General features: G+C 43.8%; 1 long non-coding RNA gene and 1 pseudogene across 2 annotated transcripts; both read left to right on the plus strand.

The window, feature by feature from the left end:
* The first annotated feature begins 572 nt into the window (after positions 1 to 572).
* On the plus strand, positions 573 to 837 carry LOC138844475 (large ribosomal subunit protein eL37 pseudogene; annotated as a pseudogene).
* Positions 838 to 44,555: 43,718 nt separating this feature from the next.
* Positions 44,556 to 51,939, plus strand: LOC127491114 (uncharacterized). Of its 2 annotated transcripts, none has more exons than XR_011379737.1 (3): positions 44,556 to 45,200; positions 45,652 to 47,669; positions 49,292 to 51,939. It is a non-coding gene; the product is annotated as an uncharacterized lncRNA (long non-coding RNA). The 2 variants fall into 2 exon arrangements; XR_007919620.2 differs by having other exon boundaries at positions 45,652 to 45,840.
* The last annotated feature ends 20,150 nt before the right edge of the window (positions 51,940 to 72,089 follow it).

Below are 72,089 nucleotides of genomic sequence, written 5' to 3' on the forward strand. Positions count from 1 at the left end.
TTCACTAGATTCACAGCCACTCTCCTGATGGAAAAGGTCAACGGCTTATTTAAATAACCGAAAAATCTTAGAACTAGAAGAAATCTCATAGTCAACATTTCTATAGAGCCTTTCAATTTATATATTAAAAAAAAAAAAGCTGTTTACAAGAACATTTTATCTTTTGATCCTAGTAACCACCACATGAGACACAAATCCTGATCTCCAGGTTTACAGGTGAGAAAATAGCTTCAGAGAGGGGAATGTTTTATTCAAGGTCATACAATAAATAAGTGACAAACTGGGATTGGACCCCGAATCTCCTAACCCAATGTCCAGAGCTCTTTTCCCTGCAATGTGGCTAAATCTAGATGTCTCCAAGGATCGGGGTGAGAACCAGTGAGTGGCCTCTCATGGTGATGGCAGCAGCTGGTGCTAGGTACATCCTGACTCAACTCAGCCAAATGTTGGAGTAAATTCATGCAAATGCCTGTGCCCCAATCCTGACAACTTGTAAGAATCTCTGATGAGTAGACCTAGAACTGGCCATTTTTAAAAGGCTTCCAACTTTTTGATCTGGCCACAGAAGTGAGATGACGAAGAGAACAGCATCATTTGGAACAGGTTGCAGTAAGATGCACACATGTCAACGTGGCTCTAAGGCCTGCTGCCTTCAGAAACTGACCTGTGGCTAAGAGAAAGTCAATTGGAGTGCCAAGTCTGAAAGATGCAAATACCACCTGGCCTGGTCAGATGAGGTACCTAAGAATTATATGCCACCAGTTCAGGCATGGATTCTGTGAAGGAACCACGCCTAAACCCAAGAGGGCAGCTGTGGTAGTATCCAGTTCCTCTTGAGAATTTCAATGAGGTGTCATTCAATAAATGTTCTGTTTTTTTTTTTTTCTTTTTTCAGGCAGATTAGAGAGAGAGAGAGAGAGAAAGGTCTCCCTTTTCCGTTGGTTCACCCCCTAAATGGCCGCTACGGCCAGTGCTGCGCTGATCCGAAGCCAGGAGCCAGGTGCCTCCTCCCGGTCTCCCATGCGGATGCAAGGCCCAAGTACTTGGGCCATCCTCCACTGCCTTCCCAGGCCACAGCAGAGAGCTGGACTGGAAGAGGAGCAACCGAGACAGAATCCAGTGCCCAACCGAGACTAGAACCCGGGGTGCTGGCGCCACAGGCAGAGGATTAGCCAAGTGAGCCGCAGCACCGGCCAAATGTTCTGGTTTTAAAACAAAGCAAGTTCTCCAAAGGATTTTGACAGTTAGCATCATTGTCCTAGATTGACTGAAATACACTGCAGGTCTATCTTCAGCTACAGTAGTCACAGCCCATTCAGCTAGACATGCCTGGTTTCAAAATCCTATCTTTTCTGAGTCTAATATCACCTTGCAGCCCAGTGGCACTGCGGATTCATGTGGAGCATAGGATGATCTTTTCTAATTACAGTAAATGCTAGCTAGTTCTTCTTTGTACTGTGCTTGAATGGGGAAGTTCACGAACCAAGGAGCACCCTGGAAAGCAGGGGCAAAAGTGGGAGTCCAAAGGAAAGGCTGCACATGGAAGACTTAGCACAAGTAAGTAACTTAGAGGGTTCTTCAAAACTATGGGTTACAATAATCTGACGACTGACAAGCCAAGAATTCTTAAGATAATAACAATACCTTTAATTGAATGAACCTTATTCTGTTTTGGTTAAACAAACATATTACCTGTGTTTGCACAGATACATTTGTATGTGGAGCACTGCAAGAAAGAACATTCACCAGGCTCTCAACACCTGGTTATCTTGGCAGGGGTTAGAGGCTTGGAGAATGTCAGAGACATAACTGCTTTTTCTTTTATATAGCCACTATGTGTTCTGTAATTTGAAAAACATAAAGAAATTAAATAAATTGATATATAAATTCACAAGCAGCCAAACATAAGAATTAAAAACTTAGTAATTTATAGTTAACATTATACAGTGACATAAATATTGGTAGGAAGTTATGGATGTGTTCTATAAACCTGGAGTAGAGTTATTTTATACATATTTGCATTTCCTGTTCCTTCTGATATAAGACTTTAAAATCTTGTCTAATGTCCACAGAGCTGTCTTGCTGAGTTCATTAAATACTCCTTTCCCCACAAGGAAAAAAAAGAGGTAATCTATAAATAATTCAAATAAATAGCTTAGTTTATAGGAAAGAAAGAAGACCTTTCAGATCTCAGAATTGAAGGGGGCACCATCTGCAAACCAGGTGGTTCAAGGGAGGACACTGATTTAGCTCCCCTGGATAACGGAGAAAAACTGGTATTTGTCTTTCTGCGCCTGGCTTATTTCACTCAAGATGAAGTCCTCCAGTTGCACCCGTTTTATGCAAATGATAGGATTTCATTCTTTTTACATATACCGATTGTGTGCATCAGTTCTCCTGCAAATATAGTGTTTTGTCAAACTTTGTTTTAAATCTCTGTCAAACATATTGTTAGGAATGATATACTACCATAGTTTTAATGAGTTGTGACAATTTTAAAATTTGCTGTACATGAGTGAAATAGACATTTTCCTTAGATTATTGTTTACAGCCCTTGCCTATATTCCTGTTGAACTATGGTCTTTTTACATTTTATTTGCTGAACTCTTTACTCGGTGGAGCATTGAGCATTTGACTATAATGTAAATTAAAACTATGTAATCTTTAAAAAGAGAGAGAAAGAGAGAGAGAGGGTACTGAGCATCCCAGGATGGGCAGTGGCTCTGGCACAGGTCCTAGATGATGGAGAATCAGACATTAATGACCATGAGCAGAATGCTTTACTGAAGAACTGGCAAAAAAGGCAATCAAGAAAAAATATGTAAAATAAGTAAAATAAGGAAATGTAAGAAGGAAGCATGAGAAAATAAATTGGCCAATGCATGGGTAAAACTAAATGAGGAAGTTATGAAATAATTACAGTAATGAGGGTGAGGATGAAAAAGCTAGACTCATATTCTAGACCGTGACTACTTAAAAAATAGGAGGCATGATCATAGTCAAGCATTCCTGAGGCTGTGGATCCTCTGGAAATAAAGAAAAACTTTGACTACTCTATGTCAAGAATAGATATTAAAATTTTAAGAGTAGCCACTAAAATGAAGCCTACCTCGTGAAAGTGAAAAAAGTAATAAAGATAACACTTTCCAGGAGAGTGAGGGAAAGGAGAAAGAAAACAAAGCCGCACAACAAAATGGATGCAATGGAAGCCACTGTACTTAGTGAAATAAGCCAGTCGCAAAAAGCCAAAGATCATGTGTGCCCTGATCTGTGATAACTAATAGAGCACCCAATAATGTAACATCTAGGAGTGAAATCGACATTTCAAGATTCAATGATTGTTTACAGCCCTTGTCTCTACTGTTCAGGAACTTACTATTTGTCAAACTCTTGATTTAGTGTAATACTAATTTTATGAGTATAAAACAAACTGCAAGTAGATCATTGTAAAAAGTAAGAGAAATGGGGCCGGTGCTACGGCGTAGTAGGTTAAGCTTCCACTTCCAGTGCCAGCATCCCATATGAGTGCCAGTTCTTGTCCTGGCTGCTCCTCCTCCAATCAAGCTCTCCACTTATGGCCTGGGAAAGCAGTGGAAGATGGCCCAAGTGCTTGGGGCCCCTGCAGCTGTGTGGGAGACCCAAAAGAAGCTCCTGGCGCCTGGCTTCAGCCTGGCTCCGCTCTGGCATTGCAACCATTTGGGGAGTGAACCAGCAGATGGAAGACCTCTCTCTGTCTCTCCCTCTCTCTCCCTCTCTCTGTTTGTAACTCTGCCTCTCAAATAAATAAATCTTTTTTTAAAAAATCAAGAGAAAGAATAAGAAAGGAAGGAGGAACGAGGGTGGGAGCCTGGGTAGGAGAGAGGGTAGGTGGGAAATATCACTGTGCTCTTAAATCTGCATAGATGAAATACTTGAAATTTGTTCACCTTAAAAATATTTTTTAAAGTAAATAATAAAAAAGAAAACAAAGCAGCAGTAAACTAAAGACCTCCCAAAATAGAAATGAATACAAACACAAGGGGGCTTCACAAAGTTTGTGGGGAAAAAAAAACTGAATTAGAAGTTCAGGGGCAGGCATTTAGCAGAGCAATGAAGACAGTTTAGGATGCCTGGTGCCAGTCCTGGCTCCCCTCCTGATTCCAGCTTCCTGTAAATTCGCACCTCTCTAGGCAGTAGCAGGTGGTGGTTCAAGGACCTGATCAGGTTCCTGTTGCCCTCAAGGGCGATCCAGATGAAGTCCCAGGCACCAGGCTTCAGCCTGTCCCTGCCCTCTCTGCTGTAGACATTTGGAAAGTAACCCAGCAGATGAAAGATTCTCATTCCCTCTCTCTCTCTTCCCCGCCCCCGCCCTTTCAAATAAATAGAAAATAAATAAATGTTTTAAAGTTTATAATGATGCTTATTTGGTAAAAAAAAATTTTTGAAATCCATGCACCATGTTTCTCATAATACACATTTTCAATGAAGTTTTTGAAGCTCCCCTCCCCATCAGTAAGGACAATAAAAGTAAGTTCAAATTCAGAGACTGTCAAACATTGCTGTTTATTCATGATATACCTAAAACACAAGTACACAAGAGTTTGAAACCAAAGGCATCCTCCGACTCCAGGATTTAGCCTGGCTCAGCCCCAGCCATTGCTGCCATCTGGGGAGTGAACCAGCAGATGGAATACCTTTCTCTCTATCTCTCCCTCTGTCTGTTGGTAACTCTACTTTTAAATAAAGTCTTTAAAGGAAAAAAAAAAAGCTTATGTGGCTCCATAAATATCAACTTAAAACATCATAAATTCGGGCTGGCACTGTGGCATAGCAAGTTAAGCTGCCATCTGCAATGCCAGCATCCCATATGGGCACCGGTTCGAGACCCAGACACTCCACTCTGATCCAGTTCTCTGGTAATGCTCCTGGGAAAGCAGCAGAAGATAGTCCAAATGCTTGTGTCCCTGCACCCACGTGGGACACCCAGAAGAAATTCTTGGATTCTGGGGCCAGACCAGTGGCTCACTTGGTTAATCCTCTGGCTGTGGCACTAGCATCCCATATGGGCGCCGGCTCTAGTCCTGGTTGTTCTTCTTCCAGTCCAGCTCTCTGCTGGGCCCCAGGAGGGCAGTGGAGGATGGCCCAAGTCCTTGGGCCCCTGAACCTGCATGGGAGACCAGGAGGAAGCACCTGGCTCCTGGCTTCGGATCTGCGCAGAGCCGGCCGTTGCAGCCATTTGGGGAGTGGACCAACGGAAGGAAGACCTTTCGCTCTGTCTCTCTCTCACTGTCTATAACTCTACCTGTCAGATGAAAGAAAGGGAGAGAGAGAGAGAAAGGAAGGAAGGAAGGGAGGGAGGGAGGGAGGGAGGGAGGGAGGGAGGGAGGGAGGGAAGAAGGAAGGAAGGAAGGAAGGAAGGAAGGAAGGAAGGAAGGAAGGAAGGAAGGAAGAAACTCCTGGATCCTGGCTTCAGATCCACCCAGCTCTGTCTGTTGCAGCCATTTGGGGAGCAAACCAATGGATGGAAGACCTCTCTCTCTCTCTGCCTCACCTTCTCTCTGTGTGTAACTCTGACTTTCAAGTAAATAAATAAATCTTTAAAAAAAATCAATAGAGGGCTGGTCCAATAGTGGGCTAAGCCTCCGCCTGTGGTGCTGGAATCCCATATGGGCACTGGTTTGTGTCCAGGCTGCTCCTCTTCCAATCCAGCTCTCTGCTATGACCTGGGAAAGAACTGAAAAATGGTCCAAGTTCTTGGACCCCTGCACCCAGTGGGAGATGTGGAAGAAGCTCCTGGCTTTGAATTGGCCCAGCTCTGGCTGTTGCAGCCATTTGGTGAGTGAACCAGCAGATGGAAGACCTCTCCCTCTGTCTGTAACTCTATTTCTCAAATAAATAAAAAATAAATCTTTAAAGAAATCATCAATAATAAGACAAATTACTACAAAAATGGTAAAAAGAAAAACTACAAAAATAGTAATTCTTAAGCAAGATGCAAAACAGAAACTTTGAACAAAGTCCAACCTGGGAAACTAGATTTACAACCTATAACAGCTGTTAAGAATCCAGAATCCCCAAGAAAAGATGAGCAGATAACGTAAAGTACCATGAACAGGAATCATCAAGTCACAGAAACAGAAACCCATATACTCAATAAATATAACAAAGAAAGTCAGCTTTCCCAGTAAACAAAGGAATGGGAATTCGAAAAGGAAAAGAGTATCATTCAGTGTTTATTAGACTTGCACATTTAAGGAGTTAGATAACCCCGAATGCTGTAAATGTGTACCAGTCGCACTGCTGATGGGAGTATCATCCAGCCCACCCCTACATAACCCTTACTACGCAGGCCACGCCCAGAGCAGCTCCACACCTACTCTCACAGCCTTGCCCAAGGAGACAGGGTGTTCATTGCTGCAATTTGTATAACAGAGAAAATTAACCTAAAAATCTCCCAGTGGAAGAACAGATAAACTGGTTTATTCATACAACCTTTAAAGTAAAAGAGACAGTTTATGTGAATCAAAATGGGTAACTCTGAAGGACATTATGGTGGGGTAGGGGAGGAAGTTGCGACTGATATGTGCAGCAGGATACCAAATGTGTACATTTTTGCAGCATGAATCCCAGCAGTTAGTACTGCGGCAGGATTCATACATATGAATAGAAGCACTAACTCCACTGACGTGGGGGAGGAAACAGGACCCAGTGACTCTGGAGCTCTGGTTGCCTCTCAGGAAGGAAGGAAGGAAGGAAGGAAGGAAGGAAGGCAAGGGAAGGGATGCACCTTCCATTCCCTGTTTTAGAAAAAGCTCAGAAGCGGGGGCCCGCGCTGTGGCGCTGCGGGTTAATGCCCTGGCCTGAATCGCCGGCATTCCCATATGGTCGCTGGTTCTAGTCCCTGCTGCTCCTCTTCCAATCCAGCTCTCTGCTATAGCCTAGGAAAGCAGTAGAGGATGGCCCAAGGCCGGCGCCACTGCTCACTAGGCTAATCCTCCGCCTTGCGGCGCCGGCACACTGGGTTCTAGTCCCGGTCGGGGCGCTGGATTCTGTCCCGGTTGCCCCTCTTCCAGGCCAGCTCTCTGCTGTGGCCAGGGAGTGCAGTAGAGGATGGCCCAAGTCCTTGGGCCCTGCACCCCATGGGAGACCAAGAAAAGCACCTGGCTCCTGCCTTCAGATCAGCACGCTGCGCTGGCCGAAGCGCGCCGGCTGCAGCGGCCAATGGAGGGTAAACCAACAGCAAAGGAAGACCTTTCTCTCTGTCTCTCTCTCTCACTGTCCGCTCTGCCTGTAAAAAAAAAAAAAAAATGAAGAAGAAGAAGATGGCCCAAGTCCTTGGGCCCCTGCACCCACTTGGGAGACCCGGAAGAAGCTCCTAGCTTCGGATCAGCACAGCTCCAGCCATTGCAGCCATCTGGGGAATGAACCAGCGGATGGAGGACCTCTCTGTCTCTACCTCTCTCTGTAACTCTTTCAAATAAATAAAAATAAATCTTTTAAAAATAATAAATAAATAAAAAGCTCAGAAGCGAAATGTGTAAGCCTCAGACCTGGCTATCTGTTCTATTGTATACATATATATATATGTTAATTTATGTATTTATGTTAGTTAGGAAGTCAGATATGAGCTTATGTATGTGTGACAAAGCACTAAGGAGACATCTAGGTCCTGCATATGCATCTCAAAGTCATCCCGATAACATTCGAGGGGCAGCCCAATATCTGCACTTGAAATATCCTGCCCAGCCACTTCTGCCCAATAACCTGCCAGGTTGGGGGGCCTCGCCCTGCTGCTTGATAACCTTCCAGGTGCAGCCCAGCATCTGTACTTCAAACATCCTACTGAACTTCCAGGGGGTCCTGCCCATCCTTCCTGTAACTGGGGCAATGCCAGCCAGGCTTCCTCCCGTCTGATAACTTCAGGGGGAAAACTCAGATAAGAATTTTTCATATTTACATCCAAAAAGTCCTTTGTTCCAGGAGGAGCAGAGGTGGGGAGGCAAGACTGATCCCCTTAAAAACCCCCGGCCTCAACCAGACTGAGCGCTCAGCCCTCTGCCTCTCTTCTGAGCTGCCCGCCTGGCCTGGCCAGGTGTATTCTCTCCACTCATCCATGTAACCTCACTCTCCCCCAATCTGAGTGACTGGGCACTCTCTCTCAGGTCCTTCTGGAGAGGTGCCCATCTGTTCTTACGGATGTCCCTGCCCTAATAAACCTTGCTATTTGCTTTCCACTTATTCTCTGTCTCACGCCTGAATTCTTTCTTGCACGAAGACAAGGACCCTTGCAGTTCTCCGGTAACATTAATGTAGATCAATTTATACAGCTATACCTCAGTATCTGAGGGTTCCAGGAGACCCTGTGGACACTAAAATTCTTGGAGGCTCCAGTCACTTATAAAACAGCATAAGATCTGCAGGGAAGCCAGGAGCCTCCTGTATACTTTAAATCACCTCTAGATTACTTATAACACCTAATTCTATGTAAATAGTTGTTACACTGTGTTGTTTGGGAAATAACAACAAAAACCGCAGACACAATTTTTTCCCCAAATGTTTTAAATTCCTGGTTGCTCAGTTCACAGATATGGAATCCATGGATGTGGAGGGCTGGGTGTATAAACACACACACACACACACACACACATACGTCCTCATATATGCGTATATATATATATGCTGCTTTCAACGGCTCTTAAAAGTTGGAAGTGCTACATTGGACGCTCAGGGAGACATGAAGAAAGGGAGAGACAGGAGAGGGTGTATGGAGGAATCCTTAAGGAGGGTCAGTAAGGGGCTCCTGGGTAACCACGGCCTAATAAAGAGGTCACAGGACAAGCGAGAAGAGGGGCTTGGTGGGTAACGATAGGACAAGTGATGGTCTCCATGAAAGGAGGAAAAGGCTCAGTGACAGGAAGGGCAGGTGTTCGGTGGCTTGAGAAGCAGTGCTGAAGGGAGGCAGCCTGTGCAGAGGGGCCTGACCCTCTGTCCACCTCTTAGGTCTATGATGTGTTATGACCTCAGGATTCCCTCCCACCAAACGTGATGGCAAAGCAGGCAAGTTGAACACTTCCCGACTGCCGGGTGCAGATGCTCCCACTCCCTGGAACACTGTTATTCTATACAACAGAACAACTCCAGGCGCAGAGTGATCAGGTGGTTGCACAGAAGGAAGCCCTACCCTTCCAGCTCTGATTCCAAAGCGGGGGCTCCTGCTCTTTCCCCTCTACTACACACTTGTGCTTGACTTGAAGTACGTCTCTTACAAGTTTCCTGTTTCCTCCAACAGACCCCAGGCAGCTTCAAGACGGCTGCAGAGAGGTTTTTGTTTCCTGCCTTTCCCTCTATGGTCAGAAGATAGCATGATTTGGAAAGAAAGCTTGAGACACGGTTGGGGCAAGCATTAGGCACAGTGGTGGGGTGCCACTTAGGATGCCCACAATTCCACATCAGAGTGCCTGGGTTCAGTTGATCTCAGGGAGCACAACACTCTGGCAGGGACAGATGTCCTCAGTCCCCAGGGTCAAGACCCCCTGCTTCCTGAACTGGCAAGAAGAAGTCTAAAGCGCTGAGCCCTCTCCATGGAGAGAGCACTTTTGGGAGCTGACCCTGGGTTTTAAGCTCTGCGTGCTGAGGAAGGCAAGCTGGAGGCTTGCCTCTGGTTTGATTCAAAAGCAGAAGCATGGACAACCAGAGGCTCCGTTCAACCAGCCCTTTGCTTGCCGCTCCTTGATTTTCAGTCTTGGCGAAAAAAAATGGGTTCCAGTTTCCACTTGAGCTGCAGTGATTCTAATTGCACCCTCAGGAAGGAAATCGGGGCTCAAATTAGAAAACTAAAAGTAAAAAATAACCAGGCAGCAGCAGCAACAACAACCAAGAAATCCTTTATCTGGTCGACGAGCTCTGAAACACATTGGAGACATAAATAATCCTCTGGCTGGTGGGGTCTTGCCTTTGCGTCTTGGTGTTTAGTGTCCAGGCACTGCTGAGAGCCACCAACGCCAGGGAAGGGCCTGGCACCCACGTCATGTCTCCGACACGGGCAGTGAGCTCCAGAGGCCTGGGCCCAGTTTTTCTCCATTTCACAGACTTGCTGAGTTCTTTCTCCCTCCTTTTCTCTTCCCTCTTTCTTTAACTTCCTGATTTCTAAGATCTTTGTCAATCCTGATTTTTACAACTGTGAGCTGACTGTGTGCCAAGGTGAAGTTGAGACCACAGAGGTGTATATGGTGAGTTAACAGCCTCTGACATCCAGTGAATCAAGGCCTACATCGTGCAATGGGGATCGAGAGTGAAAAAAGACCTCCAAATTCTGGAGGGCAGCATGAGCAGGCTATGGTGAGCAGGGACTATTGTAGATGAGGGAAATGACAGAAGCCAACAACCCCAGCAACAGACTCTGTATTCATTGTGCCCTATTGGTTACAAGTCACAAAAACCCAACTCAAACTAGCTCAAAGTAAAAAGCCTTTGATAGAAAGGCAGCAACAGGGATGCAGACTTGAGACACAGGACAGAGCCAGAAATTGTGGGGTTGGCCTCCAGGACTCTCACCTCCGCTTTCTTTGTTGTGTTGCATTCCAAAAGACTTCTTCCACACAGTGGGCAAGACAGCTATGGGAGACTGCTTCACACAGTCTGAAAACTCATGATCTAAGGGAATGAGAACTTGTCCTCCAAGTTGGAAAAATCTACAGAAAATTCTCACTCTTGGGAGTGAGGGGGTTGGGAGCTACTGTGGTTCCCATCAGAACGATACGGAGTGAGGCAGGTGTCCTTCTCACAGTGAGGAAGGGATGCCACATCAGGGAAAAGGGGGAACAGATTCTGGGAAGACAGCAGCATCTAAAATTGTACTTCACATCTGTGAACCCCATTTTACAGATGAGAAGACAAGGCGCTGGCTATGTAACCGGTACAAGACTACATGTTAAAAGGTGGCAAAGCCAGACCCTAACTCAGGTTCACCTGGTCAAGTGCACTGCCCAGAGCTGTTGCTATGTTTTCTTTTGATTTAAAAAACAATTTATGCAAATATTTTTTCAGAATGTGGGTAAAATTTTAAATAATAATAACCAAATACAAATCACCATCATTCCTTTCTGTATCTATGGCAGATACTGGACATTTACTCTTTTTTTTTAATTTATTTTATTTTTCATAGGCAGAGTGGACAGTGAGAGAGAGAGACAGAGAGAAAGGTCTTCCTTTGCCGTTGGTTCACCCTCCAATGGCCGCCACGGCCGGCGCGCTGCGGCCGGCGCACCACACTGATCCGATGGCAGGAGCCAGGTACTTATCCTGATTACTCTTTGATTCTTTGTACTTTTGACTAAGCCAAGCAGGCACAGAAGGACCAAAGCTGTAATAAATGACCCTGGGGTCCTGCCCAGACCCCCTGACAGACTGCACTGCTCATCTTCCACCCCCACTACTGTGTGTCTGCTGCTAATGGTTCACAGCTGACCCAAGAGGCCTGGAAGATTCTGTCCCTTTCAGCACCCTGCAGTCAGACTGACTACAATGGGATCATAAAAGCCCAGCTCAACTCCCTCCAGGGTCCTGTGAAAGCAAATGGGATCTGGCTTTCTATTGGAAGGTCCTCTTTGACACCATCCCCTCCCCTGACCTGCTTTCTTCACCTCCTTGGAGATTTCCTTCAACTTAGAGCTGCTTGTCTCTGGCCTTCCCTGCAGAGAATGCAATTTGGCAATGACCCAGTGCACTTTAATTGTCCCGAGGCGTGGGTTCTGACCAAATGCTTGGGGAACGTGGGGTGGGCCAAGCCCAGCCAACCACCAGCATTCGCGTCTCAGCATGGTTTCGTGGCTTTCTGTTCTTTTTCATTCTTGCAATAACTCTTATGAAGTGCTAAGAGCTGTGTTTCCTGGTTTTAAAAGCCAATTACTTTATACATTTCTTTACTCATATATTTATAGAATCATTAAGGCTCTGGAGAAAAACATGCATTATTCAGTTAAATTTTAGTGCATTTTATGAGAATAAAGTATATGCTGTAGTAGAAGTCTTAATTTAAGGATTCATGAAGGTTTTGAACTTATTGATTATCATATTCTCCCCATTCTATGACACACAATTTAATGTTTTTGCAAGGCTTAGAGTCAATGAATACATTTGGTAAATGTTTCCACTGCCATCCCACTCCCCAAAAACCTATTAAACACTTTTTACAGTCATGGACATGAATTCTAGAATCACCTCATTGGATTCCAAGACAGTCTCACCACGAATAAAATCTAGAATAAAATTAAGTCAAACTTATAAGTTAATTTGAGGGAAAATGACATCTTTACAAAATTGAGTGCCCTTAACCAACAACATGGTATGTCCCCCTATTTTTTCAAGTCTCTGTTTATTTCTCTTAATTGATCACTGTCATTTTCTCCGTGTATATCCTGTATAATTCTTAATAGTTTTTATTAAAGTTAGTGTTTTGTATTTGCATTGCTAATGGGAATGAGTGGTTTTCTATTCTATTTTTAGTGCATACAAAAGCTATTTTAAATGTTTGCTTACCTTACAGATCTAAATTATTATTTCTGTTGTCATTGTAATTGATAATTGGGGCAAACTGAACCAGTAACTACATTACTTTCAAATAAAGACAATGCCTCCTGTTTTTCATTGTTACACACTTCATTTCTGATCCATATTTTATTAGATTGGCCAGAACGTCTATGAAATTTTTAAGATGCGATAAAAGAAATTATTGGGAACCAAGAGCCTGATATTTCACCACTAAACATGAAAATGAGTACAGTATTGATTATTTTTCAACATATTACAAAAGATATGCCTACCTTACATAATTGAAAACTTCCACCAATTGAAGGGGTTGAATATTATCAAATGCAACTTAAGGAGTTTGGTAATCGGTTTGCAGGAAAATGCAGTGGAAAGTATTCTAACATTTTGGAGTAAGTTGGACCTGGCGTTGAATATGCTTACCTTGGCCTTGATTGAAACATATAACCTCAATCAACTTCTGTTCCTTTAGCTATAAAATCGTAATAACTCATAAGGTTTTGTGGTCACTAATTAATCTAGTTTGCATGATAGACGTTCAATTACCCAGTATTTCCAAAATAAACTCTATTTTGCCATGGCATATGATTCTTTTAGTATAATTTGCCATCATTTTATTTAGAATTGTTGCATCTGTCCTCATCACTGTGTACCAAATACAAAATCATTGTATTTTTCTTTGTGTTTCAAACAATTGGAAGATAACTATGCCTTGAAAATAAGAAGGGGTGGGGCTGCTGCTGTGGCACAGCAGGTTAACGCCCTGGCCTGAAGTGCCAGAATCCCATATGGACGCCGGTTCAAGACCCAGCTCCTCCACTTCTGATCCAGCTCTCTGCTATGGCCTGGGAAAGCAGTAGAAGATGGTCCAAGTCCTTGGGCCCCTGCACCCATGTGGGAGATCCAGAAGAAGCTCCTGGTTCCTGGCTTCAGATCGGCACAGCTCAGGCCTATGTGGTCAGTTGGGGAGTGAACCATTGGATGCAAGACCTCTCTCTCTCTGCCTCTCCTCTCTCTGTGTAACTCTGACTTTCAAATAAATAAATAAATATTTAAAAAAAAAAAAGAAAATAAGAAGCGGTACATTAAGGTTCCTTTTTATTGATCCACTCCACACATACAGAAAATGCTTGGGGCCGGCACTGTGGCACAGTGGGTTAAAGCCTTGGCCTGAAGCGCCAGCATCCCATATAGGCACTGGTTCTAGTCCCGGCGGCTCCTCTTCCAGTCCAGCTCTCTGCTATGGCCTGGGAAAGCAGTAGAAGATGGCCCAAGTGCTTGGGTCCCTGCATCCACATGGGAGACCCAGAAGAATCTCCTGGTTCCTGGCTACAGATCGGCATAGCTCCGGCCATTGTGGCCATCTGGGGAGTGAACCAGCAGATGGAAAACCTCTCTCTGTTTCTGCCTCTCTCTGTAACTCTGTCTTTCAAATAACTAAAATAAATTCTTTAAAAAAAAAAAAAGACAATGCTTGAAAGAATTTAATCTTATGTCGGTTCAGATGCAAAGCACTCAGTGACTTACCTGATTTCCACTATCTGCTCGGTGTCAATGACCATCATGTTTTGTATACTAGTGGCTGGCCAGCACTGTGCTAAGCATTTCATTTGCACCATTTGATATAATCCACTTCATGAATGAAGAAAATGAGGACGAGAGAGGTAAGAATATTGTCTGAGATCACATAGTAGATGGCAGAACAAGGCAAAGCTCAATCTAAAAAAACCTTTTTTTTAAAGGATTTATTAATATATTTGAAAGGCAGAGTTATAGAGAGGCAGAGGCACGGAGAGAGGTCTTCCATTTGCGGGTTCACTCCCCAAATGGCTGCAACAGCTGGAGATGCGCTTATCCAAAGCCAGGAGCCAAGAGCCTCTTCTGGGTCTCCCATGCAGGTGCAAGGGCCCAATGACTTGGGCCATCTTCTACTGCTTTCCCAGGCCATAGCAGAGAGCTGGATCAGGAGCAGAGCAGCTGGGGCTCGAGCCCATACCAGCACTACAGGTGGCAGCTTTATCTGCTATGCCACAGTGCCAGCCCCAATAAATCTTATTACATGCTAAATAGTGGTGTCTCAATAAGGAGATCTCAATTAATATAATTGTTCATTTCTGGTGATTTCTATCTGCTCTCCAAATCATGTGCTTATTACAAAATTTCAAACATATTAGAATTGTCTGTAAATAATATTTTATTAAAATATGTAATCTCCCCAATAGTTGCTTGATTCATTGTAATTCAGTTCTAATTTTATGCATTTATGCTAGCTATCTCTTTTTTCCTATATATAATTACTTAGATTTTTATTCTATATTTTCAAAATCTAGTTCTTGGGTTTCTTTATCAATTTTATTTTTGATTTTCTAATTAATCATTGATTTTTTAAAGATTATTTATTTGAAAGAATTACAGGGAGAGAGAGAGAGGAGAGAGACAGAGAACCATCTCCTGGCTTTTTCCCTAAATGGCCACAACAGCCAGGGATAGGCCAGACCAAAGTCAGGAGCCAGGAACTTCCTCCAGGTCTTCCACATGGAAGACTGAAAATAACTTTGGCCAATTTTTAAATATAGAGTTATTATGTTCTGATTTTCAAATAATGCATAATTATGGTTTTGTGTTTTCTTCCACTTAAAAAATATTGAACATTTTATTCAGGAGTTTGGAATTTTTCATTGGCACTTTCTACTACTTTTAATTTTATTTGATTCTTATCAGAGAATTTCATGAAATCATTTTTGATATTCTAACAATTTTGTTTATGAACTAGTACAGCTTTTTTGTAGCAAATGTTCCATCAACAATGAAGAGTCTTTCTTTCTTTCTTTCTTTCTTTTTTTTTTTTTTTTTTGACAGATAGAGTTAGACAGTGAGAGGGAGAGGAAGAGAGAGAGAGAGACAGAGAGAAAGGTCTTCCTTCCATTGGTTCACCCCCCAAATGGCTGCCACGGAGGGCACTGTGCTGATCTGAAGCCAGGAGCCAGGTGCTTCCTCCTGGTCTCCCATGCGGATGCAGGGCCCAAGTACTTGGGCCATCCTCCACTGCCTTCTTGGGCCACAGCAGAGAGCTGGACTGGAAGAAGAGCAACCGAGACAGAATCCAGCGCCCCAACCGGGACTAGAACCCGGGGTGCCAGCGCCGCAGGCGGAGGATTAGCCAAGTGAGCCGCAGCCAATGAAGAGTATTTCTTTCTCTCCATTTTCAGAACATAAAACTTAATTCAAATCTATTTAATCAAAGTCACCATTATTAATCACCATATTCTTTTCTGGTTTTTTGCTTTCTTTTGTTTCTGCCAAAGACTACATGATGGATTATTGGTTTTGTTTTTTGTTTTTTGTTTTTTTTTTCTGGCTGGCTTGTTTGTTGCCTCAACATCTGTAGAATATAATATATGCCTATCCATAGTCACGGTGATTCTGGATCACGTGTAAATGAATTATCCACTCCATTCTCAACATCATGTGTGTGTTGGAGGGGGCAGTCTTTATAAAAGCCTTCTCAGAGACTCTGTGGTCCTTTGGACATTTTTTGCCATCTTTAATGAGAGTCAGTTAGAGGAATGAGAATTACTGTCTGCATTTCTGTGAATTTTACCTTTTATAACATAAAATGTCTCACTGTATCTTAATAATGGTGTTTGTCTTGTACTATACTATTTACTGGTGTTAATAATGTTACTCCTATTCTCAGCTTGATTTTGAACATTTTTCCCTTCCTCTTTGAGGTGAATCTTTCACAAGCAGCTGTAATTGGTTTTGGTGCATTTTGAACCAAATCTGAGACAAATTGTTTTTTAATAAGGAAATTTAGCTCCATTTATTGTCATCACTACAATCGGGCCTTCATATATTTAGCTGATACCATTTGACTTCTGTCAGCCAAACTATATTTTGAGTTAAGCAGCTTTTGTTGTCAAATGTTTCCTTCAAGTTTTATGGCCAGGTCTCCACCTGCTTGTCCAACGCCTATCCCGGCCCTGATTCACTGGGGGTCACAGGCAGCTGACCACTAGGCTGCATCACCCAGGTCCTCTCACCAGTTGGCTTCAGACTAGGTCTGGCCTGTGGCAAGCATTGGCAGGAGACTGAAGTATGGGAATTAAGAAGAAGTAACCTTGGGCTCCACAGCCCAGAATCTCTGTATTTTGTTATCCACGTGTCCTCCATTTTATAGTTCTCCTCTTTCTCTGGGCTCTCTCTATGTCTTCAGGGAGACCTTCTCAACTTTATCCTCCTTAATGCCAATTCCATTTTCTGCCATGTTATTTCTTTTCTTCACTGCTTCTAATGAAAATAGGATTTTTATTGTGCTATTGCATTATATTTCTTTGCAATCTCTATTTCAGTTTCTACCTGTATCTCAGGGCAGGAGTCAAGAGATTTTATTTGAACATTCTCAAGAAGTAATGCTTTGGAGGTTAACTCAATTGTCCCAGACAGGATTAGCAAAATTGAATATTTCTAAATTACAAATCTAACTCCTGGGAGGATCCAAGATGGCTGAATAGGGAGAAGATGCTCTGGTTCTGACCATGGGAATATAGCAGAACAAAAGAGGAGGAACTGCATTCCCAGGGGGACTATCGGGGAGTAGTTTGCAGTGGAAATTCTACAGAAAGAAGAGAGATGCCATGAAACAGTAGGGTCAGCTGAACCACACAGCAGCGAGCAGGACACCACAGTGACTCCTGCAGCTAGTGGCTGGACGGGGTACCATCTTCCTGGACCAAGGCACCTGGCAACCAGCAGGAAGGAAACCTTCTTAATAAGGTGAGTAGAGGCTGTTGTGACCCATGTGAAACTGGGGCATTTTATCAGAGGGACAAATCTGTGCTCCCCACAGACTTTGAGTCTGGCCAGGAGGGCTGGGTGGGGGAGCAGGGCATCCACCCAGGTCTTTGAAGTTCTCTCTTTCCCGACACTATTAAGTTGCCCAGACTCGACTTTCCAAGGCTGAGCACGGGCCAATCTCTATCCAGTAGGCATCTGGCTCTGGGAATGCGATGGCTCTTGTGTGGATGGGAAAGGCTTCTGGGGCCGAGAATGGATCCCCTGTTCCTTGTGACTGTGGGAATCCTGTTCCTTGTGACTGTGGGACTCCTGTGCCTTGTGACTGTGGGAATTCTGTGACTATGAAATAGGACACGACTGGGTCTTTGGGCAGTCACTGTATCTGGCTTCAGAGGCTCGTGTCTCTGCACTCACACTGAGGAGCATACAGATCCTTTGTACAATTCATGCCCCTGTAGGAGTGAGGTGCCTAGGCACTGTTGGAGCTCATAAGAGAGTTTGATAAAGTTGCAGGATTTAATCAACACATAAAAATCAATAGCCTTTGTATACACAAACAATGCCATGGCTGAGAAAGAACTTGTAAGATCAGTATCACTCACAATAGCTATAAAATAACTTAATACCTAGGAATAAATTTAACCAAGAATGTGAAAGATCTTCACAATGAAAATTATGAAACATTAAAGAAAGAAGTAGAAGACACTAAAAAATGGAAAAATCTTCCATGTTCATGGATTGGAAGGATTAATATCATCAAAATGTCCATACTTCCCAAAGTAATTTATAGATTCAATGTAATCCCAATCAAGATACCAAGGGCATTCTTCTCAAATCTAGGAAACAATCATGCTAAAATTCATATGGAAACACAAGAGACCCAGAATAGCTAAAGGTATCTTATACAACAAAATCCGAAGGTATCACAATACCAAATTTCAAGACATATTACAGGTCAGTTACCATCAAAATAGCCTGGTACTGGCACAAATATAGACATGTGGACCAATGGAACACAACAGGAACCCCAGAAATTAATCCACACAACTACAGCCAACTGATCTTTGACAAACAAGCTAAAACCAATCCCTGGAGAAAGGAAAGTCTCTTCAACAAATGCTAATGGCAAAATTGGATCTGTGCAAGAAACAAGACCCCTATCTTATGCCTTATATAAAAATCAACTCACAGTGGACCAAGGATCTAAATCTTGGATTTAAATACTATCTGGGACTAATCTGGGAATCTAAATACTATCAAATTACCAGAGGAAAACATTGGGGAAACTCTGAAAGACACTGACATAGGCAAAGACTTCTTGAAAAAGACTTCAGAAGCACAGGCAATAAAAACCAAAATTGACAAATGGGATTGCATCAAGCTAGGAAGTTTCTACACCACATAGGAAACACTCAACAAAGTGAAGAGATGATTGACATAATGGGACAAAATATTCACAAACTATGCAACTGTTAAAGATTAATATTCAGAAACTATAAAGAGCTCAAAAAACTCAGCAATAACACAAAAACAGCCCAGTGAAAGGATGAAATACAAATGGCCAATGGACACATGAAAAAATGCTCAGGGTTACTAGCCTTCAGGGAAGTGCAAATAAAAACCACAATGGCACTCACCACACCAGTTATAATGGTTATCACACAAAAATAAAAAATAATAAATGTTGGTGATCCTGTGGGGTAAAAGGTACCCTAATACACTGTTAGTGAGAATGTAAACTAGAACAACCATTATGGAAGACAGTATGGAGATTCCTTAGAAATCTGAAAGTAGATCTATCATATGACCCAGCCATCCCACTCTTGGGAATTTGCCCAAACAAAATGAAATCAATATATGACAGAGTTATCTGTACCCCCATATTTATTGCAGCTCAATTCACAATAGCTAAGATATGGAATCAGCCAACATGTTCATCAGCTAATGACTGGATAAATAAAATGCTGTATATATATATATATATATATATACACACACACACACACACACACACACACACTTTGGAATACTATTCAGCCATTAAAAAGAATGAAATTCTGTCTTTTACAACAACATATATGCAACTAGAAATAATTATGGTTAGTGAAATAAGGCAGTCTCCAAATTACAAATACCATATGTTTTCTCAGATATATAGTAGTTAACATAGAATAACAAAAAATGTATAGGAATGAGATGGACATCTTGTGATCTGATTGTTTTTTTTTAGCCTTTGCTTATATACCTATGGATACTTTTCACTTGTTGAATATTATGGTTAGTGATACATTAAGCCTCTGATTATAAAGTGAACTGAAATTATGTTTTTGCAAAAATTAAAGAAAAAAAAGGAAGGAAGGAGGGGGATTGAGAGGAGAGAGCATCATTATCTTTTAGAATCATACCTATGAAATACATGAAATATGTTCTCTTTATACTAACAACATTTTTTAAAAGAAACAAATTTGGCTTCTGTGGAAATCTCAGAAAAGATGCAGAAGAAAACAAGCCCCATCCGCAAAGAAGTACGACACACACACTTTGAAGAAACCCCAACATTTCAAGCAATGATAGGCAAGATATAAAACTCCAGCAACCTTTTAATTGTGCCACACCATCTATCATTTTTTGTTTCAAACTTCTTGAGAACACACAGAAGGCTCATCCTAGTAAATGCTTCTACTAGCTGCTCCATATTTTTCAAAGGTTTGTTTTGCCTCTGCAACTAATATTACCCTTGTATGTCCCAGAAAATCTTTAAAGGTCCCCAGTTTTGTTTTTCTTGTTTATGCTTGATAAAGGAGAGATGTGGTCAAGATGTTACCAGGGAATAGTCTGGATGGATCTTGGTTGGTCCTTAGTATTGACTATATGATTACTATGGTATCCATATCGAGACCTTGAGCTGAGAATTGATTGACATGCACAGATTCCAAAATCCTACTGGCATAGGCCTCTGTCTCCTGGCTATGGGACCTCAGATTTCACTGCTTGATCTCTGGACATGGGGTAGAGAATTTATTTTGGGATAATTGTACACAGCCTTCTCCTCTTTGTGAATGTTTATACTCCCTGCATATTCTGTTGCATGGATCTCTCTATTCCTCCATCCCCTTGCCTTGACAGTCTGGTATTGCTGTGGTTTAAATTTGCCCCCCAAAACTCATGCTGAAATTTAATTGCCAATATGATGGTATGTACAATTTGGGACATGCTCAAGCTGACTTGCCCTAAATGGTAGAATTAGAAACATACCAGGGGACTCCAATTTAATCCCATCAAGGTGGCATGTATCAATGCCATCTCACTAGTCCAAGTGATCAATTTCAGTTCACAATTGATCATAATGAAAGGACTAAGAGTCAAAGGGAGCACATAAACAAGTCTAGTACCTGCTAATACTAACCGATAGAATAAATAAAGGGGAGAGTGATCCAACATGGGAAGTGAGATACTCAGCAGACTCATAGAATGGCAGATGTCCTAAACAGCACTCTGGCCTCAGAATCAGCCCTAAAGGCATTCCGATCTGGCTGAAAAGCCCATGAGAGTATTTCAGGCATGGAAAGCCAAGACACTCTGGCAAAAAAAGAGAAAAAAAAACTAAATGAAAGATCTCTGCAAGTGAGATCCCAGTGGAAAGAACAGGTCTTCAAAGAAGGAGGTACCTTTCTCTGAAGGGAGGAGAGAACCTCCACTTTGACTATGACCTTGTCTAAACAAGATAAGAGTCGGAGAACTCAAGGGGCTTCCATAGCCTTGGAAACTCATGACTGGAGCATAGGGAGATTACTGATGCCATAAACAGGAATGTCAATTTGTAAAGTCAACAACAGGAGTCACTGTGCACTTACTCCTCATGTAGGATCTCTGTCCTTAATGTGCTGTACATTGAGACTTAATGTTATAACGAGTACTCAAACAGTATATTTCACTTTGTGTTTCTATGGGGGTGCAAACTGTTGAAATCTTTACTTAATGTCTATTAAACTGATCTTCTGTAAAAAAAAAAAAAAGAAGAAAAAAAAAAGAAATTATCAATTCCCAACTTGACTCTCACTGGGATTAAACATGACAATAGGTCTGATCTGATTTCATCATCATTTAAAAAATCATCTATTATTTTTCACTTTATGTTTGTGTGGGAGCAAACTGTTGAAATCTTTACTTAATGTATGCTAAACTGATCTTCTGTATATAAAGAGAATTGAAAATGAATCTTGATGTGAATGGAAGGGGAGAGGGAGTGGGAAAGGGGAGGGTTGCAGGTGGGAGGGACGTTATGGGGGGGAAGCCATTGTAATCCATAAGCCGTACTTTGGAAATTTATATTCATTAAATAAAAGTTAAAAAAAAAGATTTATTGATTTATTTGAAAGGCATAGCGAGAGAGAGAGAGAGAGAGAGAGAGAGAGAGAGAGCGCGAGAGAGAGCCTTCCATTTGTCGGTTAATTCCCCGAATGGCTGCAATGGCTGGAACTGCGCCAGTCTGAAGCCAGGAGTCAAGAGCTTTCTCAGGGTTTCCCATGTGAGTGCAGGGGCCCAGATATTTGGGTCACTATCTGCTGCTTTCTCAGGCACATTAGCAGGGAATGAGAGGTCAGAAGCAGAGCATCCAGGACACAAACCAGCACCTATATGGGATGTCGGCACCACAGGTGGCTTTATCTGCTATGTCGTAGTGCAGGCCTCCAAAATGACAGAATTAAGAGGCAGGGGTCTGGTGTTTGGGATAGGAGTTAAGATACCACTTGGGACATCTCTAGCCCCCATCAGAATGTCTGGGTTTGAGAACTGGCTCCACATCCAGTTCCAGCTTCCTGCTCATGCACATTCTGGGAAACAGATGATGGCTCAAGGAGCTGGGTTCCCAGCTCCTGGTTTCAGCCTGGCTCAGCCTGTCTGTGGCAAGCATTTGGAAAACGAATTGTTAGACCCTCTGAGTGAGGATGCTAACACATCGAGAGGCACAGCTCAAAGACTCAGAGTCCAGACCGGCTGATGCAAAAGCAAGAGGATTTATTCGGCGTCTGTGCAGATGGGCCTCCTGAACTCGGGAGTCCAGAGAGCGCCCCCAGCACAGAGCCACACAGTTTATATACCCGCATTGACCAATCCGTGAGCTGATCATGTGAAAGGCATGCGTCCTCTATCCAATCAGCTACGGGATCACATGGGAGGCATGCACCTCGTCGCCATTTTGTTGTTTACTTCTTCAGCAGTTCCTTTCCCTGTCAGCGTCATCTTGTTCACCCTGAGGGGGGACGACGTCTCGCTCCCTTCGTTCCCCTGGAGGGAGAGCAGCATCCTGCTTCCCACACCGTTATCTGAGTATTAGGAGGCATACAAAATGGATTAGGTCTTAGCACAGCCAGGCGCAAGTGTCTCAGCTAGCTAAGCATAGGGTCCCGTCCCTTATTTTTATAGCTGCACCTAATTTTAGCTCTGGGGGAAAAAGTTTAGGGCTATAATTTTTAAACTTTAATTTTATTTGGGGCAAAGGTGACTTCTTGTTTTTAACAGCGTTAGCTTAAGTCACTCCATCTTGGTTTGATTTTAAGGTTCTTCAGAATGAATAGATGGAATCTCTCTTTCTAATTGTCTTTGTCTCTCTGCCTGTCAAATAAATAAAAATAAGGTGTTAAAAAGAGTTGAGGCTTTTAAAAGGTGATGAAGTCGTGACAGCAGAGCTTATAAGGATGGGGTTAGGGCCCTGCTCAAGGGCTTGCAGGGTGGGTTCCTCCTCTCCCACTCCTGCACCACCGGGGACACAGCACTCCTCCCCTCCGGAGGAAGCAGGACCAAAGCACCACCTCGGAAGCAGGGCAAAGCCCTCACCAGACACCATGTGGCAACTTAGACGTCCCAACTTGCAGAACTGTCAGAGGAGAAATCCCCATGCTTTCTAAATTATCCAGTCTGCAGGATTTTGTGAGAGCATCAGGGACAGATAAGACAGGTATACAAAGGTGCATTCCCTATTTTCCACCACAATCCCTTCCTTTTTGATTTCTGGGAAAATGTAGAATCCCTGTGGCTAAATAGAGATAAGAATAAGGAGTGCTGGAAGGCTGATGGCTTCAGGAACAACTTCTAGGTAATACATGATGAATCCCCACTCTCATTCAATGAAAACAACTGCCTTTCAGATAGGAAGTGACTGAAGCACTAACTAAAAATCTCCTGTCACAAGTCTCCTGCTCTCCCGGTCTACAGGCCTCACACCAGGCCATTTATACTCGAGAACATTATTGTGGAGCTGCCTACCAGTTCAGGAATCTATGTTCTTCGGCCAGATTGTATAAACAACAACAACAAGTACTAAGAGTGTTCCCATTTCAACTAACACGTTTGTCAGGAACTGAGAGTTCAAGCACTAATAGAATTGGATGTCTGCCAAGATTCTAAAATGTATCATGACCAAGAGAACAGGACATTAGTTTTCTGCTACCATATCTCACATCTCACTAAACTTTCTGTGTGTGTTGTTTTAGCCCTTATTGAATTATGATCTACTTTTTATGCACTTGGGTATGTGGCATTTCCCAGTGAGTCTCCGCTCTCAATCCAGAGAAGGACAGCGCCCTACTTGTCTCTATATCCAAAGTATGGAGTGTTTGATTCTCACCTGAAGGACAAGCTAGGAGCTAAACTGATAGGGTGAGTCCTGAGGAGGTGAGACTAGGAGGTGCAGGAATACAGGGGGGAAACTCAAAATTGAATGAGGTAGAAGGAGAGGAGCTAAGTATGATTTCCAAATCAAGAATGAGGATCTTAGGGCAGATATTATGGCCTGAAATACAAACCAGGTATCTAAGAACCAAGAAGCAGATCCCAGAGGTCGGGACTATTGTCTCTGTTCAGCATGAATGGTGGCAAACCATGTTCCAAATTGAGGGCCAGGGGGCAGACATTTGGCACAGTAACTAAAACACTATTTGGGATGACCACATTCCGTATCAGAGTGAGGGTTCAAGCCCCAGCTCCACTTCTGGATCCACCTTCCTGCTAATGCTCACTGTGGGAGACCTGCACTGAGCTCCTGGCTGTCAGCTCAGGCCTGGCTCAGCCCCAGCTGTTGCATGCATTTGGAGGTTGAACCAGCAGATGGACAATCTGTCTGTCTGTCCCTGTCTCTCTCTTCCTTTCAAATAAAATGAAAATAAACAAATTTTAATTAAGAACCAAAAATCAGAGCCAGGATGGATACGAAATAGATGTTCAGTAAATGTTTATGAAATTGGCACAGCCAACATGACTGAAGGAAAGAAATACCTCTAATTTCCTTAACTTTCTGCCAGAAATCCCAAAATAAAATAATAATAAAGTTATCCTATACTCAGTAACTTATAAAAAAAACAGCCTGATGTAAGGATTTGACATTGCACAGATGTACTTGGAGATCCACCCAGAATTCTGCGATCGCGGGCCACTGCCCTCTCTGAGCTCAGCTTCCTTAGCTGTAAAATGAGGATAATGGAGCAGGTGTCCCAGTGCTTCTAAAAGGATTGAATCACACATAACGCACGCTGCACGCCAGAATCGTTCAATAAGCGTTAGTTTCCGTCTCCTTCAGGACGCCCCGCGAGCCTCACGAGGGTGAAGCAGGTGACGCTTCCTTCCCAGTTTGGAGGGAGGCTGCTCTGGCGAGCGGATGTGCATTCATGATTTCATTACTGCCCGAGGATGGAAACGAACGGTCCTGCTGATCGCGCCCCATCCCTCGCACTGCCTCTCTGCTGAGGGATTTACGTTCCGCGTGATTAGACCTGAAATGGACAGGAAGCTTTATTGTGCTAGGCTGGCAGGGCGTGGAGGAGCAAATTGATAAAGACGCCTGGGTCAGTGGCAGGCAGGGTGGTTCCTAATTTATAGAAACACTTCGAGTTCCATTACTCAGCCCTTCCTGCTGTCCCCACCCCTTCCACTAGACCCTTCTCTGCCCCTCCTTGCCAAACAGTGACTTATTTATGGGAAGAAAGGGATTTACTGATCAAGATGAGGCATCAGCCAAACCCACAGCAAGTAAATTTCCAGGGAAGTGGCATCTGGTAATTTGACTCAGTGCAGCAAACATTTGCACAGGTGCTGGGATGCCAATAATGAGAGGGACAGGGGTTAGAACGTGACTCAGTCCCATGGGCACTTAACCTGGCTCCTCTCGGGAAGGACAAATGAAAACTGGGCTAATGCTTGTTCCTGTAGCACAGAAGTAGGTGCTTAATAAAATGTAGCATTCGTTATTGTTTTCTGTCTAGCTAGATTCTCAGACTCCACATTTTGGCATCTTCCTTAAGAAATCTTTGCCCATGAACCACACTGCCCCTGAATGCAAGATATACATAACATACCCCACTTCCTCTCACGAACCGGTGTTAGTTCACCTCTTCTCTGGACTTTTGCTTCAGGGAATGGGAGAATATGGAAGGGAAGGTGCTAGCATTCCCTGAGAAACTCTTCTGGATCATGCAAGACGGTTGTCATTTATGACCATTTCAGTTAGTAAACTCCTAGAGAAACTGAGCCCCTATACCATGCCCTGAAGGCAGATCAGGCCCCAGTCTCCCAGCCTCCCTTCCATAGCTTGCATTTTTGATAGCAAATCAACCACTTGCTAATATTAACTCACTGAATTCAGGGACTGGTGCAGCTGGTTCTACAAAGCTCTGATCACTGGACCCGTGAGGTCATTTACTTCTCCAATAGTCAGTATTGTCTCCAAGGGTTTCTTCTGGGGCATTCCAAGTCCAGGGCAGAAAATAACTACCACCTGCATGTAGCTCTCAGATGACAGAAGCCCATTTTGCCACCATAAAAATTCTCTGAAAAGCACCTCATCACTGACCAATCAAAGAAAGGCCATAAGCACCAGGAACCTGGACACATGCTGAATATGCACCTCTCATCCCAACTTCAATCCATGGGAACCTTCACCCCTGTCTCCTGAGGGAGCTGGGGAATTAGGTTGTAGCTGCCTAGCTCCTTGCTGTGCACATTGCAATGAATGTCTCCTTTCTTCCACCCTGAATATGCAAGTGATTGATTTTCTGAATATAAAGTAAGCAGACAGGTTTTTTTTGGTGGGAAGGGGGTTTCTATAGCAAGCCTTCCAACCAGTTAAGGGGATGGTTCTATATCATTAGTTAGGTTTCCTGCCTTCAGTCTCACCCTTTCCTTCAGTCCTCTATGTCAGTCAAGAAATACAATTCTGATCTTACTGAGACCTGAATTCAAACCTTCAAGAACTCTTTAGGAGTTTCCCTATGAAGATCACAATCTTTGGTCTGGCAGCTGAGGCTCTCCATGGTCTGGCCCAACAAGAATGCATTCCATGCCCCACGCCAGCACCTTAGTCCACCTGGGGTGCTCACATTCCAAGGAATCAACTTTCACATTCCCCCTATATTTTTGCTCATATGGATTTTTATTGATATTGCTTTACATGTATTCATTAATTTGAGGAATACCAACATCTTTGAAATATTGATTGACTCTCCCCAGCCAGGACCACAATATGTCTCTCTACCCATTCTTGCCATTCTTCATGACTTTCAGTAAAGTTTTATATTTGTGGCCATATGAATCTAGTTTATTTCTAGTTAGTTTCCAAGAGTTTTAGTTATTTATTTTTTGCATTGTTCTTGCTAATATAAATGGGGTCCTTTTATATTTTACATTTTCCAATTACATGTTTCTGATCAATAGGAATGCTTTTGTTCATGTTCATCTTATATCCAGCTACTTTATTGAACTCTTATTAGAATCACACACTTTTAACTGAGTCTCATGAGCTTTCTATATAGACAGCCATATGATCTACAAATCATGCCTTTCTTAGTTTAAACAAGTATGGCAAAATTACCAAAAGGGTATCGAGGCAACTCCCAAAGCCCATGACTCATGAATGAGCAGAGTCAGTCTCCAATGCCCTGAGAGTTCTCTCCATCTCTCTCTCTGGGCCTAAATTCAGCATTTTCTGTTCATTTGCTTATTTATTTTATGTATTAAAATGAATAATCTTTTCCTTGTTTACTTGCTTCAGCTAGTTCGTATATTCTTCAGATTATAAACTACATTTATATGTATATATGTACTTAGGTAAGGATTCCTTTTAAAATACTTATTTTTAGTAGTGTCAGGGCCAGCACTGTGGCACAGCAGCCATAGCCTGCAGCACCAGCATCCCATGTGAGCACCATTTGAGTCCTGGATGCTCCACTTCTGATCCAGCTCCCTGCTAATGTGCCTAGGAAAGAAGTGGAGGATGGCCGAAGTCCTTGGGTCCCTGCACCCATATGGGAGACCTGGAAGAAGCTCCTAGCATCTGGCTTCAGATTGACCCAATTCCAGCCATTGCAGCCATTTGGGGAGTGAACCAGCAGATGGAAGACTCTCTCTCTCTCTCTCTCTCTCTCTCTCTCTCTCCCCCACCTCCCTCCCTCCCTCCCTCCTCTCTTTCTCTCTCTCTTTCCCCCATCCCTCCTTCCCTCCTCCTCTCTTTCTCTCTCTCTTTCCCCCCTTCCCTCCCTCCCTCCCTCCAACTCTTTCAAATAAATAGAATATAAAAAAGTGTCAACATTCAAATTTAAAACAAGTCTGTTTTTTCACTCAGCATCAAGATGCAAAGTGTTGATGCATATATGTAGTTTTAGTCTATTTTATTCTTTTTCTCTATTTAGCATAACAAGCAGAAAAACTGTTTTAGTATACAGTTCTATGAGTTTCAATACATGCAGGTTTATTTTATTTAATCACAACCATTATCAGTATACAGAATAAGCCCCCAAAAAATTCTGTGCTGCTTCCTTTTAGTCAATGCCTCTTCATATACCTAACCCCTAACCAATTCTCCATCACTATAATTTTGACTTTTCCAAGTCATTACATATATGTATTATACAAATCATGGTATTGTTTATCTTCCTTTCTAACACTGTAACTTCTTTTTTTCTTGTCATACAGCTTTGGCCAAGATGCCATTATTTTGGTTTATTTATTTGTGCCTTGCCGCCCCCAACTAGACTGCGAGATTCTCAAGCATGGAGATGATGTCTCCTTCAGACCTAGCCCAATTCTTAGCCAAATAAATGCTCACTCTGTTTCTGGAATACATAAAGGCATTAATATTGAAGGATGGACTCCCTCTGGGACATGGTGCAAGCTTCCTCTAACACCAAAACTCTTCCAAGAAAAAAGTACCTTCTAGTGCCTAGCTGGAAAGAAGGTACCTCTTTCTGGAAAGAAGCCCCCCAGGTTCATTTTCATTAATTAACTTGTCAGGAGACAAAGGTAAAATCCCACCTATTACATGCTTATCATGCCTCATGTAACTTTCAGCCTCTAATTAGAATTAATTAGCTAATGTGGGTTTCAAACTTGGAAGACAAGAAACTCTGCCTTTGTACTTATCTGATGTTAATTATCCTCGAAATATATTTCAACCCAAAGACTTACTTAAAAGCATTAAGACTCTCCTTTCTACACAGGCTCCAGGACATAACCAGTGTGCTTCCTGCTGGTTGGCAATCAACAGAACTCCCTACATCAAGATCGTGGAGAGATGAGAACTCATGGCTTCCTGGATAGCTTTATTAAGGCTTCCTTCTCAAGAGGACTTTTATGAAGAATCTCAGCAATCCCAGAGCAGAAGTTCCAAACTCCACAGGCAAATGGAAATCAAATTTGGAAGGGATGGATCTGGAAACAGATTCCCCAACTAAGTGGGCAGCAAGAAGGGCTCCCCAAAAATTTGAGGAGTCTAAATCCATAAGACATATTTCTCCTCCCAGGTTATGTGGGGAGATTGCTTCTTGTCCTTGCTAAGAGATAAACATAACAACCTTCTTGTCTTGAGAGAAATGTGTTAATTTTCACGCAGAAGGATATTATTACAAGAACATGTGTATTAGAGGTTCCTGCTCATCTGGTTGTTGGTGCTGGCCTTCCACAGTGTGTGGGGCTTTCTGCTTTGATTCACAGCCATTGATGGATCTGAATTCATCTACTTATCTAACTCTAGGTCTGGAGCAAGGACCATAGTTCACATTGGTGCGTGCAGGTAGCACGCAGATCTAAAGTCCGTAGTGGGGACAAGTCCTACTTCATCATTCCTGCAAAAAAAAAAAAAAAAAAAAAAAAACAACAAACAAAAAAAAAAAACTGCTGCCTCTTTCTCATTGTTTATTCAGAACCAGAACCAGTGACACAGTTGGTCTCCTACCAAATGTGATGGGGACAGGAGTGTGATCAGTTGATGACAATAAGTTCAGAATCAAAGATTGCTTCTACTCTAACCTCAGCACCAGAGAAAAGTAATAAGGTATTAAATAGATTAAATTTTAAAATAATGTTTAAAATATTGGATCCTTTGTTGACCAGATTTAGATAAAAGTGAGTTTGGCAGAAAAAGGGTGGGGGGGTGCCATATTTTTCCTTCTGTCTCACATGAAAACCAATTTCCCTTCTTGGAATAGATCCTTTCTAACCTGGATTGGTTCGAGTTGAAGTTAAATATATTGACAGGAAAACTAAAGCATAAAAATTCACATGCATTGAAATCACCTGGATATGGTGATAAAATGTGGGTCCTGATTCTGTAGGTCCTAGTTGGGGTTGAAGATTTCTTGTCTCTGAGGAATTCCCAGATCCTGGTAATGGCATAAACTACACTTTGAGTGGCAAGGCTTATTAGTTTTCTACTGCTGCTATAATAAGTGCTACAAATTTAGCTGCTTAAAACAATACTAGTCCATTCCCCTATAATTGTAGAGTTCAGAGGCTACAAGTGGGTCAGCTGTCAGCTGGGCTCTGTTTCTTGTGGAGGCTCCAGGGGAGAATCCTTCCCTTGCCTTTTCTAGCTCCTTGATGCCCCACATTCATTCCTTGGCATATAGTCCTCTTCTTGAAATGACAGCATTTCCACCTCTGCCTACACAGATCAAGTCACTTTTTCTAAATCTGATCTTCCTACCTCCCTCTAATAAGGGCCCTTGTGGTCATACTGGCTCCTCATGGATAATCCAGAAAAATGCTCACAAGCAAATCATTAATTTAATTGCATTTGTGAAGTCCTTTTAGCCAGGCAAGGAGACAAATTCACAGATTCTGGTGATTAGGACATGATTATTTATGAGAGAGGTGGGTCATAATTCTGTCTAGCACATAAGGGTTAATGAATTTAAGAAGAGGAAAAAGAACAAAGATAGATGGTCAGTATAGATGAAATGGGTTAATACAATGATTGTGGGCTAAAAATATTTGCAGTTCCTAGTATTTGGGCACATGAGTGGACAGAGCATGACAGCTGCCAAGGCATCAGAGAGCAGGTACAGGGTTCTGGGGTAAGATCAAGAAGGACTGTGGGGACTTTGAGGCAGGGGCCTGGTTCTACTCTAGAGATGACAGGAGGTTTAACTTGACACGCTCCTGTTCCAAATCTCAGTTGACTGAACACACAATATCTAAAATGTTCTTGTCTTCTCTCTCACTACCTAAATTCCCAGTGGGACCCACTTCTCCAGCCCTAATTATGATCAACAAGGAGAAAATGGTTGGAAAAATGTGACAGAAGCCTTGAGGGGAAGTGCCCGTATCTGCTCACATTTCGTAATGGCTGAGAAAAGATTGGACACACATCCTGAACTTAAAGAAGCTTTCAGAAAGGCTAGATAAAAGTTGACACAGGAATGTGACAGAGAAGATAAGTCCAGGCAGCTCACAGAGCCCTAATTCTAACCATTTGTGGTCCCAGGGAGATAGGTAGAGCCTATACCTTGGGGCTTGGGATTTTAAAGGTCAGGTGAAAATGAAAACTTGGCATAGCACCAAGCAGTAGTTAATACAAGAGTATCACTGACTGGAGACCAAAGCCCCAACAAACTGGAGATGAAGAGATTATTTAAAACAAGATAAGCATTTGTGGCTCAGCTGAGAGGATCAAGACCAAGCAAGAGATGAGCCAGGGCTTGAGATTTCAACTGGACTTCCTCCATTTTCCCACCCACTCCCACTCTACCATACTCTACTCCGCTATGATTCCCAGGAGCAAGACCTCTGGGGGACACTATCACCTTGCTCTGTATCTGAAGCAAGGTTTAGTCAATGAGAAACACATGTAGGAGATTGAAGGATGGAGGGAGGGGATGGTGAAGGTGTTTATTTTCCCACTTAATCTCTAAGATCAGAGTGGTCCATGGCTGTGTTCCCCCACCCAGGCCAAAGCTCTTGCCACACAACCCTCTGCAGAAGTTACAGCTCTCTGATAAAGACCAGCAGTATTTATTCACCTCTATTTGCTGCCTTTCTCTTGGCTTGTCCCTTTATAAACATTCCCTTCATTGAAATCTCCCGTTATCCTCAGAGTACCCACCAGCTATGTTCTGCAAGGACTCAGACTGATTCTGAATTTATGGGACAATGTGGATGGGTAACATAGAGGAAGAAGGATGCCAGGTTCCCAATCAAAGAGAGCATGCTTGTGGAATATAGGGGACTTTCTTCCAGTAAAAAAGGCTTCCAAGAGGGTAAAGGGAGAACCAGAGGCCCCCAGGCCTCATAGATCATGCTCCTAGGACTTAGGGTCTCAGCTCCTAAATGGTCCAACCTTCTGCCACCTTCTTCCCTTGGGTAGATTCCAGACCACCTGTGCCCTATCCCCTGGTACCCTCTCCCCTTAACCTCACCCTCCCTACCCCATGACTGCTGCCACCCTCCACCTGGGGTATACACTTCACATTGGTGGGGTGAGGCCTTGTTTGGTTTCACTCCCCATCCTAGAGGGTGTGTTGGCATTAGGGGCACACCTGTTGACATCTGAGGGTGATACAAAGCTTTGGTTGTCCATGCCCCAAATCCCATGACAGCTCCATGACAGATTGGGCAAGTAACTTGGTGGAATGCTTCTGCCTCTTGCTACCTTATCAAGATACTCATCTTAGGAAAGAAAATTACAATTCCGGCAGTGGGAATTATTGCAATTACACCAAGAATTTGGACAGTGGGTTTTGAGAAGAGGAGTTTCATTCCCCAGTATGTCTAGACAGGCTCTGCATTTCCATTTCATAAATCTTGCAGAATGTGTGTGATAAATTCTGCAGCCATCCCTGATGGTGTGCCATGGTGCTTTGTTTTTAGCATTAGCCTGTTCCAAACTAGTGTTGCTGTCTTGCAGAGAGACGTAACCAGCCTAGTAAGACAACCGTATATGACAGAGGGGAAACTAAGAACCACGGAGAGGTATTGTGGGAGAGGAATTATTTCTGCTCATTGTCAGGAGTATCTTTCTACTCATCAATTGGAGAATGAGTTTTACTAACAAAGATACAAAAGTTTTGCTAGGCAGTTAGCTCCCTTGTCACTGTAGATATTCAATTGTATATGCTAACACAAGTGGGTTGTGTAATGGACTTCACCCAAGACAGGTGATTGGAGAGCTTTAGAGGCTCGGCGTTTCCAGCTCTTTTGCCCAAGGTAAGTATTCTGAGCTCCTCCAACAAAGTCCTTTCCTTCCTGCTGGCTGGGACGGGCTCTTTTGGTCTTTGCCTTCATGCTTTGCATGGGTACCCTGGCCTGGTACTTCAAACCTTCCTTGTTCCCTACCCCTTAGTGATTCCCCCTTCTCACTACCTCTCTGCTTCCTGACCCCTACTGCCACCACCAGCAGTGTTACTTCTATGGGTGACTATCTTCATCCATTAGTATGTCTGAAACTGGTACTCATTGAAAAGAAAATGAGATGTCATCAAGGGTTGCAAAATACCCCCCAGAGTCCAAGTTCTTTTGGCAAACCAAATTGTCCTGGAGCACATTCTATCCTCATCAGCTAGGATAGGGTAGGAGGGAGCTCCAGCTTGGGTGGTAGTGGGCTCAAATATCAGCCCTGCTCCTTGATAAAGTATCTGTGGTCTTCGTTAAGTTGCTTTCCCCCTTTCAGCCTCCATTTCCTCAGTTGTAAAATACAAGGATTGAGGCTGGCACCGCGACTCACTAGGCTAATCCTCCGCCTGCAGTGCCGGCACCCCGGGTTCTAGTCCCGGTCAGTGCGCCAGTTCTGTCCTGGTTGCTCCTCTTCCAGTCCAGCTCTCTGCTGTGGCCTGGGAAGGCAGTGGAGGATGGCCCAGGTCCTTGGGCCCTGCACCCGCATGGGAGACCAGGAGGAAGCACCTGGCTCCTGGCTTCGGACCCGCACAGTGTGCCGGCCGTAACACACCGGCCATAGTGGCCACTTGGGGGGTGAACCAACGGAAAAAGGAAGACCTTTCCCTCTGTCTCTCTCCCTCTGTCTAACTCTGCCTGTCAAAAAAAAATACAAAGGTTGAAATAAGAGATGGCCATGGTCATTGTTTTATAAATGTCTTTGCCATGTTCTATTTGGGTCTCTGGAGCATAATTAACACCAGTTATCTAAAAGAGGAGTTACCCTATAATAGTCCCAGAAATCAAGAACCATGCCAGCCACTATATATACAAAACTCATCATTCCACTCCCACCCCCCAAGAAAACAGCTCTTCTTCTTTCATCCACCCAGTAGCCTAAACCAGACCCCTGGGGATCACCAGCAGTCCCTGTTCTCCATCATCCCCCATAGCTGATCAACCACCAAGTCTGGTCCATTTCCAACTGCACAAATTTCTTGTGTCTGAATTTTCTTCTCCAGCTCCACTGGCCTTGCAATGGTCTCTTAGGTTATTGGAATAGTTTCTACCTGGTTTCCTGATTCTAACTGTTACACATATCCCACCCAAACTGCCAGAGTTAACACCCTCAAAACCCAGAACTTATGCTCAACACCCTTCCCCTCCCTCAAGAACCTCCAATGGCTCCACAGTCTAGAAAATAAGACCCAAACTTGTAGCATGCTCTTAGAGAGTCCTTGTGATCCAAAACCCTGTCTGTGTATCTACCAGAGTCAACATTAATAATGATGATAACACGATGACTGACTGCTGGCTTTTGTGTGAAGGTCCACACGTGAACTTCTCTCAAGTCAGCTCACTGAGGTCACCCTGACTGCAGATGTCTCCAACCACTTCTTAATTCCCAGAAAAAAAAATTTTATATGTCCTTTCAATTCCATATACACCAAAGTCAAATAGAAATTCTACTTAATTGATAAAATTAAATCCAATCAAGAGGACCATGAAAATGCAGAATAATGTAGGGGCAGATATCCTAAAGCAATTAGCTAAGAAAAAAGACAAACAATTATGCAAATACATAAGAATTTAACTTCATGAAAATTATGGTCAAAATACCAAGAACCCAGGGAGATAATTGAATCCAAATATTTTTGCTGCCTCTTCTCTAAGTACATTCTAATTCTCTTTAAAAATTAAGCTTCCATATAGTTAATATTACGGCTCTGCAGCATGAGGAATCTGCAGCCTTAGCCCATTAATACTCATTAACAGAAAAGACTCATAATAATAACCCTTCAAATCTGTAAGGCACTTTATGACTTGAAAATGATGTCGTGTGCATTATCTCATTTAATTGCCTTTAATTCTTGCAATTTGAGGTCTAACTAAAGGTGTTCATGGTTTGAGGACAGGAATTCCCCCATTCAGGGGCCACAAGGAAAGATGAGAAGACTAAGGGAGTCCTGGGATGTAATAAAGAGATGTGTGTGTTGCGGGGGGTTAAATCAGGTAAGCGTTTCTTTTTAAAAAAGAGAATAGAAGACTAGGAACTGATTTAACCAAGAGTAGCCTAGGACAGATATGGCTTTAATGAGCAGATAAGAGTTAACATAATTAGCTCATCAGAACTATGAAGACTGGACTTCTTTTCTTTCCAACAATGTGTTTGAAACACCATGCATTCTCTGGCAGAATAAATTTGGTTCCTGCCCTTGTTTGGCCTGGATTTTCTTTGTAAGCCAAGGGTGATTCCTCTGTTCCATAGCATGGACGTGTATACCCACATACAGATGGTATGATGCAATGAGACGCTAAAAAGTACTGGCTCTGGAATCAAAGTGACTTGCACACAGATTATTTGAACCCCTTCCATTTGCAAGTTATATAAGATTTCGGAGCTTGAGTTTCTTCATCTATAAAAATGGTAGTAATACTCACATCTTCATAACTGGCCAAGAAGATCCAACAAGTAGCCATCCCCTACCAAGCATGTACTGTTATTATTACTAAAATACAGAGATTTTGTGCACCTGCTTGTCTCCTCCTCTAGACTTTGAGCTTCCTGAAGGGCAGGAAGAAATTTTTGCACCAGTCCCATAGTACAATGAAGGACATCCGATAGCTAGTTTGGCACCAAGGATTAGATAGGCCAATTCAAGCCCCGTGATTGAATGTGTATCCTACGTACAGGAACTACACGATAACTTCTTGAGAGTGATTGTTGGTTCTCAAGTCTGTCAAGTCAATATATGTGGCCTTGAAAAGTGTCTGAACTCATGCGCAATGTTCCTTGGGGTGTATTTGGGAGCCCAAGTTCCAAGGAGGTCTACAGTAGCTGTTGGAGTAGACAATGACTGGTTCCAGCGTCAAGAGATCAGGTTCCCCAGCTGGCTCTACCCCTACCCTGCTATGGAACTCAAGAAAGCTCACTTTTGCTCTCCAGGCCTCCATTTCCCATCTGCCAACCTAGATAAAGTTAGAGGCTCTTCCTGATTCAAGATAGTATACTATAGCACTGAAGCTGTCTGTGGGCTTGGATGGATTTGCCTTCTAGTCCTAGAGGTGCATTAACCCAGAAAATATACTGAATCTGTCATTCAGCTTGCCTTATATGTAAAAGGAAAGTGATATTGTCTGCATTGAAAAGTTAAAGGGATTAAATGAAATGAGATATGACAACAATGACATTCTCAGTCTTCGTAAACACATAGTGATAGGTATTCATCATTCCAACAATCTAATGATTCAAGCTCACAAATTACAGACCAGTAACATTATCATCACCTGGGAGTTTGTTAGAAATGCAAATCCTCAACCCCAGCTGAGATTACAGACCTCTGACGAGCTCCAGACCCAAATGGAATCAGAAACTCCGGGGATGGGACCCAGCTTTCTGTGTTTTCGGCAGCCCTGAAGGTGATGCTGATGCACACTCAAGTTTGAGAACCACAGAGCTATGAAGCTTTGCGATGGAGGAAGTGGGACATATCTGTTAATAGGGGCAACTAGAGCAATTGGGTCCAGAAGTCTAGACTCAGATTCTGTGTCTATGCTCACTTGCACTCACGTCTGTAAGTTTCACTTGCCTCATCTTCAAATGGACATCATGATGAACATCTTTCCTTGTGTTCTCTGGAGACTTTAATGACTCCTTGGGTGACTTGGAGGAGACAATGTGCACAAAGTAACACCTAGGCCTTATACAGAGGTCCAGGAGTTGCAGCTGTCAAATTTTTGTTTACTTGTTTACTTTCCTCTAGTCAAATAATTCTCTTCATATTTCCATGAAACTGCTTAATTCTTTTTAATTTTTGCAGTTTGCTCTTGTTGTTAACTTGATCTTAGTGCTTCTCAGACTTCCATGTGGCATAAGAACTTGGATAGCCTATTAAAATGCAGGTTCTGATTCTGAGTTCTGAGGTGGAGTCTGATGGTCCACATTTCCGACAAGCTCTCAAGGTTGCTGAAGCTGCTAACCAGTGGACCGTACTTTGAGTAAGATGAAGGTCTAGCAAACATAGCCATCTCCCAATTTCCTCCTGATAAAGACTTACACCTTCCACTGCCCAGATATACTGATACGACTTCCATCAAGACAGTGAAAAATAAATTAAAGAATGATTAGAGACCGGAGAGAGCTCTTAGTGCAGAGAACGCATCTATAGTCCCAACGTAAAGTGGTCCATGCTCCAAATAGGGAAGATGGCAGGAAGAGGCAGTCAGAGGAACACTTGATCAGAAAATTAAAGCAAGTCTCGAACTTGTTGACCAAAGATTGTACAGAACAAAGCCTGAGCATATGCTATTCATTGACTCAACAAATACTGGAAAGGGAGGAGCCACTTGTTGTGCTGCTATGAGTTAAGCCACCACCTGCAATGCCAGCATCTCATGTTGGAGTGCTGCCACCCACATGGGAGACCTGGATGAAGTTCCAGGCTCCTGGCTTCAGCCATTGTGGCCATTTGGGGAGTGAAAATCAGTGAATGAATGGAAGATATCTCTCTTTCTCCCTCTCTCTCTCTCTCTCTCTCTCTGCCCTACCCCGTGTATGTCACTTTGCCTATCAAACAAATAAAACGAATCTTAAAAAATATTGGAAGAGGAGTAGGTAAGTAGGAAAGGAAGCATAGAATCCACTTGGACATGTTGGACATCTGTGGGCACATTAGGTTTTAGGTACCTGTAGGTTGTCCAACTGAAGATGTCCAGCAGCCATTTGAATATTTGGGTCTGGAGCTCAGCAGAAAGGTCTGTGCTAAATGCTAAACTGTGGAGGGTGCCTGCATACTGAAGTCATCATAAATGCAGCTGAGATTGTCCAGAGGAAGATGGAGAAGGCACCAGAGCTATGTGGGTAGTTGGATGCATGCACACACCCACCCATGCCTGTCTTATCTCCAACTACTATAGTAACCAATTCTTTTTTTTTTTTTTTTTGACAGGCAGAGTGGACAGTGAGAGAGACAGAGAGAAAGGTCTTTCTTTGCCATTGGTTCACCCTCCAATGGCCGCCAAAGCAGGCGCGCTGCGGCTGGCACACCACGCTGATCCGAAGGCAGGAGCCAGGTGCTTCTCCTGGTCTCCCATGGGGTGCAGGGCCCAAGCACTTAACCTATTCTTTACACCTTTCTCTCCCCAGACTAACCCAACCAGGGGATTCTTTGGGGATAGACATCTGGAAAGGTGCTTAGATATCCCTTTGGTGAAAAAAAAAATGAGTGTCACTCCCCCTCTTCGTGGAGGAACGACACAGGACCCTGTGCTGTTCCTTCGTCTGCTCGGCCCTCCCCGGGTTTGCTGCTGGTTCTTCCCGGGTTGGCTACTGTCCCTTCCACCTCCGTGGAAGGGCAGTTCCCCCTGGCCACATTCCCCACTTCCGCAGGGGAGCGGCACACCGCCGGCCGGCTTTCTCGGGGGCTGCACAGGTGTTCCTTCAGATAGATGTTCCCCTTAGATGTTCCTGGTGCATGCCGTCTCTCTCCTCCTTTATAGTCCTCCTCCGCCAATCCTAACTCGGCTGCCCACACGCCGAGTACGCTGCTCTCCTCCAATCAGTAGCAAGTCCTACAGTTTATTGGTTGAACTGGAGGCAGCTGTGCGGAAGCTGTTTACTTCTCTCCCAGCGCCATATTGTGGGAGAGCAGATGCATAGAATAAGTCTTAATTCCAGTAACTCAGTCTAGTCCGGTTTGCTCCCCACAGATCCCCCTTTCTTTTTATTTTTTTGGCGTTGATACGCGCCTGTCTTCAGTGTCCCGCGGCACACACTCTGCTCTACTTGCTAGAGTTGCCACAGGTTCTTACAAGTCCTATCAATCAGGCAAACCGAATCCGGGTCCTCTCTTCGCCATGTTGTGAGGAGGTTTTTAGGCGCTGATGCGTGCCTGTGTTCGGTGCCCTGCAGCGCATGCTCTGCTCTGCCTGCAGGGGCTTACAAGCCCTAACAATCAGGCAAACCGAATCCAAGCCTTCTCATTGCCGTATTGTGGGGGAGTGTTGGTTCGTGCCTATCTTCGGTGACCTGCAGCTCATACTCTGGTCAAGCTGCTTGCTGGTGCTTACCGCCTTAATCAGGCAGACCGAATCCAAGCCTCCTAATTGCTGTATTGTGGGGAGGCCTTACTGATGTTAATTCGTGCCTGTCTTCGGTGACCTGCGGCGCATAAGCTGCTAGCCGCCGCAGGTGCTCATCGCCTCACTAATCGGGCAGACCGAATCCAAGCTTTCTCATTGCCATGTTGAGGGGAGGCCTTTCTATTTCTCTGTTTCTCTATCTCCGGGCATTCCTATTTCTCCCATTTTACTTCTATCTTCCAGCATTCCTATTTCTCTCCTTTTACTTCTAAACTTCTGTTTCTCTTATTCCCGCGGCCTCCCGGCGCCCGCCCCGAGGCAGCTTCACGGCTCCGCGCGGCTTCCCGGCGCCTCGCCCCGCCGGCGGGCTCCTGGCTCTGCGCGGCTCGGCTTCGCGCGCACACTCCGCGGTCTCCACGCCCTTCGCGTCTGCACCACGGCCTCGCGCCAGCCCCGTTCCCTATCTATTCACGCCCCGTGCTATCTCTGCACGCGGCGGCTTCCGCGAGTCACACAGCGTAGCTTGCGTCTCCACCACTAGCATTCAATCCAAGTTCCCCGGGCTAGCCTGGCGAATTCAACCCAGCTTACGTCTCCGCCCCACGGTTTGGCTTCCCGTCCTTTGCTCCCCGGGCTAATCAGACGGATCCCAACCAGGCTTACGTTTCGGCTTCTGGTTTTAACTTTTCGCCCCCTATTCCCAGGCTAACTTGAGAATCCCAAAGTGGCTTTCGTTTCCGCCTCGGCCTGCCCCCCGCGGCTTCAATTTCCCTAACATTTTTCTCTACCCGGTATGTTTCCCCCAGCTTTCCTCCAACAATACTCCTCCCTCATTTCTCCTGGCTTCTCCCCACAGTCCGCATCCGAGTCTGTTTGTTCTAGCTTTCACTTTCGCTTTCGACCTTAGAGATTTCTCCCAGCTTCCCCCCGTAGTCCGTATCCGAGTCTATGCCTAGGCTTTCAATAGCTTCTTCCGGCACCTTTTTCGTCCGGCTTTTCCCTAGGCTGTTTGCTAGTCTCTCTCTCCGATATTTTCCCTAGACTGTTTGCTAGTCTCTCTCTCTGATATTTTCCCAGTTCTTCCCGTTTCTTCCCTCCTAAGTTTCCTATCCGTCCTAGGTTTTCTATCCGAGTCACAGCACCATTATGTCGCTCCCCCTCTTCGTGGAGGAACGACACAGGACCCTGCGCTGTTCCTTCGTCTGCTCGGCCCTCCCCGGGTTTGCTGCTGGTTCTTCCCGGGTTGGCTACTGTCCCTTCCACCTCCGTGGAAGGGCAGTTCCCCCTGGCCACATTCCCCACTTCCGCAGGGGAGCGGCACACCGCCGGCCGGCTTTCTCGGGGGCTGCACAGGTGTTCCTTCAGATAGATGTTCCCCTTAGATGTTCCTGGTGCATGCCGTCTCTCTCCTCCTATATAGTCCTCCTCCGCCAATCCCAACTCGGCTGCCCACACGCCGAGTACGCTGCTCTCCTCCAATCAGTAGCAAGTCCTACAGTTTATTGGTTGAACTGGAGGCAGCTGTGCGGAAGCTGTTTACTTCTCTCCCAGCGCCATATTGTGGGAGAGCAGATGCATAGAATAAGTCTTAATTCCAGTAACTCAGTCTAGTCCGGTTTGCTCCCCACAAATGAGGATTTTGGAAACAGTTAAATCTGGATTTGAACTTCAGCTCTGTTAACTACTAACTGTGTGACCTCAAGCACAAGGAGTCACTTCTCAGAGCCTCCATTTTGTTATCTATATAATTATAGCAGTGGTAGCTATACAGCTGGACAGATGGGGACACTATATGATACTCATATACTTATGATGTGCTTCCTGGCATCTAGTAGGTGCTCAGGAAATCAGATTTCCCTTCTACCTTCTCTCCCCATTAATACTCCTAGGCCAGGAATTAAATGGTTCTTGGTGGTAACACTGTTGGGTAGTAATTATTTTCAATTCCTCTTCTTGTGATCTATATTCCATGGAGGCCAGGATACTTGACCTACCCAAAGAAGGTTTTTTCCATCATCTTTCTTTGTATCATGTGTCTCTGTTTTGCCCCATCTGCAGACTAGTACCTGCTCCTTAAAACTATGACTGTCTGACATCCCCAAATGCCATAACCCATCATAAATATTCATTAAGACACTTACATATGAGCAATTACAGGCTCATAAATGCTAAAAAATAAACTTGCCCAACATCACATTATGCCTTAAATTTGGGGACCTACAGTTAAGTGACTGTTCACTATTCAGTGACACTTGAGGTTCTCACTTGAGCAAAACTCTGTTTTATTTTATTTTTAATTCTGCTTCTGTCAAGCTAAAGTTTGTGGTTTACAAATGAATCCAAATGGCTTCTGCATTTGCTGAGCTCATTTTCTATCTGTCCAAGGACAGAGCTCTGCCCAGGAGTCTTTGCACGGATGCGACTGTGAGCAAGTTTTCCCTGGGGTCTACCAGGGTCAAGGCTGTTGTTCCTGGCTTTGTGCTCACTCTTGTGATAACAGCCTCCTAAGGACAAAGCTCTAGTCCAAGGGGTTGATACTGCATTATGCTCTTGAGAACTAGAAAGCAATTCATGGTGACAAGAAAAAAAAAAAAACATGATATTAGGAATAAGTGGTGCAGCTCCTTTCTCAACTGCATTCTCCTTCTCTCTTCCCCCACACTCTTAGTTGTCCTCATCTACTCTAGAGCTGAGCAGAGACTCCACCTGCCCATCAGACATCCTGGCACCATTATCGCCAGTCAGCATCCTTATAAGATCTGATTCCATAAACAGTTGCATGCCCCTAGTAACAGACTTCTGTATCCTAGAACTTTTCATTAAGTAGGAAGACAAAGAAACTGATTCAGAGCACATGGTTTAACTTTAATAGCATTTGACCCAAGCACCAGTTCATAAATGGGAAGCAGATACAGAATGTTTGCTTATTAATAATGCATCAGCTATAATTACTAGGCTACCACAAAGTCAGCACACACACCCAACTCCTTAGTCTCTACTACATCCTGCCTTCTACCCTTAAACAGCACAGAAGAATTTGCAAAGGCCTAGGCAGTCCTCCCCAAATGTTAAGAAGCAAGCAGTCTGCAGATCCCCACAACAATTTAATAAATTTTGTAGTTACAAATGAGTGCGGTTATTGCTGTCTTCTCCATTAAGCTGTGAATTCTTTGAAGACAAGGTTGAAGCCTTTTTAGTTCACAGTGGAACTCAATTTTTATATAGCACCAGTAAATGAATGAAACAAGCACATGGGAAAAATGGAGCTCCTTTCTACCTCGTCTATCCTATCCTGCCACTCAGCTACAAGGCATGCTGGGAGCCAGAGGGCAGAATGACTGGGAAGACCGAGGCTTTGGTAACTAAAGTAGCATAGTGGTCTGACTGGTATGAAGGTCAGCAGCCAGATTCATGTGACCTGAATGGACTTGCAAGCCATCCCTCCCTAACCATCCAAGTTGACAGTCTCCAGAGTAGATTCACAGTGACAACAGCTGGTACCAGATATTTCAACAGAGGTCCATGTCAATGCTGACGGCACACACACAACATATATACATGATCTAGTTTTACCAATGTCCATCACAGCATGCACAATCTACCTTTGCCCAAATAATTGAACTTGATCTATTTCCCAGAATCAGCAACTAGGGTTACACCAATGAGTACCACCCAATCAAAATCCCATTTATCCTGAGCAGAAGCTAATCAAAGTTTGACTCATCTTGCCATCTGTACCAAAAGCTCTCCATTCCCAAATAGCAGCCAGTGTGGAATGAAGTAGAATAAAAACCAGAAGAAAAATGAGATTTGGGGGGGTCCAAGTAGGAGGAAGCTTTAGCACACTCTGCTGGGTGTCCTACCCAGGATTTCTCATCCCAGGCCATATCAGTATTGATCCTTAGCTGCCATCACTAGCAGTGCTTTGCATGGGGGCTTTCACTTGCTACCAAAGCTCATTTTTGCCCATCTAACTGGTAGGCCAGAAGATGCTAAGAAGTTAATACTTCCTTACCCTCTAAGTAGTCCTGAATTGATGAAGTTGGTATATAAATATCCCATTTCTCTCACCTTTCAGGTAGGACAGCTCTGAGGTGGTTCCTCCCCAGTTCCCAGGCACTCCCCACTGGGTTAGGTTGCAGTCACCACAAGGTTGATAATGCACCTTTTACAAGCTGCCTTTCTTTCTCAGCTACACTTCCCTGCTCCCACTCCATGCCTCCTGGAGTCAACCCTCAAACTTGAATCTCTGCCTCAGGTTCTCCTTCTAGACAAACCTAAGCTAATAAGAGTAAAGGCCTTGAGAGGGGCAACAGAGGGTTAGCTTTGGGGATGCTAAATGGCATTTGGGGTGTCAGTAGAATAGACTACAGGAGATGAGAAGAGGAAATGAGGGAAGAGTCTGGGGACCACCCGGAGGGTCTTCCTGTACCAGGCTGAGGAGTCTAGTTTCAAACAAAGGACAGATATCCATGTGGGAATGACTCTCAGGGGAGGAAGGGACCCAGCATTGTCTACTGTGGCTCCTGTGCAATATTTAAATGCCATCCACAGCATCCTCATGGCCACTTGGAAGCTCCCAGTACATTTAGAGCTCACTGTCTTATCAAGCTACTTATATCAGCCAGCTTTAGCCAATATTAACTTCTGGAAGGTTCTAGAAATATCTCCCTCTTTCTTAGAAGGATCTAATTGTTCTCTTATTTGAAAGTTCTTTTTTTAACTTTTATTTAACAAATATAAATTTCCAAAGTACAGCTTATAGATTACAGTGGCTTTTCCCCCCAATAACTTCCCTCCCACCCACAGTATATGAACTAGGCCTCCTCCCTGACTCTTCTCTTCACCAGGCTCAATCTCTCCAGGTCCTTCCTCTACTCTATCTGTAACATTGCTTGCTCCTACCCCATCCCAGACTCTGTCTTCCTCATGGACTCATGGGTGGCAAGGGCCCAAGCACTTGAGCCCTCCTCAGCTGCTTCCCCAGGCCCATTAGCAGGGAGCTATGTTGGAAGTGAAACCACTGAGACTTGAACCGGCACCCTGATACGGGTGTAACCTGTTACACCATAGCACCAGCTCAAGAATTTATATTCTAAAGCAGGAGTCAGCAATTACTGCAAATCTGGGCTGCTACTTGTTTTTTTTTTTTTTAATAAAGTTTTATTAGAACACAGCCATGCCCTTTATTTTGTTTACACATGGGATGTCTGTTTCTACACTAGGACAACAGAGTTAAGGCAGAGACTGCCTGGCCCACAAAGTAGCAAATATTTATTCTCTACTCATTTAACAGAAAAAAAAAAAATGCTGGTCCCCATTCTGGAACACCAACAAGAATGGTAGGCACTGGAGTTTTGACAGTGATAAGACAAAGTCCCTCTTCAACTAGAGCTGTGTTCTAGAAGCCTTATTATGTACCAGGCAATGCTTGGAAAACTAAGGATTCTGCAAAGAACAAAGAATCTTCCCTCGTGGAATATTCTAGAGGGTTCATTATGTGCCATGCTTCATGGGACAGAAGTTCTGGGACAGAAGTGAACCAGACTGACAAAATGCTTACATCCATGGATTTCCCAGTCTGATCTGAAATGAGGCAATCAACAAATAAACAAAACAAACTTTGGATTATAACAGAGCTATGGAAATGCAAGCAGGAGCTGAGATGTCCTGGCATGGGCTGCCATTCAATGTCTCCACAATACTCTTCTTGCAGTTGTCTGGGATACACATGGAAGCCCTGATGCGGGTGTGATCCTGTGAAACTCCATCTAGTTGGGTTGGGCTTTTGGTCCCAGGCTACTGAAATGTGAATGAGGACAGAGGCAGTGCTACCAACCTCATTGTCCTCTCCAGCCTTGACCCCCAAGCCCTAGGGAGGCAGTGCCTACAGATGTACAACACACCTTGTGTATCCTCTTATCCTTTCAAAAAAAGTACAGCCAGATGGGCATGGATGTCTAACACTTTAAGAGAATCTTTAGCGCTTTGTTTAACTAAAGTATTTTTCCACACAAGTTCCTCTGCTCAAGCATTTCTTCTAATTACCATTTTCCTTTTACAATGCGTTGCATAGAGCTGCACAGAAGTAAGCTCATGGTGCGCAAGAACCCCCAGGGTGGCAAGGAAAATAAGGCCTGGCTATTAGAGGGCTCCATGAAGCGGTATGTGTTACATCTTCCTGGCAGGAGGGAGAAATGGCCCAGAAATTGCAGCACACTAGGCCAGACCCAGCTCAGTAGGACCTGGCTCTGAGATGGCTCTATAAGGTTGGGAAATACCATTGACTTTGTGGGGGTTGTAGGAGCTCTATCAAGAAGTCCAGAATGTACCATAAATTTTAAGTTAGTCTGTGGGTTAAAGCACAACTGACTGTTTCACTGCATTCTGGTTTCCTCATGTTTACTTTGTGTTCATTCATCAAAATACATAGGGAATGCCTACTTTGAGGATTGGATATGTCAAGCACTTACGTGTGGAGTACACATATGCAAGCACTTAGAATGATGCTTAGAAAACAGTATGCTCTCAATAAATGCTTGGTTATTATTATTATTTTGTGATATTCAGGCACTGTCTTCATGTGTTCATTCACTCATCCGTTCCATCTTCCAGCAACATTGGCTATGTGAGGGTCAATAAAATCTGAGACTACTGGAAACACAAAGAAGATGGAGATAGACACAACACATCCAGGAATGAGATGCAGGATAAGGCGGGGGAGAGGTGAAGGATCACTTGCTTGCTGTTCATTGAGAAGTCTGCATGGGAAAGTGTTGGGCTGTGAGCTGGATTGGAAGCATGGTAAGTAGAGACAATTGAGTATATATTCCTGGGACTCAGGAAGGAGCCTGGAGTATCCTGCTCAGTCCTAGGTGGTGGCACAGAGGAGGTTTGATACTCAAAGGAGACCAGGGAGGGGTTATTAGAGTCCTGAGATGTTATCACAGAGCAGCTTATATCATCATATTGCTGAAAAACAAAGACAGTGGTCACTCTTGGGCCTCTTCCTGAGAAGCAGATAGAATCCATATGATGGGCCAAATTTAGTTCATTTATGTAGATAGATAGATAGATAGATAGATAGATAGATGTGTGTGTGTGTGTGTGTGTATAGAGGCTAGACAGAGAGGAGGAAAGAAAGAAGAGACTGTCCCCAAGCTCAACTGATGAGTTTTTTACTACAATGGTGCAAATGCAATATGTATTCAGTAGAAATATTTCAAGTTTTAGATTTTGGATTTTGGTCTTTTCCCAGCCTAGCAATGCGCAGTGCCATACTTTCCTGCAACACCGTGCAGGGGCAACACAGCACAGTTCCCTGTCAGATGTGCAATCACAAGGGGAAACAACAGACTCTACAGTGTGCAGGGTCACTAAGCCGCAATATTCAGCAGGTTAGGAGTGTTCAACGCATTTGTTACTTACCATGATATTTCAATTTATGATCTATCTATCTATATACCTATCTATTATCAGGACATATCCCACAATATTTATATATATCCCAGCTGTACTGTGCATCCGTAACTCATATCATCACTGCAAGCTCTGATTAGCTAACATTATTCAATTTTACAGATAAAGACGATGAGACAGAGAGGTCAGTAACTTACTTGTGGTCTCACAGCTATTAAGTGACAAAGGTGGGATTCAAACCCAGGCAGTCTGACCCCAGGGCCCTTGCTCGTAACTGCTGTTTTTGCTGCTTCCCCATACTAGTGCAGCTCTGGCACTGGCCTGGAGAAATGTCCCTATCCCTGTGCTGAGAGCTGGTTAGCCTCCCAGGAGGGCTCAAGTCATCCCTGTCAAGGCTCCTTGCAGCCCCACTCCTAGACACCCCTCCTCTGTGTGTCCCCTCCTCACACAGAAACCTAGCCCCTGCACCCAGCCTTCACTCTCTGCCTGCCTGCTCACAAGAGGGGCCCAAGATAGTCCCAGGGCCCCCTGGCACAGCAGCAGGGATGGGAGTCTTGGCAACAGGATGTTGGCTCAGACTGTTTCAGTGTGGGCGCCTCCTCCAGCTTTATTAGTCGTCTTTTAAAATAGACTTTTCTATTTCAAACACCTCCACTTACCACTTGCTGCTCATCTCTCCGCACATCCACTGTGCTTCCCTGTCATCAGAATATGCGTGGAATATCACAGACTGCAAAATAGCAGCCTCTTGAAAGAGATTTTTCTTTTCCTCTTCTCATTATGTCACTTTCCAGCTGGCCTTCTTCATTTTGCAAGGTGAGCCTCCAATTACTGATCATTAACCATTAATTTCCACATGGGGTCACACTTATGGAATCAAGGCAGGAAGGGTCTTCAGCCGATCATGCAGGTCCACACAAAACAAGCAGATCTCTGAGAGGGAGCAGAGCTTGCCTGAGGTCACATGGCCTATTGGTGGCTGAGCTGGGATTGAAACATAAACCTGTTATCATTACCTTGTGGGGATTTAATGATAGCTGTAATAGTAATTCATATTTATCACGCCATAAAAGTTTACAAAGCATAAACTTTAGTTCTCGGGTCTCTGTGCTCTACGGGCTCACAAGTGCAGTAGTGCTTTTAAGGAGAGAGGACCTCTTTCTTCAAAGCCAGCTGTCACCCAGCCCACATCTGGAATTCCAAGCCACCTCTTGGTAAGATCCAAGTGCCCATGATGACATTTGAGGCCCACTGAAAGGCAATGAGTACAAATCTGACAGCCTCCTATCAACTCTGTAGCCACCCCTGAACTAAGTCTGCAGCCAGACTCTTCTCTTTCCCCAGACACCTTCTCTCTCCTGTTGTCATCGGCTGTGTTTTCCTTTGCGGTAGGAGGAGAGTCCTTGACTTTCCCTACAAAACAATGAAATGTCTTCCCAGTGGAGATTTAGCAATGATGAACATCAACACTGCAAGCCCACAGAAAGTGTTTCAGCCAACCCTCTGATGTTATGGGTGGGTTAGTTGAGTCCTAGGGAGGACAGTGACTTGCCCAAGATCATGCTGTTTTGAGATAAGAAATGATGCCTGAATCAGCTGTCTATTTTAACCCTAGATTCTAGACACCCAACATCATTCCCTAGCTAAGTGCTGCCTTAAATGTGGCTTGTCTTCTCATCTTGTTAAATAAAAATTATCCCATGGGGGGCTAAAAATAGGATTGTAAGACAGTAGCAACTCATGCACATCACTCCTCCATTGTCCAACTTCATGGTCCTCAATCCTGGCTGCACACCAGAGTCCTCCATGATATTTTGTAAATACTCGGGTCCCCAGACTCTATCACAGATAGAACGAGTCAACATACCAGGGCCTGGGGCTGCAAAGATGATTCTAATGAGCAGCCAAGAATGGGAAAGACTGGTCCACCTGAGGGCCAAGAATCACAAAAGTAGATTTGAGCCATTGTGATTGAAATGAAATATAACTAATTGTATTTTCCAGCTTTAAACAGTTAATTCTAATACAATTAAAACAAGAATCTAAGAGAATGCAAAAGCTTTCTCTCCAGAGAAGCTTTCTGAATCATACCCAACACTGGGAAGGCGAGCTTGAAACTTTTCCACTCATCTCTGCTTGCCAAAGAACCATGAGGTCAGGCCGGCGTCGCGGCTCACTAGGCTAATCCTTGCCTAGCGGCGCCAGCACACAGGGTTCTAGTCCCAGTCGGGGCGCCGGATTCTGTCCCGGTTGCCCCTCTTCCAGGCCAGCTCTCTGCTGTGGCCCAGGAGTGCAGTGGCCCTGCACCCCATGGGAGACCAGGATAAGTACCTGGCTCCTGCCATTGGATCAGCGGGTGCGCCGGCTGCAGCGCGCCAGCTGTGGTGGCCATTGGAGGGTGAACCGACGGCAAAGGAAGACCTTTCTCTCTGTCTGTCTCTCTCACTGTCCACTCTGCCTGTCAAAAAAAAAAAAAAACCTGAGATCAGGCACCCATGAAGCATTGATGAGTCCCACTAGTGAAGATGGTGGATGCCCAGGTTTGTAAAAGATCATCTTCTTTTCATATTGAAAATGATGGAAAATAGGGGGTCAATAATAAGAGATACAAGTCACAATCTGAGTCTTCCCAGGAGGTCTTTTAATATTTCTAGTTTCCCCTTCTAACATCAACCCCAACCTCAGATCAAGCATGATGTTTAAGTCCCCAAATCTAAGTTCCTGTGAAGGACAGTAAGTTCCTGCAGAAGCTAGGCAGGCACAACAATGCATAAACTAGAAGGCTTCCTATGAGACTCATAACAGCTGAGCTCTGGACTTCATTCCCCTCACCCAGACACTCATTCCTGATGCACGGCTGAGTGGAGACGAGGCTGCAAGGAACACAAGAGCATCCGTGAAAGTGAGCGCTCAGCAACAAAATGTGCTGCCTGATGAGAGAAGAGAAGGTGTAGAGGCTGTTTCTGCGAAAGCTGAGAAGGTTAATAAAAATCAGGGGTTTTGTTTTTCATGTGTTTTAAGAAATATGAGGCAGTAAATGTTCACGTTTCCCCTGAAATGAAAAGTTGCACCTGTTCTGCCTGGGTGAGAGAAGAAAGGTGGAAATTAGCATCGGTTGAGGGTTGAATGCTTTTCTGGCTCTGCTTTATGCTCATAGCTTTCACATTCATCACCTGCTCCCGATTCAACCCTCAGCCAAACTACACTGATAAGTAGTTCTATATAATTATCACCAATTTTAAGGATAAAAAGTTTCATGTTTGGAGTGGTCAGGACCCTCCCAAGATTGTGCAAGCTAGGAGTAGGTGCAGCTGAATTTCAGACCAAGCCCCTTTTATTCCAAGTAGGGGTGAGAAGTCTTTTTCACTGGAGACAGCTCTGCAAGGTTTCAAAGAAAAGCCAAGACGGGGTAAGAGGGACTTCCTTTATCCATTTTTTTGTGAGAGCCCTGGACACCTGGCTATCAGGCTAGGATATTAGATTGGCACTTTCTCTAGCTCAGATATTAGAAATATATTGGCTTTTAGCATTTCCAACTGATGAAATAAAGCCAGACCCATATTAAAGAAATCATGCTCTTCCCCAAACACTTCTCTTCTGCAATCATTTACCCTTCCCACGTGTCATTATTTTAAATTCTCAAATTGACTTTTTTACCCTCCTCTGAATTCTTCACCCTTCCTTCTGCAGGATGCCAAGAGTTTCTCCCTTCTGCTCTGACAGTTCCACCTGCCAATACCTTGGGGTAACAAGGGGTGCTGTCCAATGAAAGGATGAGAGGCTGAGCCCAACACAATAGATGACTGGTCTGGAAACTAGGAGACTGAGAAGAGGCAAAATAAGCAGAACCAGACATGGGCCAAAGGCTTTATATCCATCAGGTCATTGGATTCTCATGATAAATATTGGAATATTGTCCTCCATTTCACAGATGAAAGAACTGAGGCATAGGTGAATTAAATAATTTGGCTGAAAGCATATCAGTAAGGGTCCTGACAGGAACACAGTGTTATGCTCAAATTGGGTAACTGAAGGACTCTAGAGAGACCATTTACAAAGGTGTGGGCAGGATGTAGGAGAACCACATGGAATGACACAGAGCCGCAGGGACAGGCAAGTGCTTCACCTATCATAGTCTAGAATAAGCAAAGGGAGGGGGTAGTTACTGGAACCTGGAGAGACAGTGCTGTATGAGGAGGGTCCCCTGATAGGAGCAAAGATCCTCTGGAGATTGGGGAGGCAGGAAGGGGAGGAAAGACCCCGAACTCATTCTCCTCTTTCCCTTGGATCTCCTGCTGGTGCTCTCCAGCTGAACCCATCTGGAATCCAGAGGGAAGGGAACCTGCTGATGCTATCCAGACAGTCAGCATCCAGACAGACCTGAGTGGGTAAGGGTAGATGTTGGAGCCCCAGAAGCAAACAAAAGAAACCCAGCCTCCCACTTTTTTTTTTTTTTTGATGTATCTTTACATTTATTTGAGTTGTCTTCAATTCCTTTCATCAGGCCAAAGTACAGCTTATGGGGCTTCCCCCCCATAACGTCCCTTCCACCCGCAACCCTCCCCTTTCCCACTCCCTCTCCCCTTCCATTCACGTCAAGATTCATTTTCAATTCTCTTTATATAAAGAAGATCAGTTTAGCATACATTAAGTAAAGATTTCAACAGTTTGCTGCCACACAGAAACATAAAGTGAAAAATACTGTTTGAGTACTAGTTATAGCATTAAATCTCAATGTACAGCACACTAAGGACAAAGATCCTACATGAGGAGTAAGTGCACAGTGACTCCTGTTGTTGACTTAACAAATTGACACTCTTGTTTATGGCCTCAGTAATCACCCTAGGCTCTTGTCATGAGCTGCCAAGGCCACCCTCCCACTTTTGTGGAACGACAAAGCCATGAGGAACATGGTCAGGCTGATGGTTCAGGTCCGGGAGGTGGGCTTCAGGCTCCAGCTGGTCATGGAAAGCCCCTGAGGTGAAACCGGTGTGCCAAGAGGCTCCTTCCAAGGACCCAGAGCGCACCTCGTGGTTGTGACTCCCACTGTATCAGGTATCAGTTCAGTTCTCTGGTCAGCACCTGAGACCTGCTCCTCCTGCCGTCCTTGCTACAGGCTTGCCTCCCAAGAACATGGTAGTTACATTTCTCCTGTATTTCTCCATTAAGAAACCAAAATCATCATCCCTTTTAGTTTAATTTCTTAAGTGTTTCTGCTCTTGCAACTAAAGGAATACCGGTAGTACTCTAAAAATATTTATTAACTTAATAAATACTGAATGGAATGACCTTAGTCAGTTTTAAGTTCTCTGAGCTTCTCTTCTTTATTCAATGAAAAATGTAATAATATGCTTTTACCTTTCTCCCAAGGTTTATAAATGTGCTTATAAATATCAAAAAAATCATGATATCCAAACTTGCCATTTTGTTAACCAAATCAACCCATGTACTGAGCAAATGTTCCTTAAATATAGAACACATTCAATAAAGTCTAATGTGTTTGCCACAGTAAAAAAAAAAGTGCCTTCCTTAATGAAGTGATATGAAAAATGAATATGTTAATGGTTAGCATGGGGCCTGGCGCATATCAAGAGCTCAAAAATTATTAACAATTATCATTATTATCATCCTCCCTAACAAATATTTATTGAGCTTCAAGCTTTAAGCTGGAAGGAGAATTGTCTGTGAGGCTGGAGCTTCTGATAAATGCCTTGCAGAGATGCACTAGTGATTCTGGCCAAATACAAGGAGATGTGCTAATGGGCAAGTACAACATGTCTGATGAGGGACTCAAGGCCCAGCCATCAATCAATAGGAAGCCTGAGGCTGAGAACAGACAGTTAAAAGCAGCAATTACAAAATGTAACTCAAATATATGTGAACTTGGAGGAGTCCAATGGCAAAGGATAGATCCCCAGCTGTGAGTGAGGAATGTTGGTCTAAAGAAAACAGTAATCATGGAGTTCAGCCAACATTCCACCTGGAAATGCGGAGCCAAGCAGTCCCCTCCCCTCACCCCCGACCCCCAGCCCACAGCAGAAAGATAAAGTGTTGCTGGGCATTTCACATAAGCAGCTCTGCAAGCAGTACTAGCAGAAGTCATAGAAGTTGCAGCATTTGTATGGATCATTGCAGGAGCAAATAGGAACAGACTGAGCTAAAGCAGTAAAAGTAAGTCGGCAAGAATTTTCAGATGCAGCACTCTAAGAACTGTTACCACACAGGCTGAGGTGTCTGCAGATGGTTCGTGCATGGTCCTTCTGTAAGGAAGCAGGTGTCAATAACCTCAGCAGACAGGTAAGGTCGGCAGGGAGACGTTTCTCTCTATGAAGGATCACCTCTGGGGACAGAGGTGCTATGCTCTGCATTAGCCTACCAGTCAGCTAAACCAAAAGTAAAGTAGGGCCATAAGGGAGTGGGTCCAAATTACACACCAGTGTGAAAGGTTTGGGAGTGCAGATGAGGATCAAGTTCCAGACCTCAAGCGTGTCAAGGAGTGGGACAATGTCTGAGCCAAAGAATGGACCACATGTCTAAAGTCTTCTGGTTCCTGCAACCACAGGCAGCACCAGGCTAGAAGATAAAGGGGCAGGGAGCAAACAGTGACCAGTCTGATGTGTTCCAGTGTGGACCATTGCATGTGTTCATTTATTCATGCAGCAAATATTTATTGATTGCCTACATGGTGCCAGCTAGTATTTGAGACAATGAATATACAGCCATGAAGAAAACCAACAAGCTTTCTGTCCTCTTGGAGTTTACATTCTAGTGATGAGAGAGAGAGATACAAGCATATAAACTAGTAAGTATATAACCAGGTAAGGACAGCTACTGAATCAAGAAGGAAGGAAGAGATAGGGGAGAAGGGGAGAGGGAGGGAGGGAGGAAGAAGAGGGAGCAGGTATCAGGACAGAGACTGATGAGAAAGTGAAATAGAATTAGAAAGGCTCCAGACTCCCTCCTTCTGCTTCTGACACAACTTCACCCACAAGAAAAGGAAACATTACAATAGGTAATGCTACACTCGAAGGCATTGATTGGGCCTCACCCTCTATGGGGAAATCGCTTCATTATCAAATGGGTGGGGTTTTTCCTCTCCTTTCTCTCTTCTACCCAAGAAACAGGAATAGAAAACCCAGGACCCACACTCTCAGAGAAGATCAACTGGCCTTTCCTCTCTTCTATTAGGCAGCAGGCTGCTCCATTAGGCAGGGCTTGCTTGGTCAGAACCTGTCTGACTATCTCCTGGTCACTCCTCCTCTTTTCTACATGTAACCCTGGAGTAGAGATGACGCATTAAGCTTTGTGAATGTAATAAGATGGGTGGGGACTGAGGGACAACTGGAAGTAAGGACAGCACTGATGCTCTACTTCCACCTGACTCAACCAGCTTAGGAAAAGCGATGTCCCATGTGGCCCAGCCCAGTTCATCAGTTATTCTGTACTTTGGGTTTGAGAGCCCAAACTTAGTTAACAATAAAATGGCAATTACCCACTTGTCACTTGGTGTATCACTCAGCTATTTTTGCCCAACAAACAACCTCAAATCTCAGAAGGCTACAACAATTAGCATTTATTTATTTTGCTTATGCATTTGTGGGCTGGCTTGAGGTTCTGCTGATCACTGGGTGAGAATGGGCAACTGCAGACTGAAGGTCAGTACAGGTCTGCTCCAAGGTCCCCAGGGTCTCCAGGGTCTCTCATCTCCCTCATACCATCAGCTTAACCGTATTCTTTTCAGATGATAGCCGAACAAGAGGAGAACAAAAACACCCAAGACTGCTACAACTCAGGCTTAAAGTGGCATACTGTGGAGTTTCTACTCAAATTCCTTTGAGCCAAAACAAATTACATGACTGACTCCTAACTCAGAGATCAAGGACCTGCATCTGCCTTTTGTGAGAAACCTGTGAAGGTGTAGATGTAACGAGGGGTGAAGAAATGGGGCCAGTTGATCCTCTCGCGAACATCCTAAGAAGAAGACTCGTGTAGGAGGAAAGGGACTTTATCTTTGGCATCCACCTCAAATTTCAGGTTGTCTTTGACTACAGCTTGCCAATAAGAAAGCAGTGACTACTAATGATGATTAAAACCACCATTCATGGGGCATTTACTCTGCTAGGCATAAGTCTAGATGTTTTACATAAACAAATCCATCTTAATCCGCAGAAAACCTATTTGAGGTGGGTTCAGTAGTCCTTATCTTGCAGATGAATAAACTGAAGCACAAGGTAGACTAAATTGTTGAAGGTCACAAAACACTAGCACTGGAACGAGGTTGGGGACCCCAGCAGCTGGGTTCCAGCACTCAGCGTGAGCCACCTGCAATATCACCTTTATCCTAGAGAGTGTGGCCTGAAGGCACATGTACCTCATCTACTTTGTGTCTCTTCCACAATCTAAGTGGATGCTCATGAGTGCAAAAGGCTTTCAACTTGGGGAAGGGAAGAGGCAGGCCTTAGGAGTGGGACACAGTTTGACTTACAGAAGCTGCTGACTGTTGAGCAACAGACCAGATCAGAGAAGCTATACTTGGGCTGGGGCAGCAGGAGGAAGAACCAGAAAAAGCTTTTAGAGGACACAGGGAGGGGATGATAAAGCCAGGAAAAAGTTTGAGCAGACTCAGTGGCTAGGAAGAGGTCCCTGGGTCTAGAGAAACACTTGATTTTGAGACTTTACATGGCTGATCTAAGCATTCTTTGTCTCTCTAAATTGGTTGATCCATTGTTCCTTGTCCAGACTCACTAAACTGGGGGGATGTGGGCTTCCTTCTCTGAGTGAGTGAGCACATAGGGGCAGGATAGGAGAGAGTGTAGCATAGGGACTCTGGGCCATATCTCAAGCAGCCCAAGAATCTGAGTGGTGAATAAAGAGACAGGGAGTCCCCAGAGGCACACTGCTTGTTCATATTCAACTTGTCTCTCACTTCAGTCTCTCTCCTCATTTGCTGTTATGGCAAATGGTGATAACAGCTTACCCAGTGAGCATTTTATACAACAAGTCATTTTCTGACACATGTTGCATTTGGCACTCTCAGCAACTTGTTTTAAAAACAATGCTACAAGGGCCCAGAGAAGTTCAATGGTCTGTCCTGGATCAGGCAGCTAATGAGAAAATCGAAGTCAGCATCTTCACCTTCTTCTCCCTGCACCATCCCCTGTCCTTCCTGGTGAGGTGGGGTGAGGTTGATCGGGGCAAGCATGATAGGGCTTTTGTCTGTTAAGAGATGGTGAGGCTTTAAGTCTATATCAATCATTCACACTTTAGTATGATGTATTTCCCCTCCAGTCTTAAGAATAAAAGAACATCTGGATTCACTAGAATGGTGCAACAAGGGCTCCACCAAGGGGTAGAAGGGAAGCAATGCAGTGAACTTCAGAAAGATTTCACCCAAACAGGATGTATGCCTCCTTAGGGGTTCATTTGTTAGATTCAAACTTACTTACAGGGATTTGGGTCAAAGCAAAACCGGTATGATGAAGACACTCAACAAATAACAATAATTACTGATACCCTTTTGGGTACTGGGTGCTATGTGGAGAATGTGGGAAAAGGCAGTGAAAGTCACACTGTGAGACAGAGAGGCAATGAATAAGCTCACAAATAAGAAACTGAAAAGTGGTGGACACTATAAAGACAATGACATGTCTTGATGGGGTTGAGGATTCTGAGAGAGCCAGGACAGGGTCAGGGTTGGGGTCAGGGCAAGCCACATGAGAACATGACATTGGGGTGAGACTCAGAAAAGAAGGAACTAAGTTGACTAATATTTGGTGATTAGAACAATGTAAGGATTGTGGAAGTGACACAATGTAAGGACCAAATGTAATAAAAATTAAAATGACAGCAGCAGCAATAATGATAGAATAGTAGTAATAGCTGCTGACACTGCTATTGCTACTGCTACAGCAATAGCTGCTGATATGTAGCATTTATGTTGTGATATTTATTGCTCTAAGAAAGTTACATATATAATTTTGTAACCATCACAATCCATAAATTAGATATTGTCATGGTCCCCAGTTTGTAGATGAGGAGACTGAGGCACAGAGCTTAAGATGCGTCCTAAAGAGGATAAGAACAGGAGTCCTCCAAGATGGCGGAATAAGGAGGGAGTACACTAATAATCCGGGAAAAGATAGTTTAATAAAAGTGGAGATACTGTAGTTTCAGGGAAGAGTTAGGGAAAAAACTGCAGAGGAAACTCTTCCAGAGCTAGTGGGACAGGGTAAACCTACGTGGAGGGCAGAGGTGCCCATGGCTCGGAACCCCAGCCGCCAAGTCTACGCACCAGCGCTGGAAAGGGAAGTGAGGCAAAACCTCATTAGCCCGAGCCACTGGTGGGGAAGCAGCAGGAAGAGTCTAGAGGGAACAAGCCTTGAAGCCCCATGGGGGAAAGTTGACCAAGCTAACTAGAGGAGAGAAAAAAATAAAAATAAAAAAAAATAAAAGGGAGGACCGGTACAGACACAATTCTCTCTCCACTCACCATACAAAGGCGAGCAAGACAAAGAGCAGGTGCCATTTTGGACATACGTAAAAGCTGCGCCAACTCAGGACTGTGCCCACCCTCAATCAAGCAGAAAAACCTGATCCTAGTGGGAAGAAATAATAGGAGGTTAGGACATAGTGAATGTATGGAGATTATGAACTGAGACTGTGAAAAAAAAAAACTGAGAGTGTGTGAGAGAACTCACGGAGTGCCTGAGATGTGAGTACTCTCAGGAGAAGCCACACTCTCAGTAACCTTGGCAACCCGGTGGGAGATTGCAGCAGACTCTGAGCTTACACTGAGGACTGCACACATCAAAACTTATGGGATACAGCAAAAGCAGTGTTAGGAGGAAAGTTTATAGCAATAGGTGCCTACATCAAGAAATTGGAAAGGCACCAAAAAATGAGCTTTCAATGCATCCCAAGGATCTAGAAAAACTGCAGCAACCAGCCCCAAAACTAGTAGCAGAAGAAAAATAATTAAAATCAGAGAAGAAATCAACAGGATTGAATCCAAAAAAAGTTACAAAAGATCAGCCAAGTGAAGAGCTTGTTTTTTGAAAAAATTAAACAAAATTGACACATCATTGGCCCAACTAACTAAAAAAGAAAAGACCGAAATCAATACAATCAGAGAAGAAAAAGGAAAAGTAACAACAGATACCACAGAAATAAAAAGAACCATCAGAAATTACAAAAAAGAGTTGTATACTAGCAAACAGGGAAATCTATCAGAAATGGATAGATTCCTGGACACATGCAATCTGCCTAAATTGAACCAGGAAGACATAGAAACCTAAATAGACCCATAACTGAGACAGAAATTGAATCAGTAATGAAGGCCCTCCCAACAAAGAAAAGCCCAAGACCAGATGGATTCACTGCTGAATTCTACCAGACACTTAAAGAAGAACTAACTCCAATTCTTCTCAAACTATTCAGAACAATCGAAAAAGAGGGAATCCTCCCAAATTCTTTCTATGAAGCCAACATCACCTTAATCCCTAAGCTGGAGAAAGACGCAGCACTGAAAGAAAATTACAGGCCAATATCCCTGATGAACATAGACACATAAATCCTCAATAAAATTCTGTCCAATAGAATGCAACAACACATCAGAAAAATCACCCACCCAGACCACGTGGGATTCATCCCTGGTATGCAGGGATGGTTCAATGTTTGCAAAACAATCAATGTGATACACCACACTAACAAACTGAAGAAGAAAAACCATATGATTATCTCAATAGATGCAGAGAAAGCATTTGATAAAATACAACACCCTTTCATGATGAAAACTCTAAGCAAACTGGGCATGGAAGGAACATTCCTCAATACAATCAAAGCAATTTATGAAAAACCCACAGCCAACATCCTATTGAATGGGGAAAAGTTGGAAGCATTTCCACTGAGATCTGGTACCAGACAGGGATGCCCACTCTCACCACTGCTATTCAATATAGTTCTGGAGGTTCTAGCCCGAGCTATTAGGCAAGAAAAAGAAATTAAAGGGATACAAATTGGGAAGGAAGAACTCAAACTATCCCTCTTTGCAGATGATTTGATTCTTTATTTAGGGGACCCAAAGAACTCTACTAAGAGACTATTGGAACTCATAGAAGAGTTTGGAAAATTAGCAGGATATAAAATCAATGCACAAAAATCAACAGCCTTTGTATACACAGACAATGCCACGGCTGAGAAAGAACTTCTAAGATCAATTCCATTCACAATAGCCACAAAAAACAATCAAATACCTTGGAATAAACTTAACCAAGGATGTTAAAGATCCCTACAATGAAAATTACAAAACCTTAAAGAAAGAAATAGAAGAGGATACCAAAAAATGGAAAAATCTTCCATGCTCATGGATTGGAAGAATCAATATCATCAAAATGTCCATTCTCCCAAAGGAAATTCATAGATTCAATGTGATACCAATCAAAATACCATTCTTCTCAGATCTAGAAAAAATGATGCTGAAATTCATATCGAGACACAGGAGACCTTGAATAGCTAAAGCAATCTTGTACAATAAAAACAAACCCGGAGGCATCACAACACCAGATTTCAGGACATACTACAGGGCAGTTGTTATCAAAACAGCATTGTACTTGTACAAAAACAGATGGATAGACCAATGGAACACAATAGAAACACCAAAAATCAATCCAAACATCTATAGCCAACTAATACTTGATCAAGGAGCTAAAACCAATTCCTGGAGCAAGAACAGTCTATTCAATAAATGGTGCTGGGAAAACTGGATTTCCACGTACAGAAGCATGAAGCAAGACCCCTACCTTTCACCTTACACAAAAATTCACTCAACATGGATTAAAGATCTAAATCTATGACCCAATACCATCAAATTATTAGAGAACATCAGAGAAACCCTGCAAGATATAGGTACAGGCAAGGACTTCTTGGAAAGGACCCTGGAAGCACAGGCAGTCAAAGTGAAAATTAACATTTGGGATTGCATCAAATTGAGAAGTTTCTGTACTGCAAAAGAAACAGTCAGGAAAGTGAAGAGGCAACCGACAGAATGGGAAAAAATAGTTGCAAACTATGCAACAGATAAAGGATTAATAACCAGAATTTACAAAGAAATCAAGAAATTCCACAACAACAAAACAAGCAACCCACTTAAGAGATGGGCCAAGGACCTCAATACACATTTTTCAAAAGAGGAAATCCAAATGGCCAACAGGCACATGAAAAAATGTTCAAGGTCACTAGCAATCAGGGAAATGCAAATCAAAACCACAATGAGGTTTCACCTCACCCCAGTTAGAATGGCTCACATACAGAAATCTACCAACAATAGATGCTGGAGAGGATGTGGGGGAAAAGGGACACTAACCCACTGTTGGTGGGAATGCAAACTGGTCAAGCCACTATGGAAGTCAGTCTGGAGATTCCTCAGAAACCTGAAGATAACCCTACCGTTCGACCCAGCCATCCCACTCCTTGGAATTTACCCAAAGGAAATGAAATTGGCAAACAAAAAAGCTATCTGCTAATGTTTATTGCAGCTCAATTCACAATAGCTAAGACCTGGAACCAACCTAAATGCCCATCAACAGTAGACTGGATAAAGAAATTATGGGACATGTACTCTATAGAATATTATACAGCAGTCAAAACAATGCAATCCGGTCATTTGCAACAAGATGGAGGAATCTGGAACACATCATGCTGAGTGAAATAAGCCAGTCCCAAAGGGACAAATATCATATGTTCTCCCTGATCGGTGACAACTATCCAAGCACCAAAAAGGAAACCTGTTGAAGTGAAATGGACACTACGAGAAACAGTGACTTGATCAGCCCTTGTCCTGACTGTTGATGAACAACTTAATACTTTATCCCTTTTAGTATTTTTTGATCTACTTAATACTATTGGTTGAACTCTTTAATTAACACACAATTATTCTTAGGTGTTTAAATTTAAATGATAAGTGATCCCTGTTAAATGTAAGCGTGGGAATAGAGAGGGAGGAGATGTACAATTTGTGACATGCTCAATTCGACTTGCCCCAAACAGTGAGTTAGAAACGTGCCAGGGGATTCCAGTTCAATCCCATCAAGGTGGTATGTACCAATGCCATCTCACTAGTCCAAGTGATCAGTTCACAATTGATCATAATGATAGGACTAAAAGTTAAAGGGATCACATAAACAAGACTAGTGTCTGCAAATACTAACTGATAGAATTAAAAAGGAGAGAGCAATCCAACATGGAAAGTGGGATACACAGCAGACTCATAGAATGGCAGATGTCCTAAACAGCACTCTGGCCTCAGAATCAGCCCTTAAGGCATGCGGATCTGGCTGAAGTGCCCGTGAGAGTATTTTAGGCATGGAAAGTCAAGATACTCTGGCCAAAAAAAAAAAAAAAAACACCTAAATGAAAGATCTCTGCGAGTGGGATCCCAGTAGAAAGAACGGGCCATCAAATAAGGAAGTACCTTTCTCAGAAGGGAGGAGTGAACCTCCACTTTGACTATGACCTTGTCTAAATAAGATCAAAGTCGGTGAACTCAAAAGGCTTCCATAGCCTTGGCAACTCATGACAAGAGCCTAGGGAGATTACTGACGCCATAAAGGAGAGTGTCAATTTGTTAAGTCAACAACAGGAGTCACTGTGTACTTACTCCTCATGTAGGATCTCTGTCTTTAATGTGTTGTTCAATGTGAATTAATGCTATAACTTGTACTCAAACAGTACTTTACACTTTGTGTTTCTGTGTGGGTGCAAACTGTTGAAAGTTTTACTTACTATATACTAAATTGATCTTCTGTATATAAAGATAATTGAAAATGAATCTTGATGTGAATGGATTGGGAGAGGGAGTGGGAATTGGGAGGGTTGCGGGTGGGAGGGAAGTTATGGGGGGAAAAGGCCATTGTCATCCATATGCTGTACTTTGGATATTTATATTTGCTAAATAAAAGGTAAAAAAAAAAATAAGAGGATAAGAACAAGGAAGGGAAGGGAAGGGAAGGGAAGGGAAGGGAAGGGAAGGGGAGGGGAGGGGAGGGGAGGGGAGGGGAGGGGAGGGGAGGGGAGGGAAGGGAAGGGAAGGGGAGAAGGGGGAAGGGGGAAGGGAAGGAGGGGAGAAGGGGGAAGGGGGAAGGAAATAAATTACAAAGTTATTTGATGGATGGTCAGTGATCAGATTCCAGAGAACAGCACTGGATCCCAATAGGCAAGATGACCAAAGCGGCCAGGGCTGGAATTAGGAATAACAAGCAGCATTACAGCCCATGGACAGGATCCCTACTTCCTTTATCAAGTTCAATGCCAAGATTCCAACTGAGTGACAGCACCAGAATAATGATGTCTCTAGGTGAGCAGGTTCAGCATAGAACTTCTCATGGGTTCCCCCACTCAGGAAGCATTTGCCTCAAGGGAGTAAATAGGGGGCTGGCAATACATCACCCATCAGCTGTTTCATCCTGGCTGTAAATTACATGGTTAAAAAAAAAAAACACCTGTGGCACAATAGATTGAGCTGCACAGTGCCATCATCCCGTATCAGCACCAGTTCAAGTGCCAGCTGCTCCACTTCCAATCCAACTCCATGCTGATGTGCCTGGGAAGACAGTGGAGGATGGCCCAAGCCCCTGGGCCCCTGTCACCCATGTAGATGACCCAGAAGAGGCTCCTGGTTCCTGGCTTCAACCTGGCCCCACCCTGGCTATTGTGGTCATTTGGAGAGTGAACCAGTAGATGGAAGGTTTATTTCTCTCTGACTCTCCTTTTCTCTATGTACCTCTGACTTTCCAATAAATAAATAAATCTTTAAAAAAGAAAAAAAAAAAAGAAAATCCTTCTTTAAAAAACACCCACAAACAGGGGGCTTTAAGTCCATTTTCCAATCTGCTCACTCTGTAAGAGTGATTGCAATGATCTGAATTCAGATACTGTGAACTATGATTTGGCAGGAAATCAATGGTTCATGTCAAAGACCCAGGCCAAAGGTCTCACCTTTCCCCATACAGAAAGAAGGTGTGTATTTTCTTAAGGATAACATACCCATCCTCCTGCAGGTCTGTTCTCAGCCAAGGACATTATCAGCCCAGCCACAGTCTGCCTCCTAGGCTCTCCCATTCTCTCCGTCTGTCATCACCATGGTTCTGGTCATGAACAGGGCATGTGTCCCATCACAGAAAACAGGAGTTGAAAAGACAGAGAGGTGAGGAGACGAGACAGGATGAAACTGGAGAAGGGGAGAGAAGAGAGGAGGAAAAGTGAAGGGAGGGGAGGGGAAAGGAAGAAAGAAGGTGAGGCTTGAATCGGGAGGGGAAGAGACATTATAAATCCTGCTCCCAAAGAGCGTATAGTTGATGGGACAAACAGGCACATCAACATGTGACGACAACAGTTAACACACGGTTCATAAAAAAATCTGAACAAAATGTGGACATAGCCCAGGGTCAGCAACAACCTCTACTGGGAGGGCAGAAAAGTCTCTTGGCTGATTGGAAGGGGTGGTATGGCTTTTCCAGGTAAATAGGGAAAAGGAAGAACATTCCTGCTAGAGAAAACAGCATGGGAAAAACACACATGCAGAAGAACCCAGCCTGTGTAGTGAGATAAGACTGCGGTTCCCATCAAGGCTGTGGATGTCACCACGCTCTACTCTTCCTCCAAAGTCGTAATCCTGGCGCTACTGATGGTTCTTCTTACCCATCTGCTCCCTTTATCCAGATAACAAATCCAGTCATTTCTGCCTTACAACATTTTCTAACTTTGTCCCTGGCTATGGTTCTTACTACTACCGCTGCCACTGAGGGCCATCCCCCCAAGACTTCTCTGCCAAACCTTTATCATTTCAACAGCCTTTAGCACTACAACATCCATGCCTCCTCATTCCCTTCACTCCAACCTATTATTTTTATTCTTTTTAATATGTATTTATTTATTTGAAAGTCAGAATTACACAGAAAGAGGGGAAGACAGAAAAAGAGAGAGAAGAGATCATCCATCTGCTGGTTCACTCCCTAAGTGGCCACAACACCCAGAGCTGGGCCAGGCTGAAGCCAGGAGTCAGGAGCTTCTTCTCCAGATCTTCTACATGAGTGCAGGTACCCAGGCACTTGGGCCACACTCTTCTGCTTTCCCAGGTGCATTAGCAGGGATCTGGAATGGAAGTGCAGCAGCCAGGACTTGAACCAGCACCCATTTGGTATACCAGCATTGCAGGTGGTAGCTTTACCTGCTATGCTGTGGTTCATGTCAAACCTATTCATTCTTGCTGTCCATTTCTGAGCGATTTTCAAAGTCTGCCTAGCTAATGGAACCCAAAAATGTTGACACTTGCTTCAGCTAGAACCCAGAGGGTCCACCAAAAAACAAATTAGAAAAGAAATTAATCTACAAAGATCATAGAATGGAGGAGATCATAACTAGGCTAGTGAGAGGCAGAGTTCATTCATTCATTCATTCATTCATTCACCAATATTGTGGACCACTTCCTGTGAGCTAGTCTCCAGCCTGAATGCAAAGCATAACATGGGCACACAAAATAGGCCCAGTCTCTACTGTCCTGGCGCTCAAGGGACTTGGAGAAGACAGCTGGCAATCAAATAATTACACAAATATTACAAATTGCAATAAGCACTATGATAAAAATTAAAGGGCAGTCTGCATACTTACTTGGTGACATCCACAGCCTTGATGGGAGAAGGCAGTCAAGGAAGTCAAGCTTTGGACTAAGATGCAGCACGCAGGTCCTAATTGACAAAGGAGCTCTCTCCTGCTTCACCTTGAATTGGGCAAGTGTCCCAGCTGCCAGCAAAATGCATAGCAAGTCCTCCAGCTGTGTGATCTGCAATTGGCAGTCACTGTTTATAGGATGTGAGAAGAGACAAAAGGCTACAAATGCTGCTTGAGCCCCATAAAAAGGTAAGTAGTAAGTAGGTGACATGGAGAAGTATAATCCAACCACACAGAAGCCATGGAAAGGGTCGGGAGGTGTCCCAGTTGCTCTAGGTATGTAGAAATGCACTCCAAAACTTAGAGGCCCAAACCAACCACTGTTGCACTTATCATTTTATTGGTCAGGTGTCTGGGAATGGCTCTGATGGGCAGTTCTCACTTTGGCTCTTTCCTATGCTTATAGTTAAGTGGACTCCAGCTATCTAAAGACCCCACTGGGCTGGACCTCCAAGATTGTCTCCTGCAGATGGTTGACACTTAATGTTGGTAGTCAACAGGGCTGCCAACCAAAGCACCTACATGGGGCCTGTCCAGCATGTCGGTGTCAGGGTAGTGCAGCTGGACTTCCCATAGGGTGCCTGTCTTCTCCCAAGGTGAGTGCCCCAGAGGATCATGGCAAAAACCACATGGCCTTTAAATAGCATCATCGATACCACTGCATTCAACTGCTTATAAGGAAGTCACTAAGGTTGACCCAGATTTAAGGGGAAGGAACAGATATCTCACTTCTCAAGTGTCAAGGAATTTGGTTTTAAAGCATAATAAGAGACCAGAAAGAAAATGAATAATGTTATCTACCTACACCCCACAAAATTTATTGTATAATATAAGGGTACTTCAAAAAGAATATGGAAAGTAGAATTAAAAGAATTTTATTTTGATGCAAAATAATTTTGAAATCCACAAATAGTTTTTTATAATGTACATTCTCCATGAACTTTTTGAAGAACCCCTTGTATATTTGATTTCAAAAATTTTTCCATCAAAATCAACTAACCCTTTAATTCCATTTCCTAAGAGCTTTTTAAAGTACTGTTGCAGCTTCCTCATATAAAGCACTTTGTACAGTGTTTGGTGCAGTTAGCATTTAATAAAAAGTAGCCATTCACATCAGAGACCCTGGGTGGAGACTCCAGGTGAGCTGCCTGTCTGTCTTGTTAACTAGGTCCATAGTGCTGGTCTACCTTGGTAAGGCCAGAAGGGAGTGGCAACGAGGCTGTCATCTGCAGTTGGCCTGCGCAGTGCCAAGCGTTGGCTTAGGCAGTCTGCATGCACTGTCTCACCGACTCTTCCCAGCAAGCATGTGAGACCATGTTGCCGACACTCTATCATTTTTCAGATGGTGACTGTGCCACTGTGGATGGGTATCCTTGGGAGAGGAGTCAAGCACATCCTCTCCCTACCCTCATCCCTTCCCCCACCATCAACGCCCCTTACCCCCAGAAAGCCCATGCAGTTTGCTCATTCCTCTGACAGCCCTAACCCCACTCTTGTGTCTCTGAGAGCTCCTTGGGGGCAGGGGCCAGGTCTAATCGAAGTCTGGTCTCTGTGTCCAGAGCAGGGCCTAGCTCAGAGGAACATAAACATTTTCCATTTGTTCTTCCAGGTTCACTCACCCCACCTCTCAACCTGTATGGAGCATCAACAATCTCCCTTGAGTGCTGCGTCTGGTTGGGTTTCACCCCAGGGGAGTCCTGGCAGGGAAGAGAGAGATGAGCACAGACTCAGTGTATTGATTTCCCGAGTTCCTTCTCCACACAGTAGCTGCATGTGGCTGTGCCCCAACTGGGGGCCGGCTCTTCTCCCTGGGCCCTCTCTCCAGGAAGCTCCCCATGCAGGCTCCCACCCCTGGAGCTGTCCCCTGCTCCCCCCACTTGGACCTAGAGAGAACATTCCTGAGGTGTTGGGTCCTGTGCTACAATTCTCACAGGCCTTAGCAAATCGCCATTTGATTAACTTCTCCTCAGGTGCATCTAACTGGAGTGTGCCAGTTGCATCCCGCCCACCCTGAGTGGCAGAAGGGGCTAGGAGAACACTTAGTAACCAAGTGTATCCCGGGCTATAAGGCCCTGGGACCACGGACTCTCCTGGATACACAGGCCAGGCCAGAAGACCCAAGACGCTGTGGGGGTGTAGCCAGCTCCGTCAGCAAGCGATTAAACTGCCAAATTGCTCCCCATCTGTAGCTGTCAGGCTTCCATCCAAGGCTTCATTAGGGATACAGCGTTCTCTCTCCTGACATGCCGGTGACAGAGAGGATTTCAATTAGTGCCACGAAGGACCTCAAGTGCTTGACACATCTCACAAGTGATGGTCTCACCACACCCTGAGGCTTGCCAGCCTGCCTGCCTGCCTCTCCTCCTCCCATAAGGCTGGATGAGCCCAGGGAGCCCCCAGTCCTTCCTCAGTTCACAGCTAGATGAATGCTTCAGGCTGCCCTGATGGAAACAGCTCCTGAAGCGCCCTTGGCAGGAGGTGTGATCAGTACCACTCTATCTACTTACAGGTGTAGTCAAACTCATCATGCCCTGCTCAAGTGCCTTTGATGACCCCCATCAGCTCTGAGATCCAAATGCTACCTGAGCTCGTCCCCTCCATCCCAAGACTGAGTCAGGATCCCCTGCTCTACACTCTCAAAATAAAACACCTTGCATGCTCCTTCCTAGCTCTCAAACCATTTGTAATTAATTGTCCCTTGCATAATCACCTGCATTCTATTCTTCACACTGTGGTCCTGTTGAAATCTAAATGACATTATAATGTTCAATCAGGTCACTGTCTTCTCTTGTCACTTGACTAAAACCAGTCTTCACAGTGGCCCATGAGGTCCTGCACAATCAGGCCTCCATGACCCTCTCGCCCTTCTCTTTCACTCTGTTACAGCCACCCTGGCCTCCCATGAGGGTCTACAACAGATCAAGCATGTCTCTGGCTCAGGGCCTTTGCACATACCCATTCTGAGGCTTAAAATGCTACCACTTATGATTTTCCCCACTTCCTTTCACTCTTTATTCCAACATCACTGCAGAAACAGGCCTTCTCTGGCCATCCCACTTGAAAAGCCCCCATCCACCCCAACTCTGGAATTCTTTTGCCCCCTCCCCTGCTATATTTTCTTCTTTGTATATATCCCCAATACATTAAATATCATTTATCTTGCTTAGTTTCGGCCTTCTCCTACCCCAGCACCAGACCCCAGCAGGAATTCTTGAATCTTTGTTCACAGCTACACCCCTATGGCCTAGATCAGGTCCTATCATAAGGAGCTGCTTAAGAAATACATTCTCTGAAGGATGAATGAATGTCCCCACCCACTATACTGTGAGCTCCCTGGAACCACAGCCATGGAGTGGCTCTGAGCTGAAAAGAGAACACAGGTCAGATCTTCAAAATATTCATGGAAAATCTGTATTACTACAAAATGACACACAGATTTCAAATGTTTTGTGCCAAAAGAAAGTTACAATCTAATTCCATTTTCCTATGAAATTTTTGAAGTACCTGCACATTTGTGTCTCAGAATACACATGGAAGGTAGGTCAAGGGTGCACAGTGTGGAGGCAGGAGGCTGCAGTAAATTCCATACGATGGACGAGGAGGCCACAGTCAAGCAAGGCACTGAGGATGGAGAAGAAGGACACTGGTGAGCTCCCCAGCAGGAGGAACCTGCAGGGCTCCTCGCACAATCAGGTCAGAGGGGCAGGGAAGCCAGGTGAGGCAAATGTGCCAGCCCCAGGGCTCAGGTTTTTGGGTTGGGCGATTCATAGAGTTGTGCACTCATTGGCTCAGGAGCAGAAAGAGAGGGTCCTAAGGCTGGATAAAGGGATGGATTTGAAGAAGCTTTGGAAGCAGGAATCCAACATCAGTCCTCAAAGCTGCAGCTTGTCTGGAAGCAATGCCCCCCTCAGAAACCCTTCACCTGGGGTCCATCTTTGCTGAACTCAAAAGATGTCCAATGAGCAAATAATAAATTATAAAATGAGGCAGAGTTTCTCTATCAATCCATACATTTGTTGAAGTGAAAAACCTCATACCTTTCTCTGAAGGGAGGAGAGAACTTCCAATTTGACTATGACCCTGTCGGAATAAGATCGAAGTCAGCAAACTCAAAAGGCTTCCATAGCTTTGGCAACTCATGACTAGAGCCTAGGGAGATTACTGATGCCATAAACAACAGTGTCAAATTGTTAAGTCAACAACAGGAGACACTGTGTACTTAATTCTCATGTGGGATCTGTCCTTAATGTGTTGTCCAATGTGAAGTAATGCTATAACTAGTACTGAAACTGTATTTTACACTTTGTGTTTCTGTGTGGGTGCAAACTGATGAAATCCTTACTAAATATATACTAAATTGATCTTCTGTATATAAAGATAATTGAAAATGAATCTTGATGTGAATGGAATGGGAGAGGGAGCGGGAGATGGGAGGGGTGCCAGTGGGAGGGAAACTATGGGGGGGGAGCCATTGTAATCCATAAACTGTACTTTGGCAATTTATATTTACTAAATAAAAATAAATAAATAAATAAATAAATAAAAGTGAAAAACCTCAATGGTATTACAATGGATTTTGATTTTTAATTTGATTGAAAAGAGGTTTATAGTATAGTCAGGATTTTTCTTTGAAAAAAACAAAGAGGCAGGGATGAAGGGAACTTCGTTTTATGAAAATGTGTTTCAGAATGTCATAATTAAAACAACCTATTGCTGGCTTACTGAAAGATTGATTTGAGTTCAGAAATAAACCCAAGTACATTAGAAAACAGGAAAGCAATGGGATTTCCACTAAGTGGTGTCACGACAGCTAACTAGTCTGAAGTAGGAGGGTGAAGCTGAATCCCTACTTCCATAGCACAGCAAAATCAACTCCACATGGATCCAACATTTAAATATTTGGGAGCAGGCATTTAGCCAAGAGATTAAGACACCTGTGTCCCATATCAGACTGTCAGGGTTTGATTCCCAGCTCCAACTCCTGGCTCCAGCTCCCTACCAATGCACACATGGGAAGAAGCAATCATGGCTCAAGTAATTGGGTTCCTGCTATGATCACGGGAGACCTCGATTGCATTCCAAGTTTCTGGCTTCAGCCCTAGCCATTGTGGGCATTTTGGGGAATGAATCAATAGATGGTATCTCTCTATATCTATCATTCTGCTTCTGAAATAAATTTAGAAAATTTGAAATTTAAATATTAAAACATCACTATAAAATTACTAGATGACAACATGATTAAATGCATCTTATTTTTAACATAGAAAAAAAGAAGTTTTTTTACAGTACCAGGAAAAAAATGTATAGAAGGTATATCTGCACAGCTACATAAAAATTTAAAACCTCATTAGGACAATAAACACCAGGTATAAGGCCAAAATGATTTAAAGCCTGTCAAAAATATTTGTAATATATATGATAAATGCTTGATAGTTTAATAATCTCAAAATAAAACCATTTTTATTTTTAATTAATTTATTTGGAAGGCAGAGTTATAGAGAAGCAAAGAGAGAGAGAGAGAGAGAGAGAGAGAGAGAGAGAAATTTCATCCACTGGTTCACTTCCCAAATGCTGCAATGGCCAAGAGATGGGCCAGGCTGAAGCCAGGAGTCAGGAACTTCTAACATATCTCCCACATGGGTGTCAGAGACCCAAGTGCTTGAGCCATCTTTCTTGCTTTCCCAGGCCATTAGCAGGAGGCTGGATTGGTACTAAAGCATCCAGGACACCCATTGGTGCCTAAATGGAATGTCAGCATTGCAGGCAGAGGTGTAACCAGCTGTGCCACAAGGTCAGCCACAAAACAATTTTTATAAATTAGACTTCTAGCAGCATGGTGGTCTGAGCCCACACAGAAGCCCTGTCTACCACTGAAAACCTAGGAGAGGGGGCTGGCACTGTGGCACAGCGGGCTAAAGACTCAGCCTGCTATGCTGGCATCCCATATGGGTGCCAGTTGGAGTCCCAGCTGCTTCTCTTCTGATCCAGCTCTCTGTTAGTGGCCTGGGAAGGCAATAGACGATGGCCCAAGTCCTTGGGCCTCTGTACCTACGTGGGGGACCTGGAGGAAGCTCCTGCTTCCTGGTTTTGGATCAGTTCAGCTCTGGCTGTTATGGTCATTTGAGGAGTGAACCAGTGGAATAGAAGACCTCTCTCTAGCTCTACCTCTCTCTGTAACTCTGCCTTTCAAATAAATAAAATACTTTTTTTAAAAAAAACCTATGAGAGTACACAAATGTAAATAATCAATACTTAAAGCATACAGATTCACTCTGAAGACATAGAAGTCTCTAGACCCAGAACAAATGAAAAGAGAACTTGGGAAGTTAGAATGGAAGATGTCAGAGCCCTCTGCCCAGGAGGGAGCTGCATGACTTTGCTGGTTAAGGAACAGGACTTTAGTGGCAATCTGGGGATAGGAGAAAGGGCCTTGGATCCCTGCCAGCAGAGTAATGGAACTGACACCTCACATCAAGTAAGAAGCCCAAAAAGGACCCTCCACAGAAAGGACTGGAACAACTCTGCTCATTCTAGAAATGGCAGGGAAGTTTGTACCTACACAGGCACATGGCTAAAAACAGAAAAGTCCCGTGGGAAGTAGAAATCCAAGGCCTATTGTCTTTTAATGATTTATTGAACTGAAATTAGTCATTTTTATATATTTATTTGAAAGGCAGAGAGAAGACAGAGACAAAGAGATATTTCCCATCTGCTAGTCCACTCCCCACATGTCCACCACGGTCAGGGTTGGGACAAGCCAAAACTGGGAGCCAGAAAGTCAGTCCAGTTTTCCCATGTTCGTGGTAGGAACCCAAGCCATCACTTGCTTGAATCATCCCCTACAGACCTCAGGGTGTGCAGAACTTGAACCTAGGCACAATGATAGGGGATGTGGGTATCCCAAGCCGTGTCTTAAATGCTATGACAATGCCTGCCCCTAAAATTAGTCATCTTAAACAACCCAGTGATATTGGTTATATTCACAACATTGTGCAACAACCACCAGTATTTAGTTCCAAAACATTTTGACACTCCAAAATAAAATCAGTCAGTTACTCTTCATTTCCTCTCCCCTTTCCTATCCCTAGAAATCACCAATCGGTTTTCTGACATGGCAGATTTTTCTTTTCCAGATATCTCATATAAGTGAAATCATACAATATGTGGCCTTTTGTTTCTGGCCTCTTGTAATTAGCATGTTCTGTAGGCTCATTCACATTGTAGCATATACCAGGACTTCATTCCTTTCCGTGTTTGAATAATACTCCATTGCATGGATATACCACAATATGTTTATCCATGCATTTGTTAGCAGACACTCAGGCAATTTTCACCTTTTGGCTTTTAGAAATAGTGCTGCTACGAACATGCATGTACAAGTTTTGTTCAACAACTGTTCTCAAATCTTTGGGGTATACTCAAACTGCAGGGTCATACAGTAACTGTGTTTAATTTTCTGAGGAATCACCAAACACTTTTCCATGGTGGATGAAACATTTTACATTCTCACCATCAAAGTATCAACTTCCCAACTGATCCACACCCTCAGAGACACTGGTCAAGACATCCCCAATTGACCTCATGTGTTTTTTTTTTTTTAATGACAGTCATCTCAATGGATGTGAAGTGGTACTCATTGTAATTTTGACTTTCATTTCCCTAAGGAGTAATGGTGTTGAACATTTTTCATATTCTTCCTAGACACTTGTATATCTTGTTTGGAGAAATATATGTTCAAGTGCTCAACTCATATTTTTATTGGGGTATTTGTCTGGTTGTTGAGTTTTAGGGGATTTTTCTGGTACTAGACTACTGTCATATATAATTTGCAAATAATATGTTCCATTTTGTATGTTATCTATTCACTTTCTTGATAACATCCCTTGATGCATGACTCTTTAATTTTAATGATT

This window comes from Oryctolagus cuniculus, chromosome 11 (assembly GCF_964237555.1).
Source record: "Oryctolagus cuniculus chromosome 11, mOryCun1.1, whole genome shotgun sequence".
Classification (NCBI taxonomy): domain Eukaryota; kingdom Metazoa; phylum Chordata; class Mammalia; order Lagomorpha; family Leporidae; genus Oryctolagus; species Oryctolagus cuniculus.